This window comes from Castor canadensis, chromosome 1 (genome assembly GCF_047511655.1).
Source record: "Castor canadensis chromosome 1, mCasCan1.hap1v2, whole genome shotgun sequence".
In the NCBI taxonomy this organism is placed as follows: domain Eukaryota; kingdom Metazoa; phylum Chordata; class Mammalia; order Rodentia; family Castoridae; genus Castor; species Castor canadensis.
The window spans coordinates 142,343,169-142,415,257 of NC_133386.1; the positions used below are offsets into that span (position 1 = coordinate 142,343,169).

At 36.9% G+C, this 72,089-nt stretch overlaps 5 protein-coding genes and 3 pseudogenes across 5 annotated transcripts; 4 read left to right on the forward strand and 4 right to left on the reverse strand.

Annotated features, from left to right (window-relative positions):
- Positions 1-375: 375 nt before the first annotated feature.
- On the forward strand, positions 376-3,230 carry LOC109675026 (olfactory receptor 51Q1-like; annotated as a pseudogene).
- Positions 3,231-11,845: 8,615 nt separating this feature from the next.
- On the forward strand, positions 11,846-12,799 carry Or51q1 (olfactory receptor family 51 subfamily Q member 1). The gene has a single exon (XM_020151864.2). The coding sequence runs from the start codon at positions 11,846-11,848 to the stop codon at positions 12,797-12,799; it is 954 nt and encodes a 317-aa protein (XP_020007453.2).
- Positions 12,800-20,536: 7,737 nt separating this feature from the next.
- LOC109675032 (olfactory receptor 51I2-like) lies at positions 20,537-21,484 on the reverse strand. Its single transcript, XM_020151866.2, has one exon. It carries the CDS (start codon positions 21,482-21,484, stop codon positions 20,537-20,539), a length of 948 nt encoding a protein of 315 aa, XP_020007455.2.
- Positions 21,485-30,582: 9,098 nt separating this feature from the next.
- LOC109675025 (olfactory receptor 51I2-like) lies at positions 30,583-31,526 on the forward strand (annotated as a pseudogene).
- Positions 31,527-47,209: 15,683 nt separating this feature from the next.
- On the reverse strand, positions 47,210-48,054 carry LOC109675028 (olfactory receptor 51I2-like; annotated as a pseudogene).
- A 3,399-nt stretch (positions 48,055-51,453) lies between these two features.
- LOC109675024 (olfactory receptor 51I1-like) lies at positions 51,454-52,396 on the reverse strand. Its single transcript, XM_020151863.2, is given in 2 exon segments — positions 51,454-52,036; positions 52,038-52,396. Coding segments are annotated over 2 exon segments (942 nt in total).
- Positions 52,397-64,971: 12,575 nt separating this feature from the next.
- Positions 64,972-65,910, forward strand: LOC109675021 (olfactory receptor 51I2). Its single transcript, XM_020151859.2, has one exon. It carries the CDS (start codon positions 64,972-64,974, stop codon positions 65,908-65,910), a length of 939 nt encoding a protein of 312 aa, XP_020007448.2.
- Positions 65,911-70,100: 4,190 nt separating this feature from the next.
- Positions 70,101-71,045, reverse strand: LOC109675022 (olfactory receptor 51I2-like). Its single transcript, XM_020151861.2, has one exon. The coding sequence runs from the start codon at positions 71,043-71,045 to the stop codon at positions 70,101-70,103; it is 945 nt and encodes a 314-aa protein (XP_020007450.2).
- Between the last annotated feature and the right edge of the window lie 1,044 nt (positions 71,046-72,089).

The window sequence follows — 72,089 nt, forward strand, 5'->3', positions numbered from 1 at the left end:
GAATCTTGCCGTATACCTAGCTTTATCTCAAGCTAGCAAAAACGCTATGTCTTTCTTATTATCTCTTATGTTCCCTCTTCAACAAAATCGAGAACAAGAGGGCAGAAGAGGTTCAACCTGGAAGTGGGGGTAGGGTGAGGGTTATGTGTGGAGGGGGAGGTGGCACAAACAATGTATATACATGTAAGTAAATGTAAAATCGATAAAATAAAGAAGGAAAGAGAGTACTTACACTGTGACATTTTACTATTAGCATTTTTCATTTAGTTCAAGGCCTTAGCTTTGTTAGCTCATAATCATTATTCTGTTAAGATGAAATATATTTCCCTATTAATATTTGCCTTAAGGAAACTGCGGTATAAAAATTTAGACAATATGGGGGATGAGAGAACAATATACATGGGGTAAATTTGACAAAAGTACATTCTACCCATGTGTGTAAATTTTACAATGCACTCCCTTTGTACAATTAATTCATGCTAATAAAAAATTTAAACAGGGGAAAGTACCACATATGTGAAAAAAACATGTGTGTCTACCATGTAGAAAAAAAGATATAGAGACACAAACTGTGGTCCAGAGCTCCTGGATCAGAGGGGGAACACAATCATGGTCAAATGTCTAAAGCATGAGGCCACAGCACCTCATGTGGCCAGCACACATTCCATTTCCTGGGTGTAGACATAACACAGGTCCTGACCCTGAATGGCACTTGAATAGATACCACCACAACTGATCTCTAGGACTGTCACTCAGTGATGCTTCTACAAATGATCAACCATCTTTCTATTACCATGCTGTCCATTTGGAATATTTGATAAGGTATTAACTTGCCAGATATATTCATGAAGATCATTAACAGTCAGGACCAGATTCTTACAAACCTTTGCTATGGCCTATGTCTTTTGATTTATGGTTTAAGTATCAGAGTACACTGCAATTTCTATTATTTGATATTTTATGGATGATTTTCATTGGTCTCTACAATTTGTTTATATTTTGTCTCCCTTGAATTTTATTTCTAATTGTTTGACTATATTTCTTTTCCAGATTAGGTGTGCTAGACTTCCAATTAAGTTGAATTCATGAAATTATTTCTGAATGTTTTAGTTGTATTTTAAAATTTTGTAATTGAAAAATTCACTTAAATCTTTATTTTGTCCCATTCATTTCCCCCAGTTTAATGTTGATTTTCAAATACATGAGGTATATTATTTTTTCTAAGGAGTCTTAGTTTGTCATTTATAGGCGCTGTAGTGGGTGCTTAGATTACATGGATTCATTTTTTTAAAATATTTTTTACTGGCATACATTAGTTGTAGAGGGATTTCATTGTGACATTGCCATGCATGTTTACAATGTACCTTGGTTAGGTCTGCTCCCACCATCATTCTACCTCATCGTCTTTTATAACTGTGGATTATAGGAAACCACTAATTACTATTTATTTCTGGATAGGGACATTTACCACTTGTATTCTCAGAATGCATTCTCCAAAAAGTATTAACAATTCACTTAGTCATTTTTATTTGAAGAATAAACATTAACTCGTACAATTTTAATTATGTTTCCCTTCCCAATACTCTACTGAAGAACCTTTTTAAAAGGTTATTGGTGGCATCCCTAGTTTACTGGATATCTATGCAATGCTAAACCTTGATGGCCACTCCCTTTAATTTCTTGATCTCTAAGCCTACTTTTCCCTTCTCTCTGAAAAGTCCTTTACTATCACCTTTGCTTTTTCTTCCACATATACCTAACTGCTAAATATTACATTTTCATATAAACCTGTCTTTAACATCTTTCTTTTCTTTCCTTAAATTCTTGCCTAAATTTTCACATTAACTAGTAGACTTATCCTCTGTCTTAGTGGAATTCTATTCCTCTGCATTCATTAATCTTAGATAATTCCTATGAAGTTTAAACTCAACATGCACAGGCTAAACTCATGTTGTTTCCCTGAGTGAACCTTCCTAATCTAGTATTACATATAAAAATAATTGTCACTATAATCCACATAGTTGCTCAAGAAAGAAGCCTGGACATCACCTTGATACTTCCCCCTTTTAATATAATTTCCATTCAAGTGAAAAACACAAGATAGATATTTATTAAAAAGAAACTCATAGTTGTTAGATTTCTAGATACTATATTACTCTGGTATATTTAATCAGTGACAATCCAAAACACGTACTTCTGTCTTTTATGTGGCCATAAAATAATGATGAGATTGTTACTGTGGACACAGATTCTGGCTTTCGCTTTCATCAAGTATATTTGAGATGAATAACATCACTCAAGATCCTTTCTATTTCATCCTCACAGGAATCCCTGGATTTGAGGGCTCTCATATCTGGATCTCCATCCCCCTTTTCTGTGTCTATACCTTCTCCATCATGGGGTAACATCACTATCCTCTCAGTCATTCTCAGAGTCATCTCTCCACCAGCCCATGTACATTTTTTATCCATTCTGGCTCTGACTGACCTGGGCCTTGTGCTTACCACCCTGCCCACAGTCATGCAGCTCCACTGGTTCAACATTCAGGAAATCAGCTTTGAGGCCTGCTTTGTCCAATTCTTTTTCCTTCATGGATTCTCCTTTATGGAATCTTCAGTTCTGTTAGCCATGTCCTTTGACCACTCAAAAAGAAACTGCCATCTGCCGCACACTCTATTACTCCTCCATCCTCACCAATGTGTTCATCGCTAAAATTGGGTTAGCCAGCATTTGCCACTGAGTCCTGGGTGTTCGTTCCCCCTTTTCTTGCGTAGGCACCTGCCCTTCTGTCACTCTCACCTTCTTTCTCACTCCTATGCCTCCACCAGGATGTGATTCGCCTGGTCTGTGCTGACATCCGGGTCAACAGCTGGTATGGATTTTCCCTTGTCCTGTTCATTATTCTAATGGACCCTCTGCTCATTGTGATCACCTACACACTCATCCTCAAGAATGTCTTGGGCACAGCCATCCAGACAGAGCGATTCCATGCCCTCAATAACTGTCTGTCACACATTCTGGCTGTTCTGGTCCTTTATGTCCCCATGATTGGTGTATCTATGACTCACCGCTTTGCCAAGCATGCCTCTCCACTGGTCCATGTAATCATGGCCAATATTTACCTTCTGGCGCCTCCTGTGATGAATCCCATCATTTACAGTACAAAAACCAAGCAGACCCACCAGGGAATTAATCATTTCCTGTTCCAGAGGAAAGTACATAAAGACTGACGTACGGATGTATACAAGCAATTTTATTTAAATAACATGTAGAATCAAGGGTAAAGACACTCCTCCATTTTTATGTCTTTCCTTTGTATTCATATATGAAAATAGAACCATGAAATCTATTGAAATTGATCTAAGAAGGGGGGCAGAGGGAGAATGAAGGAGAAGAATGGAGGGGTGAATATAAGATATATTGTGAGCACATATGTAAATCTCACAAAATATCCCACCTTGTACAACTATTATGTGCTAATTTAGAAAAAGATTAAAGACATTACCAACAAATGTATAAGTTTTATACATGGAGAAAGGAACAGGTGTTATATAAGATACATGTGGTGTAAAAAACAGAAATCATTAGTACTTAATTATAAATTAAAAGAGTAAGATTTTTTTAACTCAAGTTTTTTTTCTCTCACCATTTGACTTTGGGAAAAAGAGAAAACATTTTGTAATTATGATTCAAACTATTTCCTTTTCTTCCTTCTTCAGAGAGTGTTATAAGTTTGTGGGGAAGTATATGATTCTGCTTTACAAACTGAAAATTCCAATAAATTTACAAAGTATAACCTATAATTAAGATGTCTTTGCATTGCTTGGCCAAGTCTAATCACCAGCCCATCTTCCTAAAGATCGTGAGACCAAATTCAATAACTCATACCTAATTATTTAAGACTAGCTTATTAGGAAAGATATGTTTACCTTACTATGTAATTTATTTCTTTTTGTGGATTAAAAATCTGGAAAACTAAAATAATAAATACCTGTTCCTAGTACAGGTTTTTTCACCCAAATTCAAAAAGTGTGTATAATTATTACATGATTCTCATGGCACTGACTTCTTTTTTCCTTGTTCTAAAGAAAGATATTCACAACAGGTATTTTTTATTTAAAATGACTCCAAAACTATACATAATCTGCTTTTTTACTCATTTTTAATAAAATATTACTAATATTATGGTAGAAAATGTCCCCTGATAACTAGGATCATCCAAGTTATAGAATTACAATGTGACCAAAGTTCATCAGAAATGAAAAATCATTATTTCAGTTTTGAAAATTAGATGTTTTGGCTCAGAAAGTGTAAAAACATTCTCATTTTTACATGGTTATTACAGGGCACAATTTTCATGAATCTACCTGGACTCTTTGTTCCCTCTATATATCTTCCCTTTCTCCCCAGAAGTCTCATCAACTCATATCAACAACTTCCTTATGTATGTGCTCACCATTCAAATCTATAGTGATAATTTAAAATTCTCTATTGATCTCCAGACTTATATAGTAAATTTTCTTCTCTATTAAGATGACTTATCATCATTTAAAAGTAAATATGAGTAAACTAAACATACTACCCACTCTACTAATAACAGAACATACAGACACACACACACACAAACACACACACACACACACACACACACACTAGCTATATTCCCTATCTCAGTAAATCTAGCCTTTTCTATATGCTCTAGACACTGGAAGCCTATCACTGGCATAAATTGAGGTAAACAGAGATCATGGCTTTTACTGAATATCTAATCACTCATGTTGACTATGTGAGTGACTTTTTGACTTTTTCCTGGTTGGTACACCTTCCCTAACAGTCAAACAAGGCCTGTTTACTTTGTTTATTAATCACTTTCATATTTTTAAAAATATTTTTCTGACTCCACTGTATATAACCCTACCCAGATAGACATTATCTGTCACCTGGAATATTTCAGTATCTTAACAGGTAATCGCATAATAATTCTTGCCTCTTCTCTAATATACTATTAAAATACTGTAATAATATTTTTAAAACCTAAGTAAAAATTTATAGATGACTACATTAATCCTTTATAATATCATCCTTTTATTGCACTCAAAATAAAGCAACTATTTTCAGAGGGCTTTTCATATCTTTTGTGACTTTTCACTGACCTCTAAAGCTACATCTAACATCATCTCCTTTCTTGCTGAACAACAGCAATATCTGATTTCTTTCTCTTTTTTTATTGTTGTGCTTGGTAGGGATACATTGTGGTACTTACAAAGGTTCTTACAATATATGAAATATATCATTTTTGAAATCACCCCCCCAATCATTCTGACTTCTTTCATTTTCTGCAGCTCCAAATTGGTTTCAAATTTCATGACATGCTATTCGTTCCCTCCCTCTATAATCATCTTTACCCTTCTTTGCTCATCCATATCTCCCTAATTGGCCAATTTCCCTTATCTTTAATTTCATCCCAAGAATTGACTTTCAAATGAAGCTTTGTTTTACTCCATGTATTAGGAGAAATCTTCTGACTAAATACTCCCAAAATTTCTCTCTCCCTTTTCAGTGTTCTTTTGATACAAAGGCCTTGAATTATATATGGAGAAAACTTAAGTCTCAGCAACTGTTCCAATTCTTTATTTTCTCAATCTACCTGTTTTTTTTTAAAAGATATTCCTAACATCCAGGAAAAGTCCTAGTACTACCTGTCAGCTAGTCTGAGGTATTACTAAAAGCAATCAATACTTTGTCTGAAACAGACAAGACCAACAGGGGGATATTTCTGAGAAAAAGAGAGAAGCCAACAGACCTACAAGTAATACAGATGTTGAACTTAAAAGAATAAAAAAAGGTTTTCAATTTATGAGAGTAAGCCTGATTAGTATATTCAAAAAGAAATGGAAAGGATGGAGAAATTTGGTAACATAATGGAGACTTTCATCAAACAACTAGAGTCTATTGAAAAATGGCCAAATGGAAGTGTTAGAACTCAAAAAAAATAATTGAAAATAGAGAAATTAACAAGCAAATTTAAAAGATTTATGTAGCAAGATGCTAGACTGTGAACTGAACAATGAGTCAAAAGAAATAGCCAAACTGAATCACAGAAAAAAAATTGAAAATATAAATGAGGAGATCTAAGGTATCAGATAGGATGGGTAATCAGAATTCCTCAGCTTCGTGGTTTCAGAAACCACTTTGAGGCATAGGAGCTACACTTGGGTAATTCTGATAGTTGTGAGGCAAAAATAATAACTTCTAACATACTAGGTGTGTGTTCAATTCAAGAACTGACCCTTAAAACAGCTTTTATTTTATTTTATTTGTATCAAAATGTAAAAGCAAAAATTAAATCAGCAAAATGAACCATAATTCTAACAATATAACATAACTTCTTTATATATATAGTTTTTCACATGTGTATACATTGTCTGGGCCACTTCCCCCTTCCCCCTGACAACTTTTAGGCAGAACCAATACCACCCTCTTTTTCTCTGATTTTGTTGAAGAGCAAACATAAGAGATAATAAGAAAAACAGCATTTTTCCTAGTTTGAGATCTATACAGCTATGCAGAGAGATTCCTAGCTTTGCTTCCATGCATGTGTGTATTGCAACCCACATTGGTTCATCTCTACCAGACCTCTTCATTACTTCTTACCCACCTTCCCATAGTGGCCTATGCCAGTTTAAGATTACTATATTTGCTCCTCTACAGTAAGCACCTTAACCACATTCAAATTTTAGGTTTCCTCCCCTTCCCCTATTCCTCCTGTGTGCATTCTCCTCTTAGTATGTGACCCATGTCTAATATGCATTTGTTTCAGATCTATAATCACATATGAGGGAGAACATGCGATTTTTGACCTTCTGAGCCTGACCAACTTTGCTTCAGATAATGTTCTCTACTTCCATCCATTTAGTTGCGAATGACAAAATTTTATTCTTTGTGGCTGAATAAAATTCCATTGTGTATAAATACCACATTTTCTTAATCCATTTGTCAGCAGTGGAGCATCTTGGCTGTTTCCATAACTTGGCTATTGTGAATAGCACTGCAATAAACATGGGTGTGAAGGTACCTCTGAAGTAACGTGTGTTGCATTCCTTTGGGTATATCCCCAAGACTGGGATTACTGGATCATATAGCAGATCTATGTTTAGATTTTTAAGAAGCCTCCATATTTTTTTCCAAAGTGGTTGCACTAGCTTGCATTCCCACCAGCAGTATACAAGGGTTCTTTTTTCTCCACATCCTCACCATCACCTGTTTTTGGTGATGTTTTTGTTCTTAATAATAGATATTCTCACAGGAGTGAGGTGGAATCTTAATGTGGTTTTGATTTGCATTTGCTTTATGGCCAAGGATGGTGAACATCCATCCTTGGATGATTTTTTGATTGTACCTATCAGCCGGGAAAATACCAGTGTGGCACAGCCAATAGGGTGTGTCTGCCCTGGGAAAAAGCTCCCTAACCAGTTCTCTCCTTTTCTTTTTCTTCTTTCTTTTTGCAAAAAGCAGAAGATAGAGCATCAAATAGATCCTAGCCCTGCTACATCCTGGACCCCTAACCTGTGGAAAGACTATCTTCATCCTGCCAGGCTGAACCCAGTCCCAATAAGTGTCTGCCATGAGAAAAGCAGCACACCATTTCTCCCCACCAGCTAGTTTTGGCGCTGCCTACATAAATCTGCAGACCCAACAGATAAGCAATACACAATACATGTGACTCCCCCACCCACCCCTTGGGAACATAATCCAGTGCAGCCCCTGAGGCAGATTGAACCCTTCCCCCTGAACAAAACTAAGAACATAACTGGTGAATTGTAATCTACCACCAATAGTGAGGGTGGGATTTAACACTGAACCAATCTCAGAGAACAGGAATGGGGCAAGGAGCTGAACTCTCAGCAAGGGAAGGTGGGGCAAGGAACAAGCCCTGAGAGCAGGGGTGGTGCAACAAGACAACCTAACAGAGGAGAAGCCAAACTCTCAGTAAGTGGGGTGTGGCAGATCGCTGAGCTAGTCCCATGGTACTAAGGGTGGTACTCAAAACTGAATTGCCCCACCTTGCTGGGGGAGGTGCTGAACAGAGAATTTCAGCCATAGGGCAATTCAGCTGCTGCCTAGCAAAAACAACAGACCAGGCCACCTTGCACAAACTGATAGTAAGGTAATACAGACCCAATTGCAACCCACCCTGTGGACAGAAGGAACAAAATAGTGCTCACAAGCCAGCCATCTGGTAAGACCACTTCAGAACTCCCACTTGTAATAGACAGCCAGTAAGACCAAGAAAAGAATGCAAAAAAAAAAAAGAAGAAACCTCCAGCCATCTTCCTTGCAAGCTGTCCAATAAGAGGGTCATCACCCTTGTCCACACAAACCCCAGAATACCAGTGCCAATATTAGGATTGGATTCCAAAGGAATAAGTCCAGAACTTTTGCCAAGCAGACTAAACTTTTTGTTGTACCTAGTATCATTTGGGTTTTTTCTTTTGTATCATTAATTTTACCATTACTGTCTTCTTATCCCTATTCTCACCCCCTTTACTTTTTCCCCTTTTCTTGTACTGTTCTCTCCTACTATTCTTTCTGCCTCTTGTCAACCACTCTCTCCCCCCATCTTTGCTTCTTCCTCCTAGCCTCCCCCAACCTGTCACCACATTACCCCTCCCTCCTACACATTCAGCACCTGCTCACTAGCCTTCTGTACCAACCATACACAACCCCAGCCCTCTGAAATCCCTGACACAAGCACCTTCCACCACAATAGCAGAACTATACCTAAAACACACACAAGGTACCCAAAACCCAGAAGCTCCCATACCTCTTTCCCCATGCTCCCTGCTCCCCTTCTGACCCCCCTTTTAGCACCACCTTTACTAATTACCCAAGTTTCAATCTCTAGGCAAAAACCATCACCCCTCCGACTCCCTCTGTTTATAGATATTATCACCAAGGGATTTTCTATATAATATGTAAACAATTGATCTGGCATTGAACCTGTGAATTTGTTATTGCTAATTTATACCTCCAGGCCAGGGACAGAAATAGCACATCAACCTAGCTAGCAACCAAGTCAGTCACAACACTAAAATTAAATCAAGGGAAAAAAAATCAAACAATTAAAACCACCAAGTAGCCTATCAAGAATATGGTTCCACAGAACCAATTAGAACGATGGGGAGAAGGAGAAGAAGACAAGGTAACAGCACTCCTCAAAAAACAATTCAATAGAGGATTTAGTGGGAAATGAAGAAAATGAATACCCAGTTCCTGACCCCAATGAAACAATGATAAATGGCACTAATGAGCTCAGTGATGACCACAAAAAAAAATCTCTCAAAGAGGAAATCATGGATGAGATCACTGAGAAATCCATGAAGAAACTACAAGACATGGTTAACCAAAAAGTATAAGATGCACAAAAGAAATATTAAGACACCACAAGTAAAAAACTTGAGAAGACACAGAAACAAATAAATGAATGCACCAAAGTGATAGCAAGGAGACTATAAAAAAGAGAGATATATTAAATAAAGAAGACAACACAAGATATAAAAGAGGAGTTGAACAAAGATTTGGAAAACCTCAGAAAAGAGAATTAAACAGAAATCCTGTAAGTAAAGAATTCCCTTTAGTCAAAAAAAAATTCAGTTGAAGGCCACTCTAGTAGACTAGAACAAGAGGAAGACAGAATCTCAGAATTCAAAGATAAAATAGATATTAAAGAAAAAACAGAAAAACTCTTAGTCAAAGAACTCAAGAGCTGTGAAACAATATGCAAGAACTCAGAGATGCCATCAAAAGACCAAACCTGAGAATCATGGGCATTGAAGGAGAGGAGGGGCAAACTAAAGGGATATGTAATATATTCTACAAAATAATAGCAGAAAACCTCATAAATCTCAAGAAAGGGTTGCCCATTCACATACAGGAAGTCTCCAGGACACCAAACATACTTGAATAAAATGGAACCTCTCCACATCATATTATCAAAGCAACTAGAACAGAGAACAGAGAAAGAATATTGAAGACTGTAAGAGAGAAAAAGCAAATAACTTATAAAGTTAAACCCATTAAAATAACAGAAACCTTAAAAGCAAGAAGTACATGGAGTGAAGTATTTCAAGAACAGAAAGAAAATAATTTCAGCCCTAGGATACTCTACCCAGCAAAACTATCATTCACAATTGATGGAGGAATTAAAGTCTTCCATAATATTCTACAAGGAATTCAGAAGATGAAAGCAAACAAAGCCATGAGAATACAGGAACCATTAAACTGCAGGAGAAGAAAAGACAAGTAATCAGGGAGTAGTAGTGATTTGGCTGCACACACTCAAATCCTTAAATAACAAAAACAGTTAAATGGCAAGAGTTACCACACACCTATCAACATTAACAATGAATGTCAGTGGACTCAACTACCTCATCAGAAGACAGCATTTGGCAAAGTGGATTAAAAAGGAAGATCCAGCAATCTGTTGTTTACAGGAGACCCATTTTATTGACAGCAACAACACTGGCTTAGGGTGAAAGACTGGAAGAAGATTTACCAAGGCAACAGCCCCTGAAAACAGGCAGGAGTACCAATACTTATATCGGACAAAGTAGACTTCAAACTGACATTAGTGAAACAAGACAAAGAAGGTCATTTCATACTAATAAAAGGGGAAATACATCAAAACAAAGTAACAGTTATCAACCTATATGCACCCAATGTCAGTGCACCCTATTTTATCAAACATACACTAAAGGACTTAAAAGCATATGTAGACTTCAACACAGGTGTAGTGGGGGGCTTTAATACCCCTCTATCACCAATAGATAGGTCATCTAAACGAAAAATCAACAAAGAAATCATAATACTAAATGACACCAAAAATGCCTCTGGATTTTAATGTGCAATATTTCTTTCACCTCCATCTCTTCTGAATTTTCTAACTCTACTCCAGCATCAGATTGTTTAAAGAAGAGAGATTTTTGGAACTAACTTTTTAAACATAGCATATTCTAAGCATAAGTGTATAGTTTCAAGTGACATTCAACAAATTAAAAAACAGAACGTCTGTTTTCCTGAATCCTTGGTCTGTGAGGAAAGTAGGGGTGGCAAAGTCTCTCACTGACTGAGCTGACTTGTTAACTTCCCAGTGGAATCTAAGTTTCCAGGAACCTCTTCACATAGTCCTGAAGGGACCTGCCAAACCTCCTCCCCACTGCCCAAGAGATTTTCAAGCATTTATAACACAGTTGCCCTCTGAGCTAGCATAGGACATAAAGGCCACAGCTAGTGAAGAGGACAACCCACAGGTAAGACTCCTCCATGAATCAACAGAGAAAAGGAAGGATAATGATGATTGTCAGAGAGAAAAATTAACACTTAGGTTGTGGTAACAGACTTCTGACTGGTCCCAGTCCTACTTGCACTCCTGTCACATGCTTCCTGTCTTTTATTTACAGTTATATTTTGTTATCATAGAAATAGGAGCCATGATATCAGAAGATCACACTATGAGATTTTTTTTTAAAAGACTAGCGAGTTTTGTATGAAACACAACTTGTAGGGTACTAAGAAGTGACAGAGAGAAGGAAAATAGAAACAGAAAAAAAATGAAAAGAGTTGTCCATGAATTAATTTGTATTCAGTGTTGGGAGCAGAGCTGCTGTGTAGGAGAATTTCAGAGTCAGGGGAGGGAAAGACATTCTAGGCAGTCTTTGTTAACCTCAACAATTCTGAACCTTTATTTGCATAGATTAGAATAAATGTGGTTAAAACTGATATTATTTCTAATGTTTCTGGTTTTCCATGACCAAAGATATTGAATCTGAAGCCAAATTCATCAGTCATGTCTGAGGTGACTAATACCACACAAGGTTCCTTCTACTTCATCCTCACGGGAATCCCTGGATTTGAGGCTTCCCACATCTGGATCTCCATCCCCTTTTTCTGCGTCTATACCATCTCTATCATAGGCAACGTCACTATCCTCTCAGTCATTCTCACAGAGTCATCTCTCCACCAGCCCATGTACCTTTTTCTATCGATGCTGGCTCTGACTGACCTGGGCCTTGTGCTTACCACCCTGCCCACAGTCATGCAGCTCCTCTGGTTCAACATTCAGGAAATCAGCTTTGAGGCCTGCTTTGTCCAATTCTTTTTCCTTCATGGATTCTCCTTTATGGAATCTTCAGTTCTGTTAGCCATGTCCTTTGACCGCTATGTGGCCATTTGTCGTCCACTCCATTATGCCTCCATCCTCACCAATGAGGTCATCGCTAAAATTGGGTTAGCCATCATTTGCCGCTGTGTCCTGGCTGTTCTTCCACCTCTTTTCCTGCTCAAGCGCCTGCCCTTCTGTCACTCCCACCTTCTGTCTCACTCCTACTGCCTCCACCAGGATATGATTCGCCTGGTCTGTGCTGACATCCGGGTCAACAGCTGGTATGGATTTGCTCTTGTCCTGTTCATTATTGTAATGGACCCTCTGCTCATTGTGCTCTCCTACACACTCATCCTCAAGAATGTCTTGGGCACAGCCATCTGGACAGAGCGATTCCATGCCCTCAATAACTGTCTGTCACACATTCTGGCTGTTCTGGTCCTTTATGTTCCCATGGTTGGTGTATCTATGACTCACCGCTTTGCCAAGCATGCCTCTCCACTGGTCCATGTAATCATGGCCAATATTTACCTTCTGGCGCCTCCTGTGATGAATCCCATCATTTACAGTGTAAAGACCAAGCAGATCCGCCAGGGAATCTTCCACCTCCTTTCTCCCAAAAATATGCACTTATCATGATGGAATAATTTTATTAAATTACTTGTGGATTCATAGCTTAAGGCGGAGATTATTGTTAAAGTTTGGAAAGGGGGACAGGAAATTAAGACACCATCACATTATTAAGGGAACATGACATGTCCATAGGTTTTAACAGGTTTTTGGGAAGAGATAGATATTAATTCTGAGCTAATGGAATACTAGCACATTTACAGCTATGTCAATGAGATAGACCTCATTGAGTAAAGTCTGCCTAAGCTTTGTCTTCCTTTTTGGAAATTCTGGGCTTGGTTAAATGAGTTAGAATCAAGTCTTTACTTCCTGCCTCACTACCTATCCTGTTAGGCAACTCAGCTCAGTTGTTGAGGTAATCTCTAGTCCCTTTATCCTTAATCACTCTCTGAAATTCCCTTGGAAAAGGACAATAAAACTTTAAGCATTTTGAAAACACTTAATGCAGATTAAGTTTCTCAACAATTCAGATTTATGTAATTAATACCTATCATGATTTCATCAGAATAAAGGAAAATATGTAAATCCCAGTCCCACCAAAAAAATATCTAATAGCAACATATGCAAAGTATCAAGAATAAGCCACAGCCTTACTAGAGGTCCTCAGAATTTACAATTCAAACTTCAGTACAGTAATATTTGTATGGACAAAACTCACTTTTTTTGTGAGCAGAACAGGACCTCTAAATGAGAAAACAGCCATAAAATCATTAATATGATTCAACTTCTTACAGGTAGATTCCCCTGGGCATCATGGAGTTTGGACCAACAATGGTTCTAGAGAAGAGATGTAGTCTTAAGATTGATAGAAATTGTTTTGTAGAAAACAGGCTTTCTCAGAAATACCAGCCATAATTTTAACCAGAGTTTCAGATTACTGTAGTCAAGGTACAGTGAAGTAGTCAATATTAAGTCCAACTTAGATTTGAATTAAAATAGGCAGAGCTTCTGTGGAAGCACAGTAGGAGAGAGACTTGGAGGGGAATGGTAAATAGCAAGTGAGGAAGGGATGTCTTTTTCCTCCCACATTCTTGTCCCTTATTTTCTCTTTTCTTTCTTTTTTTAAACCACAGCCTAGAAGTTAGCATATTATGGTTATACCATTAACCAACTGGTATAGAGAAAAATTTTAGAAAGGGAGACATGCAATTTCAGAATAGAGAGCTTAGGGCTAAGAAATCCAAATGTTGAAAAAAAGTCAAAAAAATGGGTAGGAACACAGATCAAAGGAAATGATATACCATCTGGGGAAAACTTTTATTTCTTTTTCCTCAATAAATTTTTCATTTTCCTTGTTTGTATAAGTGTGTATGTGTGTTTTATTAACTATATAGTTTAAGAAATGCCATGATGTGTTCAGATCTCAAAATAGATTTTCATTTGGGAAATTTTTGTCATTTGGAAATGTTTCTGCAAAAAACATTACTCAGTACATAGAACATAAATAACTATAAGAGTCATCTCTTATTAAATGAGTTTGTATTTCATAAGACTTAGAGGATGGTTCAAGAATGCCATGTTCTTTATATCTCATTGGCCCTCTCTAAAATACTTTGAATAAACTATATATGAGGACATAGATTGTATATTAATTTGAAGGGAGTGCTAAAATGGAACTGAATTCCACCTAAACACATAAGAAATTTTTTCAAATAAGGAATGTAAAAATAAAATTAAAAAATCAGATCAGCAAAGTTCTCCTTCATTATTCAAGTGAATAAATAAACTGGTACATTCATACAGTGCAGTAGCATTCAGCAATTAAAGAGGCATGAACTATCAAGCTATGAAAAGTCATGGATGGATTCTAAATACAGAATGCTAAGTGAAAGAAGAGTGTCTTTAAAAGATAAAAACCACAATATTATATTTATATAAAATTCTTGAAAAGGCAAAATGATAGTATATACTAATCGATTATAACCAAGATTATGGGGGATGTGGAGTGTTGAATAGTGAAATTATCCTATAACACTGTAATGGTACAAAAATGACACTACACACTTACCAAAATCCATAGAACATTACAGAAGCACAAAGTGGACTGTAATGCATGGAATTAAAAGCAAATAATTTTTTTTTATTTTATTATTCATATGTGCATACAAGGCTTGGGTCATTTCTCCCCTCTGCCCCCACCCCCTCCCTTACCACTCACACCACCCCCCTCTCTCCCCCACCACCCCCTCAATACCCAGCAGAAACTATTTTGCCCTTATTTCTAATTTTGTTGTAGAGAGAGAATAAGCATTAATAGGAAGGAACAAGGATTTTTGCTAGTTGAGATAAGGATAGCTATACAGGGAGTTGACTCACATTAATTTCCTGTGCATGTGTGTTACCTTCTAGGTTAATTCTTTTTGATCTAACCTTTTCTCTAGTTCCTGGTCTCCTTTTACTATTGGCCTCAGTTGCTTTTGAGGTGTCTGCTTTAGTTTCTCTGCCTTAAGGGCAACAAATGCTAGCTAATTTTTTAGGTGTCTTACCTATCCTCACCCCTCCCTTGTGTGCTCTCACTTTTATCATGTGCTCAAACTCCAATCCCATTGTTGTGTTTGCCCTTGATCTAATGTCCACATATGAGGGAGAACATATGATTTTTGGTCTTTTGGGCCAGGCTAACCTCACTCAGAATGATGTTCTCCAATTCCATCCATTTACCAGCGAATGATAACATTTTGTTCTTCTTCATGGCTGCATAAAATTCCATTATGTATAGATACCACATTTTCTTAATCCATTTGTCGGTGGTGGGGCATCTTGGCTGTTTCCATAACTTGGCTATTGTGAATAGTGCCACAATAAACATGGATGTGCAGGTGCCTCTGGAGTAACCTGTGTCACAGTCTTTTGGGTATATCCCCAAGAGTGGTATTGAAAAGCAAATAATTTAGGACATTACATTTCATTAGGATCCCAGGATAGAATGCAGAATGTGACAAATAAAATCTAACTTCATTGCAATTACATGAAACAACCATGCTGAAAGAAGTGGAAAAACAAATCTTGTTGACTAAATAACTTTGGAAATGAATGTATTCTAAAAGACTAGAGGCAGAAGGAATTATTGTTGTACTGTATTTTTGTTTATCTTTTTTTGGGGGGGCTGTACTGGAGTTTGAACCTGAGGCCCTCAAGCTTGCCAGGCGGGCACTCTGCCATTTGAGCCACTACTCTAGCCCAGTGCTTCAGTTGTTAAAGCAATTTCTCTAAGGAATGTGGATGGACAATGCTACAATTGAGCTAAATGAATGACCGAAAGTGAAAACCAGTTTCTCACTGTTCATACAGTGGAAGGTTACAGACCCAAAAGGGGAAACATTTTGAATGATCTATGGATTGGAGTTGAAGAAATTAGTATGAAGTGATTTGAACTTCATACACGACTATACAAGTAAAAGTAATTCTGCTAATAATGTTTTATCATATATCCACTCTTGATGTGGAAATCGGGAGAATCACTGTCCAAGGCTAACCCAAGAAAAAAGTATGAGACCCTATCTGAAAAATGAAGTAAGAATGGCTACGAACTTAGCTCAAATGATAGAGCATCTGCCTAGCAAGCATGAGACCCTGAGTTCAAACTCCCACACTGAAAACAAAAAAAATAAAAACTAGAAAGACTTCTGGGGATATAGCTCAGTGGTAGAGTATCAGTCTAGCATGAACAAGGCCCTAGACTTGATCACCAGCATTGCAAAAACTAAAAGGAAATATTTTACCTTCTTCAAGAAATTACTGCAACAATAATTCTTAAACCTTTAGATTCATTTTCCATAACAAATCCAAAAGCGTACATGTTTATTTATCCACTCTTCAGATTTAATAGATGCTCAAAAATATAGGCTGAATAAATGAAAAAAGTAGATCAATAAAATACCCTGGGTACCATTCTGAAAGAAATCATCTTCCCTAATATTTGAATTAAGACTTGAGTTTTTTTTCCAAGGTTTCGTCTTGGCTTTGCATAAGCTGTCACTGGTGGGCATCTAATCCAGTATTCTTCAAACTGATCACATTTGCTAACCTTGGAGCAAAGAGGAGTGCCTGAGCACAGACACATTTAAGAGAACTTATATTTACATATTCAATGTCCTTACCTTTTCTTTACTTAAAATTATTTTGTCCAAGAATGTATCTAGTTTAACTGTATCCTGTTACACCATTTTTCCAATCACACTTCTCTCACAGAAAGAAGAGCAGGAAAATAGAGAATAAGACAATAAAAGATAGATGGAGAGAAGAGGAGAGGAGAGGAAAAAAGAAGAGAAGGAAAGGAAGACAAGGGAAGGTACAGGAGAAGAGAGGAGAGAGAAAAGACATAGCTCTCAAAAATGTCTTGACTCTTTCCATGATGCATTACCCCAACATATAAATATTTCTGAGGTATCAAACAAAGGAACTATTGGAAATATTGGTTTAGATTTTGATGAAATAAGTGAGACTGATGACTGGGTAAAATATCTCAATATAAGACAAATAAGATGGATTGTATTCCTTTCAACAGAAGTGTGCAAGAATCTACTAAAACTGTCGCTTATTAAGTAACCAAAATGTTTTTGAATACAAATAATCATGTGTAATTTTTAATTTAATTTCAGAAATATCCAATAAACAATGGTTCTGGACAATGGTAAAACAATGCTGATATTGTTACTGGAAAGTTTAGTTTGGTTCTTGAGTCTAGTGAGAGAATTCAGTCAAGATAGGAAAATATAGTGGAAATGATAATAAAGTTTATTAAGAAAGGAATTTAGTATAACATGATAAAAGTGGTGCTCCTCATCTCTTAGTCTTATACTTTCCAAGCTTGGGGGAAAACAAGTCATGTCTAGCAACTTCTAATCATTAAGATAATGGATCTAGGTGGCTAAGATGGGTGCTAAAACAGGGAGATGTCATCCAGGTCTACCCAAAACACAAGGACAATCAGTATGCTTTAGAACTTCCCTTTTGGAGGACAAGACTTTCCCTCTGCCCATTCAAAGAGCCTTGTAGTTTGTTAACAAAGAGGAAAGCAGATGTATATGGCCCCTTTATGTCTCTCTGTTCTTGTAACTTAAGTCTAAGAAGAAGGCGGGGGGTTAGCCACAATGGCTTTTCAGTTTTTACTTTCTGGTTTAAATGTCTGAATCTGGCCCTTTTAATATTGATTTAAAATAATACCATTTCCCTGTCTCCTTGTCTATCTATCCTCCTCCACCCATACTTATGACTATTTGCTACCTAATAATATCATCTTATTTATGTTATCAAACTTCATTATTAACACAATGAAGAGAAAGTAAAATGGAAAAAAATTCATACAAATAACATTTTATTTATAGACCTAAGAACAAAGCTCAGGGATCTCAATAAAAGAATAGCTTCTAATCAAATTTTACTTTACATGTATAGGAAATTTTTATTATCCTGTCTTGTTTTATGAATTATACACTATATACTGGAAAATAGATTTTTAAGCAATGCTTTAAGCTAACTGTTTTTTAAACATCAAGTTTAAATGTATATACATTTTTCACAAAGATATGGTAATGATAGGGTAATCATTAAAATAATTTCAAACAAAAACACATTTTATGCTCAAAACTCTTTGGTGGAGGTAAAATAAAATTTGAAGTAGTGGAAATAAAGTTACTTATGACAATATATGACTTTTAAAGATGTGTTCATTATTCCTAAATTCATGACACTATGTTTCAAAACATTGTATATTTAGATTCTGTTGGATATTTTTATATAACTATTTTAAATTGGCCGTAATTATAATATAATTAAAATTGAGTGCTCAACACTACATAAATTTATTGCAATATTTTAGATATTAACCTGAAAATACTTGAGAAGGTATATAGAGTTTTTGTTCTTATTTTATTTTGGCAGTTCTAAGGCTTGAACTTATGGTCTCATGCTTGCTAGGCAAGCACTCCACCATGTTCTTTATTTTTAAGAGTACACACACAAAAATATGATGACCACTGTCTCAAACAAAGTGCTTCAAAAATATCACTACCTACAGGTGACTCTAGTAAGGTAAATGAGTGGGATATAATAACATGTGGTGAGGAAAACATTCTCACTATAATTTGAGGCCCTGAAGTGAGTCTGAAAATTGATGCTAATTACTGGTCAAGCTGCCCAGTCCTAATAATTCACTCTACGTAAAAGCTTTGCTCTTTTCTAGATGAGAACAAAGTGCTTTAAGTGTTTTGACCAAGGTTTCCAGGAAACCATAAGCAGAAGAAGGTAGGACCAACTAGACCTATGGGGTTGAGGGAGAGGAGGGGTCAAGAACAGAATAGAGTATACTCCATGCGTCATATGGTATGGAGAGTGACTCAAGTGGTATAGTGCCTGCCTAGCAAGCAGAAAGTCCTGAGTTCAAACCCTAGTACCACAAAATAAACAAATAAAAAGCAAATGAAAATGGCATGAGGAGGCTAGTGAAGAGAAGAAGATATATAGAAAGGAGAAGGTAGGTAATCCAGGCACAGTGATACCTGACTTGCTTGACAATAGGTATTTAATAGACATTTACAGTCTACAAAAGAAAAACTTGTTGCTTTTGCTGAGATTCTTAGCATCTGTAACCATGGCATTGTGAGATTGCCCATGTTTTTTATTTCATGACTCAGTTGAGGCCATTTAGTCAGCTGTATATCCGCAGTCATGTAGCACATAAATTTGGATTTGGAGACCATTGCATGTTGGCTTTTAAGAAGAATCCAGTGCCTTATATAATTGGGGGTTGTTTTGTAGGTAGGTTTATCACACAACTTTTTATTTAAACAAGGACCATTTGAGAGTGAAAAGGAACACTATTATAAGCATGCTGAGGAAAACACATGTACACCATGAATATCCAGGGCAAAGTAAAAGTATGCTCACTTTACTCAAAGGCAAATTTCCAATGTGAGCTTTCCTTATTGGGAGGGGATACACTTAATCCCTAGCTACTCCATAACAATGAAAACTTGCTTTACTTCAATTCAAATATCATTAAATCTCAAGCCTTTAATATTTTTGCATATTTTATTAGCATATTATAGTTGTGCCAGGAGCACATTGTGATATTTGTGTTAGTGCTTACAATATATCCATCTTTCTCCTTTCTACCTCCTCCCTCTATTCTTACAATTTCAATAGGTTTTATTGTTCTATTTTCATACATGAATACAAAATTCCACCATATTTATCTTCCTTTACCCTTCATTTATGTCCTCCCATTAGTACCCACCCTTAGACATAAACAGTTTTACCTTCCTGACCTTAATTTATTCAGAAAAAACATTTTTGTTTGTTTGTGTTAGTTATGCAGGGGGTTTCATTGTGACATTTCCATAAATACATGTATTATACCCCAAACTGGTTCATCTCCTCCATTATTCTCCTTCCTACTCCATTCCCTTTCTTATGGTGACTTCAGCAGGTCTCAGTGATCCATATTCAAAATTGTGTAGAAAGTACATCAACCATATTCAACCTCTTTAATATTAACTTCTATATTTTAGACATTTTGCTAGGAGTTTTGAGGGAATGAAAAAATGGTTTCTACTTTCAAGTTATCATACCTGGTTGAAGAATAAAGGAATGCACATAACTTTTGTGATTCAGACTGAAGCTTGGGACAATGTCTTTTGTTCTCCTTCCATTCCTCCTCAAAATTTCTAGTATAGTGCATTGCTCATAACAGAAGCATGATCAGAGTTTATGTACTGAATTTTTGTGTCTGTTCCCTTGACTGATTTAGATCAATTCTTTCTTGCAGAACAAGGTGGCAATTCCCTGCTGTATTAACTGAGTCTTAACACTGTAGATGATGGGATTGAGCACTGGTGGTACAAAAAGGTAGAGGCTAGACATGAGTGTATGAACCATGGGTGAAGCATGCTTGGCAACACGGTGCATCACAGATACACTAATCATAGGTACATAGTACACAAGCACTGCACAAATGTGTGATGCACATGTGTTGAGAGCCTTCCTCCTTCCCTCCCCAGAAGCAATGCCCAGCACTGTGTAAAGAATTAGTACATAAGAGACCACAATAAGCAGTGAGTCCAGACCAAAAGTGGACAGGACAATGGCCAAACCCAGGATGCTGTTGAGCTTAGTATCTGCACAAGGCAGCTGGATCAGATCTGAGTGGAGGCAATAGGAGTGGGAAAGAATGTTTATGTGACAATAGGGTAATTGCTTCAACAGAACTGGAAGTGGGGTCATGAGTGCCACACTTTTCAGCATAATGCCGAGACACATGGAGATGATACATGGCAAGGTAAGGATGGCTGTGTAGCGCAGTGGGTTGTAAATGGCTACAAAGTGGTCATAACTAATGGCCAACAGGACCCCTGACTCCATACAAGAGAAAGTGTGAATGAAGAACATCTGAGCCAAACATCTATCAAAGTCAACCTTGCAGGCATCAAACCAAAGAATACCCATAACAGTAGGCAGTGTAGTCACAGAGAAACCCACCTCAGTGATAGCCAACATGGAGAGGAACAGGTACATGGGCTCATGTAGGGCTGAATCTGCCTGTACTGCTGCCATGATTAGGCTTTTGCCTACAATGGCCACAATGTACATGTTGATGAAGGGGATAGAGAGCCATCCATGTTGGGCCTCCAGTCCTGGGATACCAGTCAGGAAGACAGAGAGTAGTTCAAGACTTTCATTGTTCTCAACTCCCATGGCACCAACAAAACAGACCAGTCTTTACCTGCCATTTGAGAATAAAAACTAAAGTTAGCTCACACCTATTGACTTTTCTACCTTAACATCCCACCTAAAGGCTGAGGAATGGAGATTGGTGAAGGGGGAGAGTTAGAGTAACAGATAATTGCATCTTTCCTTCTGTTCTCCTAAGTTCCAGAATCCTAACATGTTGCATGTAAAAGAGATATTTTAGATTGCCCAATCTTAAGAAAGATATCATAAGAAAACTCAGAGCAGAAACTTTAGAATAAATCTGATATTGGTCAAAATATATATAGTTATTAGATTGGAGCAATTTATTTATACCCTGATCCCAAGTTTTGTTTTATTTATTTTGCTTTTTCACTTGCACAAGGTAATGATACTACTCTCTTATTTTAATAAGAAAGAAAAATGAGAAAATTAATATACAGTCAGTATTTAAGATTTTAATTTCACTGTGGAGATGAGAGTACAGCCTGGTCTGAGGTAGCTTGGAGGTATCAGAAGAGTTGAGTTTTACTCAGCCAATGTGGATCTAAGAAGACAAGAACATCTGAGAAAGTAGTAGTCTCCATGGGTCCCCACTCCATCCCAAGGAGGAGCAATGTTTTGAATGAAAATGACTGTGGCTTTAGAAAGCTGCAAAAGAGAGAAATACAAATGATTATGTAAATTAGTGCTCTGGGCTAAAATAATGCTAATATACAAGTGACCTCTGAATGTAAAAACAGAATTCAGAAAGGCTATCCAAAATACAATGTTTCTAAATGATCAGATTTGCCCTAAAATCACTGGAGATATCAAAGAGGCAGCAATAAAGCACCCCATTACTGCCAAGAGATCAGGGAGAAATGGATAAACTCCAAACAAGAGTTAAAACTAATATAAAATTTAAAGTAATACTATGCAGCATAACATCAAATGTAATGTGACATAATGAATGTAATAATGTAATAAACTAAATTTGTAAAATAAAATTAAAAATCAGTAAGAGGGTCGGGGTAGGCACAATTAATATGAAAGCTAAAGTCATTCCAATTATCAGTTCATTCATTCACTCAATAGACTGGATGTGCAAATCACTTAGTCTGCATCAGTTTTTATCCTGTTACTCTGCACTATTGATGTGAAATGGTTCATACAGCTGAAGAGTTTTGGAATGAATAAGCAGGGGAATGTATAGGCAAGGGCTATGACTTTGGAGAAGGAGCCATTCAACCATAAGAATGGCCAAAGTGCCTACATTGTTACTGTCTTCACTTTTCATGCACAGCTCTGCTGAAGCCCTGTTCACTGCATCTCTGTGTTTTTCTAAGAAATATCAACATCTCTGGTGAAATGTGTTTTTTGTGCTCCATATTTATAAATTTCTCCTGATTCTAATCTTATAAATCACTGATTCTCAATCTTGGCTACATACACATTACAATCTTCTGGTAGAATTGAAAAATCCTATTGCCAGGACAACACTCATACCAATTAAATTAGAATCTTTGGAGGTAGTACTCAAGTACAAATATGTTTTAAATTTCCTGAAGTGAATGTAGTATTGAGAATCTCTCCAGACTCATAACATTAGAGTCACTTTACAGTGACAATCTTTTGTACTGAAAAGAAACTGGCTAACACGCCCCAAGTTTCCACCACTCTTTTATTACAAAAAACTTTCCCACCTCACTCTGGACTGCAGTTTCACATTTTCTTGTGGTTCATTATCTGCTGAACTCCTCAGCATCCTGGGTCTCTTGTAAAGAAGCTTGAATTTTTTCAAATGATTCCTATAGGTGTAGCCTACATTTGTGGCTACTTCTGCACTTCCCAGGAGGTCCAATCAGACTAGAGTCTAAAGTTGCACTTACTATATTTCTAAAATTGAGAGAAAAGTATTCCCTTTTAATTTTAATTCCCATAAGCCTAAATGCCTAGACATAGCTATTGTGACCCCTTTACATAAATCCATTTTGAATGTTTTCTGAGGCTATGACAAATTGTTTTAAAGTTATCCTCTGGCTACATTACTAACACCTTTATTATTCCTAGGACAGACTGCTGATTTAAAAATGGAGCATTCCATTTGCATTTATTTCTTTCCCCTTCCAGAAAAAAAAAAATTTTTTTGATACTGCTTGTACCAGCCAGGAAAATGCTCCAAATACACTATTCTGCTTTCTTGCACTGAGAAACTTATTTTCATCCATTATTCACTCATAGCTTCCATCAGCCAAACTTGCTTTAATATGGTTTTGGAACTGAAAGCTAATTCTGTGCTGGTGCATATTGAGATTTTTTTTTAATACTCAGCAGATTACCTTCCTTTACATTGTTATCTTAAAAAGATTGTGTGTTGTTTTTGCCCAGTGTATGATAGTTCTGATGGTATTTTATCTTTTATTGGTGAACATATCTTTATTAAGAGATTTTGAAACTTGAGGAATAAGTTTTCTTCATAACATATTAAAAAGTACAATATATTCATAAGTGAAATACCATGGTGAAACCCCTTTGAATAATAAATATACTCTTCAAAAGACTGAAATGTAAAACAGGTCCAGTTTGGGGACAGTTATTAGATGGATGAAAGAGAGTAAGAGGAGAGGGTGAAAGATGGGGCATATGGTTGATGTACTTTATAAACTTGTATGAAAATAGAATAATAAAACCTACTGAAATTATTTTAAGTAGGGGTAATGGGGTGAGGAAATGCTGGTGGTACATACATATGGTATATGACAATGAAACCCCCTCACAAAACTAATAGATGCTAACAAAAATGATAACAAATCATAAAATGTAGAAAAACATTACATTTATGTCTCTGTCCTCCCTGTTGGTTTATGATCTCTGTTGAAGTCAGACTTATGCCTGATTCACCTTACCTCCAGAGCATTTCTCATGGTTATGACAGAAAAATGTGTTCACAAAAAACTCAAAGCATAGCCCTGTCTTGTCTGAAAGCGACTGGGAGACCACAAGGGCATTTGAATGATTCTTTCTTTTTCTATGGAAAAGCTACATAAAAGGAGGTTTTTTTGACTTAAATTTCTCTGTCAGGGGTTAAACAAATTGTGGCAACTATTCAGAAACAGGTATTGATAGAAAGTCACTCAAAAATATAGAAATATAGTTGGTCACCAGTGGCTCTTGCCTATAATACTAGCTACTTAGGAGACTGATATCAGGATGATCAAGGTTTGAATCCACCCCAGGCAAATAGTTTGCAAGACCCCATCTCCAAAACAACCAGACCAGAAATGAACTGGAAGCACGGCTCAAGCCTCAAACTCAAACTTGAGGAGAAGTCCTGAGTTCAAACCTCAGTTCCACCAAAGAAAAAAACATAAACATAGTAAGAGAGACTGAGAAACTCAGACAGAAGGACAAGAAGAATGAGTCACAGAAACACACTTGTTACACACTTACCTAGAAAACACAGATTTAATCTCACGAGAGATTTCTTGAAGTGACACAGATAGAATCTTGTGTTTTTGCCCAGTCTATCCTAGGGCTTCCAAGTAGCTCAAGCTGTTGAAGAATGGTGGCTTATTTCATGGCTTGTGTCTAGTGTATATTTTAACATGTTAGACAAAGTACATTGTGTTGTTGTAGTTTTCTGGAACACTCAATACTTTGGAAGTTGTTTTTTAGATCTTCAATAAATTTTTTCTTTGAATTACAAAAATTCATATCTTTTGTATCAGACTCTACCAAACCAGCACATTAGTATTTTATTCAGTGGGGCTTAGGTGAGTTAGCTGTGGCTTCTCCTTAAAATTGTTTAATGCTGTCCTTCAAATCATTTTTTTCTCCCATTACGGCTGGTGAAACTGTGAGTATGAGTGTGTGTGTGTGTGTGTGTGTGTGTGTGTGTGTGTGTGTGTGTGTATGATGTGCCGGTATAACCATGGTATTTCATCTTGAGTAGGAATCTTGGATTATGCGATAATTTTATTATGTGGCAAGTGGCATAATTTCTCTGAATCTAAGACTGTTAATCTATAAAATAGATAAAAATCCTAACTTACAGATTTCTATGAAAATTAAAGAATGCATATGAAGATTCTGTAAGTTTATGGCATAGAGTACATGCTCAATAAATGGTGACTGCTTTCAGTATGCTATATTTCTGATTCTTTTTGAAATAGGATTTTGCTGCTTTGTCCAAGATGACCTCAAACTGCTGATCCTCCTTCAGCCTCTGATGTAGCTGGCATTACAGTTAAAGCAGTTATACAAGACTATACATAATAGCTGGAATAAGGTTGAATAAGTCAAATATTGAATGTCTGGGAATAATAAACTTTAATTTTTTTCTTATAGATACTTATTATCATATACTGATTAGTTCTGTGAAGACAAACCTATATTTTTTCACTTCCAAGTAATGAGATGTATTCTTGCTTCCATACTCATTCCTCACCCTATTATACACACTTATGCACACGCCAATACACATAAACACAGGCACTATAAGCAGACATTAACAAAAGCCTGTAGAGGAGCTAAATACTGTCCCCCTCTATAAACTTCAAATCAGTTTGACAATTAAATACTAAAAAGGTAAAAGGAGATTTTTTTCTCCTTTGTTATTGTGCTGTGATGGTACATTGTGGCATTTACAAAATTACAACACATCAAATAGATGATATTTGATTCACCCCTCCACCAGTCTCTTTTATCTTTCCCTACCCCCATTGCTGAAACAGTTTTAACAGGTATCATTTTTACTTTTATATACATGTATACATTTTTTGCACTGTATTCATCCTCCTGCTCCCTTTTCCTATCACTTCCCCTTTCCCACTGATACCAACTCTCCCTGTTGAACAAAACCTGTTCTGCCCTCTTGTTGTCCTGTTTTGCAGAAGAAAAAAATTACATTTTTGCTTTTGTGATATAAAGGTAGCTACACAGAGATTTTCTTTGTGATATTCCATATACATGTGTATTATAACCTCAATTGGTTTAATCTTCTTTAATTTTCTTCATTTTATCTTAGTCCTTTTAAGAAGAAGTTAATAAAGTTTTAGACTTCTACTTAGGAAGAGTTTGTTGTTTTAAACAAATGTAATGCAATTTTGATGTAACATAATATATAAATGTTGTAAACACTGTACTTCTTTGTTACTCAGAATGTATATGCTTTTCTTGCCAATTGACTGATCCAGTACAAATTTTAGGCAAAGTAAAATAAATTCACAAGACTTTCTCCTACTCAGGACTCGGTATATATCTGCTGCTCTCTACTTCATTCTTCAGCCTTGGTTATAAGAGACAGCATGGATAGTGGGGATAATTTTGGGTCTATATCAGGATAATTATGTTTAAGTTCTGATTTTATAAATATTTTATCTTTGCACACCAGATAGGTGATTTAATTTTGTTTTATTTACACTTTAGGGTCTCAAATTACTTGGAAGACCTTAAATTAGTGTCCTAGAAGGCAGTCTGTGCTCAGAGGCCTGAGATCCAACTGGCCTTCCCACCTTGCTTTCAACTTTTTTTTTTCTTTTATTATTCATATGTGCATACAAGGCTTGGGTCATTCCTCCCCCTTGCCCCCACCCCCTCCCTTACCACCCACTCAGCCCCCTCCTTCTCTCCCCCACCCCCTCAATACCCAGCAGATACTATTTTGCCCTTATTTCTAATTTTGTTGTAGCGAGAGTATAAGCAATAATAGGAAGAAACAAGGGTTATTGTTGGTTGAGATAAGGATAGCTATACAGGGCATTGACTCACATTGATTTCCTGTGCGTGGGTGTTACCTTCTAGGTTAATTCTTTTTGATCTAACCTTTTCTCTAGTTCCTGTTCCCCTTTTCCTATTGGTCTGTTGCTTTTAAGGTATCTGCCTTAGTTTCTCTGCGTTAAGGGCAACAAATGCTAGCTAATTTCATGTGAAAACATTAACAGGTCTTTAAAGCAGTTGTTGTTTCATGAAGATTTGCTCTGTGATATTGTGCTACATTTACCAGAGATATAAGAATGATGAATTCTTCATTTTATAAGTGATTAATTTGAAAATAAAGAAAGCAATAAAGTACTTAATGATGATCACATGGACAGAGAAGCTGCTGACTTTGAATCTAAGTCTGCCTATAAGGTGATGCAGTGTTCCTAGTTTCAAGAACTGAGGACATTGCCAAAGTATTAGACTTTTAGTTCTAAAAACAGTGTAATTCCAAGCACACCAAAATGGCCAGTCTAATTGATGACTCCAAATAGGTAGGTTCTTAATTGCCCTATTTTATTTCTTATAAACTGTTTGAGCTGTGGCATGATTAGTTGAAAGAGTCCTTTCCAGGAATCAATGAGCATCCATAGTTATAAGATTCAGTCCAGCTCTGTGGTTCAGTACTGTCAAGATTCTTCCTGGGATTCAGTTCTACAAAATGAAGAGCTAAATATGTTATTCACAGAATGACTTCTCACTGCTCACTCTTAATTCTTTTGAAAGCTCTGAGGGGATGGAATGATGGCACAGGGGAGTGATCCACTCAAGATTTTCATACTCCCTGGTACCCATCACCTCTTTGAGCTGGACTCATCGGACCCAGGGGATCTTTAAGAGGTGGCTTTATAGAACTCAGAGCAGGAAGTAGATGGAATCCCCCTCTCCTTAATGAGCACCTCAACTGTCTTTCTGCCCCATTCACCAGGGCTCCATCGAGAAGGTAAGTTGGGACCTCAGTTCTTCGCTCACAGTGGCCCTCAGAAACCTCATTCATAGCTTCAAAATTCTGTAGTGACTGGTGTTCAAAGATTTGAAAGAAACACTTTGTGATTTCAGACTTTTGGCACCTCGGTTCTATCCTCCACACAGACTGTTCATGTGGGTACTAGTGTTCTCAATTCCTCAATGCTGCCTTACTCTACAGCTTTGCTTTCTAGGTTCTGGCATGTATAAGCCTGGCTTAGAGAAACAGCCTATCTTTTGTTCAGCATGAATGCTTTTGATTGGGATGAATGCTTCACTGTGATTAACTCAAACTGTACATGTTTCCAATACACAGCAGATAAAATGCTTATAGCAAAGTAGAGAGCATTTCACTGGGAGATGGAAATAGGAAGATGTGGAGACAGGAATGGGAAATTTCAGTCTCTAAAGACTCTTCTTCATTACTACTTGCTTAGTGGCCATTATTAGGAACATAATCTGTCACCAGGTCTCTGAATATACCCATTAAGTATTTTAAACTGTATTACTTATTCTATTCTGTAATGTGAGAAAAACGTATGAAGAAGTTAACTAAATTCACTTGCTATGTGGTAAAGTTGATGTCAGAAATCAGATAATTGGAGACTTATTTTAATTTTGGTAATTATTTTACACTTAAAAAGTAGGTGACAGTGCCTTTTTCCTAAAATAGTTTCAATTTAATAATGGCACTGTCAACAATTTAATAAAATTAAAATAAAACTATAAGCAGTTATTTCTGTGTCCTAATCCAAAGCTCTAATTCTTCCTTCCCTCCTTACTTACTTACTTATTGTCAATAAAAGGAGAGCTTATAATTTATTGAGGGAGAAATATAGTAATCAAGGCACCAAACATTAAGTATGGCACAATAACTATCCTGTGTGATTAAAACAATGAAGAGAAATATGTGTGAGGACATATCAGAAATCTACAAGCATGAGAAATAATGAATGATTAGAGAAAAAGGATGTTAAGTCCCTATGTGCTGTTGTTGCTGCTGCTGCTCAGAAATACCCTAAGTAGTTGCATTCTTAAGTGATTTTTTTATTTCTAAAGACACAGGTACGCATTGAACGATTTTCAGTAAGAGATGAACATCATTTTACTTATATTGTAACCAAGCTATTTAGTTGCTTGGTGTAGAATGGATTAAAGAGAGGAATGATAATGAGTTCATGGTCTGTAAGAAAGTTTCTACCAACATCTTGATTAAAGATGATGAGGGATGGGTGACCTGTGGAGTGAGAAAAGAGAAATTAGTGTTAAGTACATAACAGACAACAACAGATTAATTATATCTATGAGTAGAAAAGGGTGAGAGTGGATAAGGGGTGCCTTCTTTTTTCCTCACATGAGTACTGAGATAGATGTGGAAGGTATTTCATAAGATGATAAATATTGAAGAGAATGATGTGTAGTGATAGCTAATAGTTCATCATTGTCTAAATTATATTTGAGATACAAAAGACCTATTGTAATTGACAGAGAATTGACTCATGAGTCAATAGCAAGAACAGAAGTCTCAGCTAGAGACAGATATTTAGGATCACTTATGTGCAGAATAGAAATTAGGAGGGCACTATGCATGGAAAACTTTTGAAAACAAAGTTGTAAATGTGAGCAGATTAATGAATGATAATAAAAAGGATATTAAAGAATAATATATTTGTCATTGTTGTTTGTTTCCTTTGATTTAGCTTCTGAAATTGATCTTCAATGAGGAAGAATTTGGTGACAGTGGGAGATATTTATTGTTAATCACAAGTAATATGAATCTCTGATATCCAAACATTGAAATTGCCTGGGAAATAATAAAAATGTGATTCCCGATCTGCCTCCAGAGTTTCAAATTTCTTTAGCATAGGTGTGGCTTGAGCAAAGCACTTTTTAAAAGTTTCCCAAGTGAATTTAACAAATATTCAGATTTGACAATCTTAGTTTTATAGAAAGAAAAAAAAAACAGATGCTTCCATCTTGTGCAAGCAAGAGAGGAGAGACTGCCCAAATGTATTCAAAAACAGTCACCAATTTCATATTTTATTTCATTAATTGAAGAAGTTGATGGCTTAGTACCAGTAGGAGGGTAAAAAATCATTTTTCATTATTATAAAAGGATTTAAACCCCTACAAGTATATGGACATGGAAGAATGAGGGATAATGTCCAAATCGAAATCATTGGCTTTATTTATGGAGAAAGCTAAGGCCCATGTTAGTTTTAGAGATAAGACTAGATGTAGAAGGTCTCAATTGTAATCTTCTCTGTCCATGGTTTTCATTGTTGGTATTCAATAATCATTATCAGTTCTTTCTGTGAAATTGATTGCTCCTTTTTCCATTGTCTGACATCAATTCACTCTGCTTATATTTCCCTAAAAGTCATCCAAAGAACCTCATGAAAAGCTTTGGGACTAACATCTCAAGTACTACCAGCTTTATACTAACAGGCTTTCCAGAGATTGAGAGCCTGGAGCACTACCTGGCTTTCCTCCTCCTGCTGCTTTATGTTATCTCCATCTTAGGCAATTCCCTCTTCTCTTCATTATAAAGGAGGAACAGAGCTTGCACCAGCCAATGTACTACTTCCTGTCTCTTTTGTCTATTAATGACCTGGGGGTGTCCCTTTCAACACTGCCCACTGTACTGGCTTCTATTTTGTTTCATGCCAAGGTGATAACTTTTGATGCCTGCCTGTCCCAGATGTTTTTCATCCACTTTTTCTCCTGGACAGAATCTGGGATCCTGCTGGCCATGAGTTTGGACCGCTATGTGGCCATCTGTAACCCCTTGCACTATTCCTCAGTGCTCACTGATGTCCGTGTGGCCCACATGGGGCTATTCATCATCATACGCAGCTTCTGCATGGTCTTCCCACTTCCCTTCCTCCTGAAGAGGCTGCCCTTCTGCAAGGTCAATGTGCTGATCCATTCCTACTGCCTGCACCCAGACCTGATACGCCTGCCCTGTGGAGATACCACCATCAACAGCATGTATGGTCTATTCATTGTCATTTCTGCCTTTGGTATAGATTCAGTGCTCATTCTCCTCTCCTATGTGCTCATTCTGCGCTCCGTGCTGGCCATTGCCTTCAAGGAGGAGAGGCTTAAGACACTGAATACATGTGTATCACACATCTGTGCTGTGCTCATCTTCTATGTGCCCATGGTTAGTGTGTCAATGGTCCATCGATTTGCAAAGCATGCCCCTGAGTATGTTCACAAGTTCATGTCCATTGTCTATCTCTTTGTGCCTCCAATGCTCAACCCAATTATCTATTCCATCAAGACTAAGGAGATCCGCAGGAGACTATACAAGATGTTAATGCACCCTAAATTCTGATCAGGGAGGAACTTTTTGAAACATCACACACTATAGGAGCTTTTGTTTTTGTTGATATTTGGGTATACCAGGCTAATCTGTTGGTGCATCTAAACCTCCTTTTAGACATAGACCTATAATTGGGTGTCTTTCACTAGTTACATGATGTAGCCTAATTCCAAATTGTACATTATAAACTTTAAACCTGCTTATATTACTTTTTATGGACTGCAGTCCAAGACATTTCATTTAGAAATTATTTTGAAAATAAATATGTGTCACTCAATGTAAAGCCAATTTGTCCAGTTTATACTTCACTTGTTTCTAATAACTTTTCAATTTATCATCAGGAAATTTTAGTTATAAATGTTTTATAAGTATTCTTGTAGATATTTGGATTCTAAATTTCAAATAGTATGTCCTATTGAATGTTATTATTAATAGCCATTCCTTGCTGAGTAATTAATGTGTGAAGTATTTCCTGTCTAGTGCTTATAATCCAGTTGAAATGGGCATAACAATGTTATTTAGCAAGAATTTCTGTTTTGAATTTTATTTTTTATTTTATTTACCTGTTCCACATTTTCCATTATTATTTACAGATTACTGATTCTCAGTCTTTTGTGATAAAATCACATATTGGAATTTTTTTTCATAATGTTGTAACCTGTACAGGAAAACACACTTGACCATTTGTCAAGTTATAACTTGTTCAACATTTACTGTACAGTTTGTCTCAGTCATTAACAGGCTTAATTATAAAGACTAATGAAGAAGTTGACTCTCAACCATAGCTTTATACACAGCAGATCTTCCCCTATAAAAATGGAATTGTTACCAAGAAGGTTATTTCTCTTAGCTTGTATTTGCTTTAAATGCATAGCTTTGACAAAATTCAAAATCCTTTCATGATAAAAGCTCTGAAGATACTAAGCATAGAAAGCACATTCCTCAACATTATAAAGGTTATATTATAACCTATAACCAATATCATACTAAATGGGGAAAATATGAAAACATTTCCTCTAAAATCAGGAACAAAGCAAGGTGCCCACTCCCCCATTCCTATTTAACACAGTTCTGGAATTCCCTGAGAGAACAGTAAGAAAGGACAAAGAAATATAGGGAAAGAAGAGATTAAATTGTCCCTATTTGCAGATGATATGACCTTATACCTGAAAAACCCTAAAATCTCAACCACTCTAAGAAGTCATAAATGCATTCAGCAGAGTAGCGGGATACAAAAGCAATACACAAAAATCAGTGGTATTTCTATACAAAAACAAGAATCTGAGAAATAAATCAGTAGAACAGTACCAATCACAATAACTCCAAAAAAAAAAAAAAAACCGTAGAACTGAATTTAATGAAGGAGGTGATTGAGCTATATCATGAAAATTATAAAGAAAAAAATCATTGAAAATATTAGAAAATGGAAGGACATTCCACACTCATGGTTTGACAGAATCAATATTGTTAAAATGGCTATATTACCAACATCAGTCTATACGTTCAATATAATCTGTCAACGTTTCAATGACATTCTTTACCAAGATAGAAAAATCAATCCTAAAGTTCATATGGAAGACATGGAATTGCCAAAGCAATCCAGAGTCAAAGGAGCAACACTAGAAATATCACAATGCCAGACTTCAAACTATAGTACAGAGCCATAGTAATAAAAACAGCATGGTACTGGCACAAACATAGATATAAAGACCAATGGAATATAATAGACAGCCCTGTTACAAATCTTTGCAGCTATAGTCATTTGATTTTTTAAAAAGGAACCCAAAATATGTGCTGGAGAAAAGATGGCCTCTTCAATAAATGATGCTTGGAAAACACCTGCCAAAGGCTGACACTAGATCCCAGTCTCTCAACTTGTACTAGTATCAATTCAAAGTGGATTAAAGATATTTTTTATTGTTTTACTGTTTTATTATTGATATGTGCTTACAATGCTTGGGTCATTTCTCACCCCTGCCCCCACCCCTCCCTCTCCCCCACCCTCTCAATACCCGACAGAAACTATTTTGCCCTAATTTTTTCCTCTAATTTTGTTGAAGAGAGAGTATAAGCAATAATAGGAAGGAACAAGGGTTTTTGCTAGTTGAGATAAGGATAGCTACACAGGGAGTTGACTAACATTAAAGATTTTAATGTAACACCTGAAATGGTAAAATTATTCCAGGAAAAAAATAAGGAACACACTGGACCACATAGGCATAACTAATAACTTTATGAACAGAATTCCAATAGCTTAGAAATTAAGGAATTGACAAGTGGTACTGCATGAAACTAAAAAGCTTATGCACAGCAAAGGAAACAGTCACTAGATGGAAGAGACAGACCACAGAATGGGAGAAAATCTTTGCCAGCTATATATGTAACAAAGTATTAATAACAGAATATATAGGGAGCTCAAAAAAATCTAACCCCACAAAGAATCAACAACCTATTGAATAAATGGGCAAATGACCTGAACAGACAATTCTCAAAAGAAGAAGTACAAATGGCCAATAAATATATGAAGGAATTCTCAATATCCTTGACTAAAAAAGAAATGCAAATTAAAACAACATTGAGAATCCACTTCACTCCAATCAAAATGGCTATTATCAGTAACACAACGAAAGCTGGCAAGGATGAGGAGAAACTGGAACACTTATACACTGTAGATGGGAATGTAAATTTGTGCAACTGCTATGGAAAGCAATATGGACATCCTTCATAAAACTAAAAATAAGACTACCAAAACACTACCACTCCTGGACATATACCTGAAGGAGTATGCTACAATAGTGCCATTTGCAGCACTAGTCACAAGAGCCAAGCTTTATAAACAACTATGATACCCCACAACTGATGACTGGATGAGGAAAATGTGGCATATACACACTGAGTTTTATTCAGCCATAAAGGAAAACATCATATTAAGCAAAGTAAGCCAGGCTCAAAAGTCAAAGGCCATATGCTTTCCCTTTTATATAGAATCTAGACCTATAAGTTAAATGTATACATAAATATATATATATAATCTGGTATATATATATATATATATATATATATATATATATATATATATACATATAGTGAGAGAGAGAGAAAGAGAACAAGATTGTATTAGCAGGTCTGTTTGAGGGGACTATAGATGGCAGGAGAGAGAAAGAGAATGTTAGAGAATGAAAAATACTGAAACATAATATGACATAATGCACTGCAAAAAAATGTATAGCCTTGTGCTTCTCAGCCTTTGTTCTGTCCTTACACAATTCATGTGAACTTTTAATATATATCCACCAGTACTTCCCATCCATCACACTGCAGTGATTCAAAATGAAAGACAAGTCCATATGTGCTCTCTTATATGTCAAAGCTGGAAAATAACCTGAATATTTGACAGTGATTATCAGAGCAAGCTCTGGAAAGAGAGCATGGATAAAGAGAGCTGGATTTGATCAGTGCATGCTGTATGCATGTACTGAAATATCACATTATTATGTACAATTAATACATGTAATTCAAAAGGGAAAGAAAATGATAGTAAGCATATCCTGGGAGAAGTCATACACTACTCCTCCCATACCTTTTTAGGTAGGGTTCTCTCACAGTGTCTCAGGACTTACTCCCATGCTCACAAGTCATAATGCCATACTGCAGATTTCAATAAACATTGTTTAGTGAATAAATAAATAAATAAGCTATTGTGTTTCAAATAAGCAAACAAGGAAAGGGAAAAAGCAAGAGTAAATGTATTTTATGGGATGACACATTCATCTCAAAAAAACAAACCTCCATTTTATTTTATTTTTCTTTATTTCTTTTATTCATATGTACATACAATGTTTGGGTCATTTTTCCCCCTTCCCCCCCTCTTTTCCCCACTCCCTCCCCCTCGCCCCTACCCCCTTGCTTCCAAGCAGATACTGTTTTGCCCTTATCTCTAATTTTGTTGAAGAGAGAGTATAAACTTTAATAAGGAGGACCAGGAAACCTCCATTTTAGAGCTGGGGTTGAATAAAGGATAATTACCAGTATCTCTTCTATGAAGGGAAGGAAAAAAGGCTGAGAAGTACATTATGAAGAATTTTTTAAGCAATATAGCTTAAAAATGATCCAAGCAGGATATCCAGCTCTGCCTTTTGTATTCCTATTAGTGGAGATTTACTCATCATCTAAGTTTGCATGCAGCCATATTTTGGGTTAATGACACATTCCCATAGAGAGAGATTTATAGGATATCTTAACTTGGGATTAAACTTTACATTTGAAAAGTGTTAGAGGCTCATGCAAATTGCAGTGAAATATCAAATGCAGTGGTATCAAATATCAGCCTTATCAGCTGATGTCTGAATGAAATATATACAAATTAAGTCACTGAATTGAATTACCACCCAATATATATTTATTTCTTATATTTTCTTACATATATTTGATGAGCTACTTTTCCATGTATAACAAAGAAAAGAAAAATTACATTTTTGCTATAAATGTGAACAAACATTTCACCCCTGTACACCTAATATGAAAAAAACCTTGAAATAAAATCTCAGTTTCTGTAATTCATGTCCAGTTGCTGCTTGCACAAAAGTCCACTTTTTCTCTACGGTGGACCAATCCTTGGCAGTGTCTATTAGCTTCTTGAGGTTAGGATGACGATAATTCACAAAGTATGTGCAAACTTGTTATATCTAAGAAACCTGAAAGCATGGACAAGGAAATGCTCTGCTCAGATGCTTGATTGTCTGTGATCAAGCATACAAATAGCAACAAAGAAACCCCTTCTTATCCGAGAAAGTACTAGAATAATAAAGGACCCTGAATCCATAATGCAGCGGCAAATTAGCTTGTGCTTGATAATGAAGTATTAGATATTCTTCTGAAGAGGAAATGCTCTTGCTGTGTATAACCTCACTCAAAAGATGAACTTTCTCTGCTCTGTTTTTACTATTACTGTGTAAAACCATGGGCTGAGCAAAGAGTACTGCAATACAACTGAATCATCCCTGTAGCAGCAGAGCCCTTATGTCCTGGCAGAGTTGATCAGATCTGGAGATCATTTCATTGAAGTGGGGCAGAACCTCTTAAAGCTACACAGAAAATTAGGCTGATGATAATCTGTGCCTAGAAGCCTGGTCATTACGCTCTTTTTCCAAGGACTTGTTTCTGAAAATTTTTCCCTTTCTCTGGGTTCACACAAATTAATTCCATGGAATTGTATTTTTTTTTTCAAATTCTGTATTGGATTCTAGTGATCTTAGCCCTGCTATGAGTCTTAGCTATAAGACTCTAAGATGAGAATCCTATTCTATCTCATTGTTTCAGTCTATCCTTGTCCTCATCAACAGTCAGTACTGGCCCAGGAAGATGAAAGAAGAACCCAGGATGACAGCATCTGTACTTTTACTACTCATATATTATTTTCCTATATGTCAAACTAGACCCCTTACACATTTGTTTGGACTATATTCAGTATTACATATTCTTAAGTGAAACATAAGTCTAAGTTGCCTTAAAATATAAAACAATTTTTTGTCACTTACTTTTTCTGGGCTCAGACTAGGTTTTTATTTTTTCATTTCAATAGGACAAAATGTGGAGTTCCAGGAAATCTAAGTTAAATAAGAAGAGGTGAAAATGATCCAACTCAATCAAGGTCATAAAAGAGTGTATGACCTTAGTCTTCTTAGGCTTTGCACTACAAGGGTAGCCCTTATTTTTTTTAATGCTGCCTTCCTCATAAAAGAATAAAAGTTAATGCCCTTTCCCTCAGTTCATACAAAGCAGTAGCCCTTCTAATTGATAATGGAGAGAGGAAATGATAAAATGGAATAGAACCAGAGGCACATTTCAGAGGCTGGTAATCTCTTCTTCCTTCTATTTTCTCCTGTTACATCATGGGGTTTCAAAGTCATGTCTATGGTAAAATGGATGTCTCCCTTGGTTTCTAAGGAATAGACTTGGTGAGTTTTCTTTGCTTTTATTTAAAATGCAACTTGCATAAGACTTTTTTTTGCATCTATGTACTTATTGAAACTAAAATCTCATGACATTAAAAGTACTATTATTCATTATTAAAATGAGTTTCTTATATGAATCGGTATCATTGGACTTAAATTGAGGGAGACCATAATTTACTGTAAGTCATTAAATATTCTAATTATTTTCTACTTGAAATTATGCTGAATTATGTGATTCAATCATTTCCCTTAAATGATTTGTTTAATGTTCCAGGAAATGTAAAATGAGTTTCCTAATATAATTATGACCACTTTTATAAAATTGACTCCCAAACACTTAATGTATCTCCATCCAGAAACAGCTACACCCCACCTTCAGCCCCTATATCCACCACTTCCCCTTGATATATCTATTGTAGAGTTTTGCACAAAAATAAAAACTCTCTATATAAAGTATGTGGTCTTGAAAATCTTCACCAGAAAACTCATGGACAAAATAACCACCTTTAGCACAATAGCATGATATAAAAACACTTTATGAAAATAAGTAGACTTTCTACACAGCAACAATGAACAGACTGAGAAAGAATATAAGAAATAATTCCATTTACAGTAGCATCAAAAATACCTAGAAATAAACTTAATAAAGGATGTGAAAGACCTCTAAAATGAAAACAATAACCCACTGAAGAAAGAAATCAAAGAAGACTAAAGATGGAAAGATCTCCCATACTCATGGATTGGCAGACTCAAGTTTGTGAAAATAGCTATATTACCAGAAATAATCTACACTAAATCCCATCAAAATTCCAAATACATTCATCACAGAGATTGAAAAATCAACCCTAAAGTTCATTTGGAAACACAAAACACCATGAATAGCCAAGGCAATATGAAGCATAAGGAACAATGCTGGAAGTATCACAATATCTGATTTCAAACTATATTACAGAGCCATATCAATAAAAGTAGCATGGTAGTGGCACAAAAAACAGACATGAATACCAGTGGAACAGAATAGAAGACACAGATATGAATCAATGCAGCTAAGCCCAACTGATTTTTGACAAAAATGTCAAAAATATGTGATGAAGAAGATCACCTTTTCAACAAATGTTGCTAGGAAAACTGGATATCTGCATGCAGAAAACTGAAATTAGATCCATGTTTTTCACCCTGTGCAAGTATCAACTCGAAGTGGATTAAGGACCTTAATATAAGACCTGAAACTGAAGGTAGTACAGGAAAGAGCAGGGAATACACTGAAGTTAACAAGCCTAGGCAATGACTTCCTAAATAGAATTCAAATGGCTCAGCAATTAAGAAAAATGATTGACAAATGGGGCTACATGAAATTAAAAAGCTTCTGCACAACAAAAATGGTCACCAAATTGAAAGAGCTGCCCACAGACTAGGAGAAAATCTTTGCCAGCTATACATCTGACAAAGGATTAATAACCAGAATATACAAGAAGCTCAAAAAACTAAATTCCCAAAAAGTCAATGACCAAAAAAAAAATAGTAAAAAATGAGTAACAAACTCAAAGAAGAAACACAAAAGTTAGTATTTGACCACAAAAGGAATATGAATAAACAATTAAATGAGCTCAAATAAAATACAAACAGATGAATGAAATTAAGCAGACTATCCAGGATATGAAAGAGGAAATCAATAAAGATATAGAAACCCTGAAAAATAATCAATCCAAAGTAACTCAATATCCCAAATAAATATCACAGTTGAAAGCTTGGCAAACAAGGGCAAAGCAATCTGGAAACAGAGTATCAGAAACTGAAGACAGAATGGAGGAATTAGAGCAAACAGTAAAAGTTCAAGAAAAATGCTAAGAAAATTTGAATGGAACATGCAAGGTATCTGGGACACCATGAAAAGACCAAACCTACAAATCATGGGTGTAGAAGAGGGAGAGGAGACACAAACTAAAAGCACTGACAATCTATTCAATAGAATAATAGCAGAAAACTTTCCTAACCTCAAGAGAGAGAGAGAGAGAGAGAGAGAGAGAGAGAGAGAGAGAGTCACCCAGGTACAGGAAGCTTACAGAACACCAAACCATCAGGACCAAAAGAGGAGCACTCCCAGACACATCATAGTCAAAACACTCGGCACAAAGACCAAAGAAAGGATTCTGAAAGCTGCAGAGGAGAAAAGACAGGTCACATATAAAGGCCAACCCATTAGAATAACAGCATATTTATCAACTCAAACTCTACACCCCAGAAGGTTATAAAAAGATGCAATACAGGCCCTAAAAGAAAACAAATGTCAACCCAGCTTAGTCCACCCAGCAAAACTATCCTTCCAAATCAAAGGAAAAACTAAAGGAATTTGTGACTATCAAGCCAGCACTACAGAAGATACTTAAAGGACTTTTACATGTAGAAGAAGAAACTAGGGTGAGTCAGGCAGACTCAAGAAAGAATAAACCCTTTTGAGCAAGCAGACCAATAAAGAAAGAATAGGTAAAACTAAACAATGGGGAAACAAAAATGACTGGAAAAAACAGGCACTTCTCAATACTAACACTGAATATAAATAACCTCAATGCCCCAATCAAAAGACATAGAATAGCAAACTGGATTAAAAAACAAGATCTGACCATATGTTGCTTACAAGAGACCATCTAACGGAAAAAAAAATAAAGAGTGGCTCAGAGTCGAAGGGTGGAAAAAGTTTTCCAAGCAAATGGATCCCATAAATAAACAGTAGTAGCTATACTCATATCTGACAAAGTAGATTTCAACCAAAATCAATCAGAAGAGAGAGCGAAGGTCATTTCACAAGAATAAAAGGAACAATTCATCAAGAGGAAATACCAGTCCTTAACAGGTATGCACCAAACACAGGGGCACCTGTCTATATTAAAAATCTCTAATGACCCTAAGAGCACAGATAGACTCTAACACAGTGATAGTGGGAGACCTGAATATCCTACTGTCACCAATAAATAGGTCATCCAGACAAAAGATAAACAAAGAAACTTCAGGGTGACTCTACACATAAGACTGAATAGACATGGTTGCCATCTACAGAGCATTTCACCCAACAACTAGGCAGTACACATTCTTTTCTGCAGCTCATGGAACTTTCTCCAAAATAAATCATATTTTAGGATATAAAACAAGTCTCAACAAATTCAAGAAAATCAAAACAACCCCCTGCATCATTTCAGATCACAACAGAATAAAACTAGACCTCAACATCAAACACATGGAAACTGAACAAATACACTGCTAAAAAAACAATGGGTGATCAAAGTCATAAGGGAAGAATTCAAAAATTCTTATAATTCAGAGAAAATGAAAACACAACATACCAGCATCTGTGAGACACAGCAAAGGCCATGCTAAAGGGAAAGTTTATAGATATAAGTGCCTACATTAAAAAAACAGAGACTTTGCAAGTAATCAGTCTAATGATGCACCTTAAGCTCCTAGAAAAACAAGAACAAATCAAACCTAAAAAACATCAGACTGAGAGAAATAACAAATATCAAGGCCAAGATTAATGACATCGAAAACAAACTATACATGGAATCAATGAAACAAAAAGTTGGTTCTTTGAAAAGATTAACAAGATTAACACACCCTTAGCCAACATGACAAAACAGAGGAGGAAGAAGACCCAAAATAATAAAATCAGAGATGAAAATGGGAATATAACCACAAATACCAATGAAATACAGAAAATAATTAGAGAGTACTTTGAAAAATTATATTCAAGTAAACTGGAAAATCTAAACAAAATGGATAAATTCCTAGATGCATGTAACCAACTGGAACTGAACCAAGAAGATATTAACTACCTAAATAGTCCTATTACATGCAATGAAACTGAAACAGTAATAAAGAGTCTCCCTACAAAGAAAAGCCCAGGATCTGATGGATTCATGGCTGAATTTTAAAAAGCCTTTAAAGAAAAACTAACACCAGTACTCCTCAAACTTTTCCAGGAAATAGAAAGGGAAGGAACACTAACAAACTCATTCTATAAAGCCAATGTTATACTCATTCCAAGACAAAATAAAGACATAACCAGAAAAGAGAGTTACAGACCAATATCTTTAATGAATACAGATGCAAAGATTCTCAACAAAGTACTGGCAAACAGAATTCAACAACACATCAGACAGATCATACAACACCATGACCATGGTTTCATTCCAGGGATGCAAGGATGGTTCAATATATATAAATCCATAAACGTAATACAGGACATGAACAGATCCAAGGACAAAAACCACATGATCCTCTCAATAGATGCAGAAAAAGCCTTTGACAAAATCCAACACCTTTCATGATAAAAGTTCCAAAGAAACTTGGAATAGAAGGAACATTCTTCAACAGAATGAAGGCTGTGTATATAACAAACCTAGTGTCATCAAATTAAATGGAGAATAACTGAAACTGCTTCCCTTAAAATCAGGAATGAGACAGGGCTGTCTGCTTTCTCTACTCCTATTCAATATAGTTTTGGAATTCCTAGCCAGAGCAGTAAGACAAGAGCAAGTAATAAAAGGGATTCAAATAGGTAAGGAAGAAGTCAAACTATCCCTATTTGTAGATGACATGATCCTATATCTAAGAGACCCCAAAATGTCTACCAAAAAACTACCAGAAATTATAAACTTTTTCAGCAAAGTAGCAGGATATAAAAATCAACATACAGAAATCTGTAGCTTTTCTATATACCAACAACCCACAGACTGAGAAAGACATCAGGGAAACAATCCCATTTACAATAGCCTCAAAAAAACAATAAAGTACCTTGGAATAAATTTAAGAAAAGAAATAAAATACCTTTTTAATTAAAACTGTAAACCACTGAAGAGAGAAGTCAAAGAAGACTTCAGAAGATGGAAAGACCATCCATGCCCATGAATTGATAGACTCTGCATTGTGAAAATGGCCATACTGCCAAAAGCAATCTACATGCTCAACACAATCTCTAACCAAATTCCATTGACATACTGCACAGAAATAGAAAAAGCAGTCATGAAGTACAAATGGAAACACAAAAGACCTTGAATAGCCAAAGCAATTCTGAGCAAAAAGTCCAATGCTGGCAGCATCAAAATACCTGACTTCAAACTATACTACAGAGCCATAACAATAAAGACAGCATGGTATTGGCACAAAAACAGACAGGAAGACCAATAGATCAGAATAGAAGATCTGGACATAAGTTCACATATTTATAGCTAGCTCATCTTTGAAAAGAAGCCCAAAACACATGATGGAGAAAAGACTGCCTTTTCAACAAATCCTGGATATCCACATGCAGAAGACTGAAACTAGATCTCTGTCTTTCACCCTGTACCAAAACCAATTCAAAGTGGATTGAAGATCTTAATATAAGGTCTGAAACTTTGAAACAACACCAAGAAGCAGTAGGAAATACACTAGAACAGATAGGTATAGGGAACAACTTCCTAAACAGAACTCCAAAGGCTCAGCATCTAAGAGAAACAATGAACAAATGGGACTGCATTAAACTGAAGATCTTCTGCACAGAAGAAGAAACAATCACCAGACTCAAGAGACAGCCCACCGCATGGGAGAAATCTTTGCTAGCTACTCATCCAACAAGGGTTTAATATCCAGAATCTATAAGGAACTCAAAAAAACTTAATCACCAAAGAATCAACACCCCAATGAAGAAATGGCCACATGAGTTAAGCAGGGAATTCTCAAAGGAAGAAGTACAAATGGCCAGTAAATACATGAAGAAGTGTTCAACTTCCCTTGTTATAAGAGATGCAAATCAAAACAACACTTATATTTCATCTCACCCAGTTAGAATAGCCAGAATCAAGGATAATAACAACAACAAATGTTGGCGAGGATGTGCCAAAACAGGAACCCTTATACACTGCTGGTGGGAATGCAAATTAGTACAACCTTTGTGGAAAACAGGATGGAGATTCCTCAGAAAACTAGAAACAGAACTGCTACACAATCCAGAGACACTGCTCCTGGGCATCTACCCAAAAGAATGTAAAATCGGATACAGTAGAGACATCTGTACACCAATGTTCATTGCAGCACTATTCACAAGAACTAAGCTCTGGAAACAACCCAGAAGCCCTATAATTGATAAATGGGTCATGAAATTATTGTATATATACACACAATGGAGTATTACTCAGCCACAAGGAATAATGACATGGGGTTTGAAGGTAAACAGATGTACTTGGAGAACATCATATTCAGTGAAGTTAGCCAGGATCAGAAACACAAAAGACACATGTTTTCTCTCATTTGGGACAGATAGATCCAAAGATAAACATATACAAAAAAAATCATATACAAACTCAGTTATAGAACATGTTTGTAACAGTGTAACTACTCTATGGAACTCAGGGAAAGAGAGAAAGGAAAAGAGAATGATAGAGCAACAGTAATATTGGATACCGCAAGTTATGAAGGTAGATGATATAATATGTATAAAAAGGTGTGAAAAATGGTGGCCTGGAGGTAAAGGGGTAAGGAAGAGTATTCTCAGGGATTGAGCAGACCAAAGTAAAGCAACCCACAGAAGGCATACACTGAGACACCCCTATGAACGTCAACTCAAATATTAATTATGAAAGCCAGGACTCTAAAATAGGCACAGTGTGTATTTGGGGCAGGATACTAGTGGGAGGGGGAGGGTAAGATAAGGAGATTATGGTGATTGTATAAGGTAGATGGACTTCAAATACCTTTATGAAACAGAACTAGAAAATCTCTTGCAATTGCTTTAAGTGGGGTGGGGAGAAGGTTGAGGTGGAGATACTCTGGGGACAATGTAACTAATGCACAATATAAGTCTAGTTGGAATTGTCACTATGAAACCCCCGTATCATGAATATATCATAAGAAAAATTTATTAAAAAAAAAACTTCCAAAAAATCAACGACCAAATGAAGAAATAGGCAAGTGAACTGAACAGAGCTTTTTCAAAGGAAGACGTACAAATGACTAAAAAACACATGAAGAAATGCTCATCATCCCTGGCCATAAAGGAATTGCAAATCAAAACCACATTAAGAATCTACATCACTCCTGTTAGAATAGCTACCATCAAGAATACAAACAACAGCCAATGTTGGCAAGGATGTGGGGAAAACAGAACTCTCTTACATTTCTGGTGGGAATGTAAATTATTATAACCACTATGGAAAACAGTATGCAGGCTCCTCAAAAACTAAAAATGGAACAGCCATATGATCCAGCAATACCACTCCTAAGGGTGTACACCAAGGAATGTGAGTCAGGTTACAATAAAGGCACCTGTACACCCATGTTTACTGCAGCACTATTCACAATCACCAAACTATGGAAACAGCCAAGATGACCCAATAATGATGCATGGATTAATAAAATGTTGCATTTATATACAATGGAACTTTACTCAGTCATAAAGAAGAATGAAATTTTGTCATTTTCAGGTAAATGGATGGAATTGGAGAACATCATCTGAAGTGAAGTTAGTCAGGTTCAGAAAGCCAAAAGCCTCATGTTTTCTCTCCTATGTGGAATATAGATCTAATACAAATATAAGCAATATTATGAAAGAGTGGTCATGGTAAGGATTGGTCACATATGAGAAAGGCAGAGTATAAGAAGGAAGTTAAGATGGTGAATATGGTTAATGTATTTCCTATACAAGAAGGAATATAGAATTTTAAAACCTGTTGAAATCACCATAAGAAAGGTACTAAGATAGAAAGGAGAAAATAGAGGAGATGAACCAATTCTGGTAGCAATACATATATACATGGAAAGGTCCCAAGGAAACCAATGTATAGCTACCTTGAACAAAAATGTTACTTTTTTTGTTTTTTACAAAAACAGAGAACAGGAGGGCAGAACAGGTTCTGTCTAAGGGGTTAGTACCAGTGTGAGGGGGGACTATGTGAGGAAAGAGTGTAGGAGTGTGACTATGTTACAAATACTGTGTACACATATATGTTAATAGAAAAATAAGACCTGTTGAAACTACTCCCAGAATGGGGGTATAAAGAAGGATGATGGACATCAGCAACACCACCACCAACAGGTGTTGGCGAGGATGCAGGGAAAAAGGAACCCTCTTACACTGTTGGTGGGAATGTAGACTAGTACAACCATTCTGGAAAAATATTTGGAGGCTACTTAAAAAGCTGGACATCGATCTACCATTTGATCCAGCAATACCACTCTTGGGGATATACCCAAAAGACTGTGACACAGGTTACTCCAGAGGCACCTGCACATCCATGTTTATTGTGGCACTATTCACAATAGCCAAGTTATGGAAACAGCCAAGATGCCCCAGCACTGATGAATGGATTAAGAAAATGTGGTATCTATACACAATGGAATTCTATGCAGCCATGAAGAAGAACGAAATGTTATCATTCGCTGGTAAATGGATGAAATTGGAGAACATCATTCTGAGTGAGGTTAGCCTGGCCCAAAAGACCAAAAATCGTATGTTCTCCCTCATATGTGGACATTAGATCAAGGGCAAACACAACAAGGGGATTGGACTATGAGCACATGATAAAAGCAAGAGCACACAAGGATGGGGTGAGGATAGGTAAGACACCTAAAAAACTAGCTAGCATTTGTTGCCCTTAAGGCAGAGAAACTAAAGCAGATACCTTAAAGCAACTGAGGCCAATAGGAAAAGGGGAACAGGTACTAGAGAAAAGGTGAGATCAAAAAGAATTAACCTAGAAGGTAACACCCACGCACAGGAAATCAATGTGAGTCAATGCCCTGTATAGCTATCCTTATCTCAACCAGCAAAAACCCTTGTTCCTTCCTATTATTGCTTATACTCTCTCTACAACAAAATTAGAAAGAAGGGCAAAATAGTTTCTGCTGGGTATTCCTTCGCTGGGAGGGAGCGGAGTGGGTGGTAAGGGAGGATGTGGGGGCAGGGGGGAGAAATGAACCAAGCCTTGTATGCACATATGAATAATAAAAGAAAAATGAAAAAAATAAATAAAGAAAGAAGGATGATGGAGAGTGTAAGATCAACTGCGATATATTTGATATATTATAAGAATTTTTGTAAATGCCACCGTGTACCACCAGTAAAAAAATAAAAAATAAATAAAATAAAATACATGGTCTGTTGCTATAAGGCCTCCAGGGCAATTTTCCTAGACTCCACAGGGCAACAAATTTTTAATGTTTTTCATCTGGAAGTAAGTCTAAACTTATTCTTAGATCTTTAAAATTAGGCTGAGGAATTAGTTATTGTATTTTACCTCTGTGATATTGAAGAAAAAGGTATAGTAGGAAAATCACTCTAAGAGAAAGGCAAAAATAAATATTTTCTAGTGTCTAAATCATAAGTGCTCTATTCTTCCTGTTAGGCAGATTGGAGCTGAAAATCTGACAAAGACATCAATTCTGACTCTCCTCATTTCTTCCATTATGCAAAATAAAATTATAATCCTGTGAAGGAAGAGAAATAAAAATCATTCAGTTAGCACAATTCTGCTCCCAATCAAAAAGTGTTTGATTCAGATGTTTAACATTGCTTTCTTTGGAGGAGGACTGAGTGGAATGAAGATAAAAGAAACAGAAAGAAGGCAGAAGAAATAGAAATGAACATGGAAATACTTCAAAAGGTCAACAACTATCAGTTTTTATGGGTCATTTTTTTTCATATATTTTGTAAAGAGCTCTGACCATGAATAAGATTTCACTTGGTGAAACTAAAGCAACTGGTGATTGATCTCATGAAGACGATAAAATAAATCTCACCACTGATGACAGCCTGTGGACACAATAAACATCAGATCCCATAGTGAAGGTCGAAGTCACATTTGATGTGATGAAACATGCAGAGATGGCTTGACAGATCTCCTTTGTTTTGGCACTATAGATGAGAGGGTTGAGCACAGGAGGTACAAAGAGGTATACATGGAACATGAGGACACGTAGGTGCATGGTGCATGCTTCCCAAAGTGGTGCGCTGTGGAGACTCCAATCAGTGGCACATAAAATGTGAGCACAGCCGGGATATGTGACACACATGCATTGAGAGCTTTGGGGCCTTCCTCGTGGGAGGCAATGGCCATAACAGAACGCAGAATGAGCACATAGGAGAGAAAGATAAAAAACAAGTCCATACCAAAAGTGGAAACAAGAACAAAGAGTCCGTAGATGCTGTTGATGGTGATATCAGCACAGGCTAGCTTCATCATATCTGGATGCAGGCAATAGGAGTCGGAAAGAACATTGGATCTGCAGATAGGCAGCCTCTTGATAAGGAAGGGAAGAGGGAAGAGGGTGATGAAGCTCCGAGCAGTCACAGCTAACCCCGTTCTAGCAATGATATCATTTGTGAGCACAGTGGCATAGCGCAAGGGATCACAAATAGCCACATAGCGGTCAAAGCTCATGGTCAATAGGATACCAGACTCCATCATGGAGAAGAAATGAATGAGAAACATCTGGGCTAGGCAGGCATCAAAAGTGATGTCATGGGCATTGAAACAGAAGGTTCTGAGAACAGTGGGCAGTGTGGCCAGGGACATGGCCACATCACTGAAAGACAACATGGACTGGAAGTAGTACATGGATGCATGGAGCCTAAAGAATCACTGGGTTTCCCCCAAGGGCCACAGCATAAAAAATGCAGAGTCCTGCCAGTCAAGGGTAAAGGTTCTCCAGATCAAGGATACCAGTCAGGAGGAAAGAAGAAGGCTGAGTTACGTTGAACAATCGCATGGCAGGAAGAACTCAGGGAACTTCTCAGTCTCTTATCATTTGACTTGGAAAATTCTAAGATCTGTACTTACTGGTGTTAAGAAGCCAGAAAAGAAGGGATATACTTGCCCACCCATACTCACTCTCAGAACCTACTCTTATCATGCAAATCTCTTCCCAAAGTCTTTCTTGTCCCTCCCACTCTTTACTATGTACTTCTTGTCATACTCTCACTGTCATTTCACACTGATTTATAGGCACCATTTACAAATGCAAGCATGCACAGGTGTGCACACAGATTTGTTTATTAGCATAGCACTTGTACCTAAACACTTGTAGTTATCCTCTTTATTTATCCACTTATTCACACCAGACCTTTTATTTTAACCCTAATGTATTGTATTTACTCCCAGCTTCTCTTATCCTGCTACTACATATTTCTTAATTCCTACAACCATTTCTCTGTGAAGATGACTACATTGTTTATACACTATCATGCAGACATTTTAGAAATACTTTCATGTTCATTGTCTCACAGCAGTTGAAGATAAAGAAAGCTAGATGGGTTTGGGCTTGACAGACATGTTTCATCATTAGAGAGAACCCTGCTTTTTGGGAGGACTTCAGTAACACAGGCAAAAAATGGTGCAGGTAGTACATGACTCCAAGGTTGGCCTCACTTTCATTTGCTTCTGGAACCCAGAACCTTTATGCAACTGAAGTCACACAGGACCCAGTCTTGTTTCAGGGAAAAGGGCCTTGGAATAGGTTACAATATTTGTCCCTGGTGCTGGAAGACATACTTTTTGATGTCTTCTCTTCTATTTCCTTTCCAACCTCTAACAAAGTAAGTTGAGACCATACGTTCAAAGTCCTCTCTGATGGCAGAGGAAGAGCAAGGAAGCCAAGAAGCCCTAGGGATGTCAACAACCAGACATTCTCTGAAGACATACAATGCAGCACTGCCACTTTAGGAAGAATTTCTAGTCTTTCCCAGACAGTACAGTACTCATAGGTACTGTGATTCTCAGTGAGTCAGTGGCTACACCTCAGTGTTTCCATTGATCACAGATATTTTGGTCTTAGAGTTAAGTCTGTGGAAAGTGTGTCGCTTCAGAACTGCAATGCTTTGAGATTTAGGACTGACCAATCTAAGTAGTCTTTGGTGTCTCTCATCTGACTACTAATGTCATCTTTTATGCAGAATCACATAGGAGGTAATCAGAAAACATAATGAAGAACCGAGCTAATATCTGTCTGACAAGGGATTAATAGAATTTACAGTGAACTCAAACAACTAAAGTCTCAAAGAATCAATGACCCAATGAACAAATGGGTAAATGAAATGAGCTTTTTCAAAGGAAGAAGTACAAATGGCCAAAAACAATGAAAACAATGCTCAGTATCCCTGGCCATAAAAGAAATGCAAATCAAAACCACATTAAGATTCCACCTCACTCCTTAGAAGGACTATCATCAAGAACACAAATAGCAACAAACACTGATGTGGATATGGAGGAGAAAGGAACCCTCAAGCACTGTTGGCGGGAATGTAAATTGGTACAACCACTGTAGAAAACTGTATGGAGACTCCTCAAAATCTAAAAATACAATATAACTACCATATGATCCAGCAATACCACTCGTAAGCCAGAATACAATAAAGACATTTGCACACCCATGTTTATTGCACATTATTCCCTATAGCCAAGCTATTAAAACAGTCCAGATGCCCTATGATTTATGGTGGCATATGTACACAATAGAATTATATTCAGCTATAAAGAAGAATAAAATTTTGCTGTCCACAGGTAAATGGATGAAACTGGATAACATGTTAAGTGAAGTTAGCTAGGTTGGAAAAGACAAAGGTCACATGTTTTCTCTCCTATGTGGAAGATAGATCCCATTCAATACAACCATTACCATATATATGCATAAATATATATACAACATAGTTCCAAAATTGCAGCTGTTAGAGGAGGCTAAGGGGGAAGGAATAGAAGGAAAGAATGAGAGACTGCATAATAATGAAATACATCATATCTGTGTAGGAACAAGACATACTGAAAACTGCAGTGGGGAAGAAAGGGTGAGGAAATGTAGTGGAGAGGTTAGACTGATTTAAGCATGATATATTTAAGCATGATTCTACTCACTTTAATTAATGTACAGGAAGTATGAAAGAAGTCCTCAGAATTTGCATACTTAACAAATTTCCAAGTGCCACCAATACTACTGTTCTGAGAATCAAAAATTGAGAAACAGTTTTTCGAACTCTTGTTGCTCTTGTATTTTTTTTCTCTTTTTGCACTGCAGACAGACAAACATTTAATACCTGGCAGTATTAGATAAGAGAAGCACTATGCTTCTCAAGTTTTGATCTTTTAGGTTCTTATTAAACACAGCTCTCATTCAGAAGGATAAATGTGGCACTTAAAAGATTCTGCTTCTCTAAGAAGCTAGAAGATATGCCAATGCTATTACTCTTTGGACAATACTTGGAGTGTTAAGCTTCTACACTCTTCAGGCTAAATACTTGTTCTAAGGAAGTTACATCTGCACAGAATACCACCCTCCTTTCTCCCTGCCATCCTAGCTAAGTACTTGATCTATCCTCTCTCATCTTTCACAGCTGCTTCATAACCACACAACATAACCTGTTCTTATTTCCATAAATCCAAGAGATTGTCTCTCTTGCATGAAAATACAAAGACTTCCTAGCACTTTGTCTTACTTTAAATCTACCACCTCATTTCTGGGTGACAGTAGAATTATTTTTATTCAAGCCTATTTTCCTTGCTGAACTTCCATTATTCCCAAATATGATAAACATTTTTCAGGGCATCTGTGGCTCTTTTCTACATATTTCCCTTGACATATAAACCTATTTATTTAACAGTATATTATAGTTACCATTATAACATTCTTAGCAACTAGCACAAGGATTTTCATACAGTAGATGTTCAATAAATACATACATCATTTTATTGTTTAGACATGTCTTACTGTAGAGATAACACTTTATTTTCAATTCTTTTTATTAGTGTATATTAACTGTAAAAATAATGGGATTCAGATATATAATGTACTTTGATCACAATCACCACAACATTCCACACCCTCTTTTGTAAATAATCTTTTATTGCTTACAAATTCACAACCTTCAAGAGCCTGGGTTCTCTTCATCCTTGTTTTAGAATTCCTAAAGTTGGCAGACAAGTCACAGTGCTTCCTCCAAAGAAGCTTTCTCAGTGTCTGCAGCTTTCCTAGGTCTGGGATTTATGGAAGATTTTGAGGATCCCTCTGCGGATCTCCTTGGTCTTCACACTATATATGATGGGGTTGAGCATGGGAGGTATAAACAAGTAGACATTGGACATCATGACATGGACAACAGTTGGGGCACTTTTCCAGAAGCGATGGATCAGAGAGACAGCAATTATGGGCACATAAAAGGCCAGAACTGCACAGATGTGCAACATACATGTACTGAGTGCCTTAATTCTCTGCTCCTGGGATGCAATTGCCAACACAGCTCTCAAGATCAATGCATAGGATAAAAGGATAAAAACTGAGTCCACACCATAGGTTAAAATGACCACAAAGAGTCCATAGATGTTGTTAACATGAATGTCTCCACACGCTACTTTCATGAGATCTGGATGGAGGCAATATGAGTGATGCAAAACATTGCCCTTGCAGAAAGGCAGTCTTTTCACCAGAAAAGGGAAAGGAAAGAGAGTGGTAAAACTCCTGGTGAGAATACCTAAGCCCATGGCCAAGATTCGGCTGTTGGTAAGCACGGTGGCATAGTGTAGTAGGTCACATATAGCCACAAAACGATCAAAGCATGGCGAGAAGTATGCCAGATTCCATGAAAGAGTAAGTGTGAATGAAGAACATCTGTGCTAAACAGGCATCAAAGTCAACATGGCGGTAGTTGAAACAAAAGGTAGCAAGCACAGTGGGAAGTGTAGAAAGGGACACTCCAAGATCACTGAGAGAGAGCATAGAGAGGAAGTAGTACATGGGCTGGTGCAGAGCAGGATCCCAAACCACCAGAGTGAGGATACTGAGGTTGCCTAAAATGGAGATCGAGTAGAGGATGCAAAAAATTAAGGCAAACCAGGCTTGGCCTGTTTGCATCCTAGGAATGCCTGTCAGCTGGAGTGTGGATGGCTAGAAAGGAGTGCCATTGAAGCCCAGCATGATGGGCTGGTGGGAGAAAAAAGATGAAGAATGGGTCAAAAAAGGTTGTTGGGGAGTTCTTCACTTTCTTTCTTGCAGATATCCTTTCTCCAACACACATATTCAGAGACTGAAAATATATGATTATGTTTCTGGTTCCCCCTTTAGAAACTCTGAGTTCATTGAGGAAGGAACTGAATTCTACTCATTTCTATTCCACAAAGCCCAGTATATTCTCAATGCAATGGTGGAATCAAATGAATACCTATTACATGGCAAGGCAACAAGATAGGAGACAACATAAGTTAAGTACTCTAATCTTCACCAAAACTTCAGCATCCCTTCACTTCTCTATCTACCCCCAAAAGACATATTGTGAGAATTTGGGAGAAAAATAGAAATTAAGCCAGATCAGAAATAGGAGAATTGCTTATGTCTTTGGGAACTCTGAAGTAGATACCACAGATGGGGTGCATGCAGTCGTAATACTGTGGTTTCAATAGACTTTACACAGCCCCCCAATCCCATGTTCAACCCTGAACTTGTCATCAGTATAAACAATTCTACTCTGAAAACTTAAATTCCAGTTTTCCATATTTAAATCCTAGGATTCTACATTCCAGCTCTCTTGCCTCCTGATACCTGCACACTAGCTCTTGAGTCTCCACAACTTCCTCTACTTTTTTCTGGTTTATTTACATATCAACCCTTCCTTCTTGCTTTTTTTCTGACCTACTCCCTGTAAAACTGGTGTCTTCATCTTTCCTTTTCCTTTATTTTATATTTACATAGCAAATCTCAAGCTTCGATAAATTCTCAAGTGTGCAGGTGGACAAAATCAAAGAAGCAAGTGATTAACTGTAATAAAAAAGGAGAAAATTATTTCTTACCACTACTTAAATGTTAAACTTACTCACATCTTAATCCATTTTTATCCCTAGCTTTCTGAGAAAGAGAAATTTTTCCTTCTCCAAAGACAGGCCTTCTAGCTTCAAAATTCCATGTCTTGTCACCTTCCTCAGAGACCTATTCCCTCAGTCCATTTTATGGTACCTGTAATCTCATTCCTTTTATGCCTCTTTCCCTTCAGCCAATTAAGCATTTGCAAAACCATCTCATCATACAAATTTTCACTATAACCTACCCTCTCTAGCTTCTAAACCACATTCCTTTTCCAATTCTTACTCAAATTTCTTGAAACACCATTTTTCCTGACATCAAGAAAGGGAGTTTGTAATTTATCTGTTTATTTATCTGATTTCCCAACATGATCTGAGATTCTCAGTGTCAGGGATTCAGTCTTATTGACCTTACCTCTTATTGTTGCTCATTTTGTTGTATTGTATCTCTCCAACAACAACAACAAAATTTTATCTATGGTGACGAGAAACCTCTTTGTCTTTAAACTTATGAAAACATTCTTATTTTTGAGCTCCCAGCCAGATCTGTTTTGGGGGTGATTTATTTTGTTTTGATTTTTTTTATCAGTCCTGGAAAAATAGGACTTATCTCACCTCTCTGTGCTGATGTGCAAACATCTTTCGTGAGAGAGGTACTCAAGAAAGGTAACATTTTATCTACATGCCAGATTGTCCCATCTGGAAAGCAACTATAAAAACTTCTCCCCCCATGAAGGACAATGCCCCACTGCCACCCAACAACCTTTTTTGTTTTTGCTTTTTCCATGAGGGTGTGCCTCAAACATTCTTAAAAAGAATCACTATAGGAGAAAAAGTCAGGAAGATGGAAAGATAGCATCTATGTGTATGCACATACACACAGTCCCTCTAAAATGTCAGAAAACAGGCATTTTATACTTTATTTACACACACATCCTTCCAGATTCATAAGCACTCCCTTACACCCACATATGTGATATAAATACACATTATGTCTATTTATACACATAACAGTATGTACCACAGAATTTAGGAAAACACATGGCTACTCATTGGTACTATGAGTATTTTTAAGTATTTCTCAGTATTTCTCCACATCCACATTCTCCTGCACACTTTTTTGTAAGCACACACACGTACACAATGTAACAAATTCATCAACAAACTCACCAGAACATCCCCATAAATTATACTCACATGACATATTCAATACTGAAAATCCAACTAAAATTAAACAACACATGAATGTATGACTTTATTAGTTTATGTGATTTTTGTCCATCTGTTCACCCAAGAGCCAAGAATAGGAGATCATAATTTAAACTCTAGGAAGTTAGCATAAGAAGTATAAACTGCCCTCAAGAAAAAATTTAATCTGATGTCATCAGCACCTTAACTTAAAGGTAGGTGTTTTGATATTATGGTTTTGATGCAGGATGGAACATGTCACCATTTCTGTTATACTGGGATTTGGAAAGAGATAGTTTTGGCTCATGTTTAGGGGTGAGATGGGAGAGTTGGAGTTTTCTTGGAATTTCAGTACAAATGTTACAGTTTGGGATAAGGTCCTGACAAAGAGCCCAGTTGGGCTGGGTGAGGAAGGGAGCACTCACTGAATGGAAGACCCTCCTTTTCCCTGTAGCTGGATGTACTGTATTATGAGTCCAGCCAGCAGAGTGGCACCAGCACCTTCTCCTATGACATGAATTTATGAATGATCCCAAATCCCAAGACTCATTTGTATATGGTGGTAAGAGAGGGTGTTGAAATAATTGGGAGGGGGCATCAACAAATAGGGAACTGAGCCATAAGAGAATTGTTTCCAGGAGAATCCTGTTCTTGGACTTATTATCCATGATGTCATCATCCATATCCTTATTTTAGCCCTTGTTGATCAGGATTGCAATCACACCACATACAATGCCAACAACATATATGTTCATAGAAAACTTGAGACTCCCTCAGGTATACACTCAGACACATTGAGGTATTTAGTTACAGATATTTTCATTGCTTCTTTCAAATTTACACCCATGCCAACAAACACAAATATGCTATACAACTGACCAATGCTCTAGCCATTAATCAGATATTTTGCCACATCAAAAGCATGCAAAATCTGGTATTTTTACATTGAGTAAAAAGATTAATTTATATTATTAGTATAATATTGGGAATAGGCAGAGACTCATACACATGGTTGTAGAAATGACCAAGTATGTTTTAAATATACTCCCATTATTGCATAATCAAAAGGATGTCTTTCAAACACATACCCACATTTTATTAACAAATCAACAAAATGTCTCAAAAAAAATTGAGCAATTTTGAGATATTATTCTCAGCACTATTCATTATACAGATCCATAAAGATAGCAACTATTCTTGCAACCATTCAAAAATTGATCCATCTGACAGTTTGAATATGCCTCCATCTTTCCCTAGAAAATGTCATTAGCATATTTGACAACAAAACTAATGCTTTTATAAAAATTTATCTATTATGCATGTAAGATTTTTACATTATGTTCGAAAGAAACTAAAAAACCATACAAAATATTGACTTAAGGAATATTATATATAAATGCAGAAATATCTAGAAGGAAGTGTATTGGTGTTGCAACTTACTTTGAAATGTTTCCACTACCTTGATTTTATCTTTCTTGCATTTTTAATGCCTTTCATTATGACCCTTTCATATACGCATACAATGTACTTCAATCACATTCTCTCTTCCTCTGTCCTCTTTTTTCCCTTTTGACCTCCCACATCTCCATGTATTTCATCCCCTATTTATGTCCATATCCATTTTTTCTTTAGATGGAGCTTCTCCATATGAGAAAAAACATGCAGTATTTATCTTTTGAAGTCTGGCTTAATGTCAGGTAATTCTTAATAAATAATGAAAAAAGAAATATTATGTACTTATGTATGAAAATAGAAAAATGAGACATGTTGAAACTATTCCAGGAATGGGGGAAGGGGAAGGTAAAGGAGAATGATGAAGGGGATGCATTCATGTATGATATATTGTAAGAACTTTTGTAAATGTCACAATGTACCCCCAGCACAATAATAAGATAATAAAAATAAAAACACCAAAAAGAAATTTACTAAAGATTCTGAAGCATCTTGAAAAACAAAACTGAAGCAAGACACAGAACATCCTTCTGAAAATATTAAACCACGGTTAGGGTACCATTGGGTGGGGGATCTAATACATGTGGTCTCATGTCCTGTTAAGACTGAACCTGAGCTTCTTTTCTACCAATAGTGTGAAGAAGTGTTGTAGAGTTAATTTTGTGTATTTGGCATATTGATGTCCTTTCATATGATTAAAAACAAGAATAAATTTTCTTGGTTGCAGGTTATATTCAATAAATAAACACTCCCTGGAATGCTCATATCCCACTCACGGGGCTCTCATGCTCCAGTAGAAGCCACCAAAACATGAAACATGCACAACCACATATAAAAGAGAGTCACCCCTGCTTTTCATGGCAAAAGTAGTGTTAGAAGAAAGGCATTAATCTCACTTGAATGAGTAAGGTTCTGAAAATATAAGTAGGCTTCAATAGTACATTAATCCTGAAGTAATTCCCAGAGAAATCTGTTTACCTGGCTTGAGAAAGGTCTTATAGAACAGAATCTCTATTCAGAACTTGAAAAGTCAAAATACTCTCATGTTTCTTGATTTACATTGAGTTGACACTTTGCATGGTGTTGATTATGAAGATGAAAACCCATAGGAGATCATTTATCTTACAAAGGTAATGATACAATAAGAGTGAGAAGAATGAATTGTGCTTCTGTTCTACAAAGGCTAGGACTATTTACCCACAAATCCAACCCTCACACTCCAGGGGTTTCACAAATATCAAGGACCCAGCCATTAATTGAGGAATATTCCAATCTCCTGTATCACTGCATCTCAGATGGATTCAGCTGGTGGGAAGCAGTAAAGATGCAGGTTGTCTGTCACTTTTGCTGCAGCTCTGCTACCCCACCTTTTATTCTCCAGCCTGCAGGTGATCGTGACCTTTGGCAGTTGCAAATCTCTAGACTGTATTACTATCTGCCAGACATTGTCTCATGTTTTTTGAAAACTGTATAAACAATTTCCAGGGTTAAATTCACTATGAATTATTGCACTGGTTATTATGTCATTGTCTCTCAGTTTCAGTTCCATCTTCTATACCCATTATTTTTTTCTGAACACTTCAAATTCCATTTCTCCTTTGTCAACCAACTCCCAGTAGAGGGCATTAAAAGCTGGGCCAGGAAGAAGGGACATGTACATTCATTTGTTGTGTTTTGCTGTGCTACTCAGGTAGCACTTCTTTACTCAAATGACAGTCAGTTGTTAATTCCAGAAGAATTTGGTATCATCTTGCAGTGTTCTAGCATTTCCACAACCAGTCTCACTCTGCTTTCTTAATGACCTCAGAACAAAAACAAGAAACCTTCCTACAAATGCCTGTCTCAAAAGGGTAAGTCTCAACCATAGCTGATGACCTTGCTCCCTGAACTCATGAGAATCCAGAATCACCTAATGTCCATTCCTTAAAAGTTTGTGTTTCAGCTTTGTAGCATTCTCCTTCTAAGTTTGTAACATTTAATTATCTCATATCCTGCCCATTTCTTCTCCAGAACTAGGACTACAAGCTACTTTCTGGACATTATGTATGCATAGCATAATGAAACCCATTAAATTGTAGAGAAATGAGGGAGGGTGAGATGGAGCAATAGAGTGGTTGGATATGTTCAAGGTATGTCATATGTATTATATGGAAATACCACAATGAGATCCCCATGTACAAGTCAGTATAGGCTCATACAAAAAGAAGCTACTTCCTGATGTTGCCACTTCCAAAATCATTCACAATGCCTAACACTTGGTTAATAAGAATGCCCATTAATTTCTCTCAATTTCAGGAACTATGATGGCTCTCATATTCTGATCGCACCATAACTGAACTCTGGATTTCCTTCTTGTGTTAAATTGTAACTCATACATATGAATCTAACAGTCACTAAATATGATTCACAGTTAGTACATGATACACTTGAAGAAATAAAATCTAAACTTAAGAAAAGTTGCCTTTCTGCTTCTCAGGTTTAGATGAGAAATGCATTGGTTGAGGCAGCATTCATGATGATGGAAGAAGCCTGTCCATTTCATGGATAGGCCATATCCTAGAGGTAGCTTCATGGTGTTGTCCTATCTTCTACAAATGTGTATGAGGCTCTACAAGGGGATCTGGGTTGCAGATGCAGTTGCAAGAAACCATACAGAGCAACAATACATCAGTTTAAATTAAGGTTCAAGTTAAGGATGAAGAGAAGCTTCTTTGAATAATCTATGAAAGTACTAAATATAAGAAAGACTTAGCTGTAAACACTTAATAGGCCAGCTATATATAATAGCAACTAACTTCAGCACTGAACAATTAATAGACTTTTTCTCATTTCTCTCTTCCCTGCAGAATCCAGAAACTATAGTTAACAAGTGGGGCATGTGAGCAAAAGCTGTAACATTAAATTCTGGTCAGTTTGACTACTACATGATACTGGGTGTTCTAATTACTCACTAAAAGATGTTCTACTGGAGCGTGACCAAAGGTTGTAGGGTTGGGCATTGTAGCTCATGCCAGTGATCCTTGTCAGGCAGGAAGCAGAGATGGGCATAGGAACAGTTTAAGGAGGGTTGGTGTCAGTTCTTCTTCAGCAGAGAATCCATAAGGTCCTCTCACTTTTATGCCCAGCATATCTTGGACTGTGATCCTCCTATTTATACTTGTGGTGTAGCTAGGATGACAGGAGTGTGTTACCATGCTCAGCATTTTATTGGTTGAGACAGGGTCTAGACAATTTTTTACCAAGATTCTGTCTTCTGTTTGTTCTATTCTGCTGGATTGGCCTTCCATTTTGTTTTGCATTTCTGTTTCATTCTTTTTTCTGAGGTTTTCCATATCCTGAGTCTCTTCCTCTTTAATGTTGTCTATTTTTGTCCTGAGTTCATTTATCTCTTTATTAATCATGTTCTTTGTTTCACTTTGGTGTTTATACAGTGCTTCTATGGTTTCTTTTATTTGTTCTTGTGCTTTTTCAAATTCTCTATTTTTGTTGTCTTGGAATTTCTTGAGTGTCTCCTGTACATTTTGGTTGACCATATCCAGTATCATCTCTATAAAATTCTCATTGATTACCTATACTATTTTTCTTTTAGATTATTCTTGTGGGCTTCATTGGGTTCTTTGGCATAGTTTATCTTCATTTTGTTGGAGTTTGGATCTGAATATCTGTTTTCTTCATTTCCCTCTAGTTCCTGTACTAATTTTTTGCTGTGGGGAAACTGGTTTCCCTGTTTTTTCTGTCTTCCTGTCATTGTCCTTGGTGTTGTTGTTCTCCCTGTACTTTGTGCAGTTAAGTATTTTCTAGCTTGTAATAATAACACTGGTGATATTTAGAATAGAAGGGTGAGAGGAGATGGAAAGCAAAGAAGTTAAAGAAAAAGGGAAATCAAAAAAACAAACAAGTAGAAAAAAACAAAACAAAGAAACAAACAAAAAAGTTTCAAAGATATAAACAGAGAGAGATAGTGTACTAATCAACAGTAAGCTGAACAGGCATTAGAGAGACAAAGAGAGGATTGAAAAATAAATAAATAAAAAATAAATAAATGAAAAAAAATCTCCAAGTTCAAATGCAATAAAGTCTCAGTCTTAATAATTTTGGTGTTAGTCCCTCAGCTTCCAATCCTGGAGATGGTGTCTCAGAAGTAGTTCTGTCTTTGTCTCATCAAAGTGGAAAAAAACAAAACAACACAAAACAAAAAAAAACACAAAGTGTCCCAAGTTCAAATGCAATAAAGTTTCAATAAGTTTTTCAGCATGCAGGTGTAGCTTGATTGTTGTCTCATCAAAGGTAGGGAGAAAGAAAAAAGAGTCTGGAGACAGTTCTGTGAATGGCTATCTGTGGCTGTGGCTCACCTGCCTGCTGCTGTCAGCCTGCCTTGCTGGAGGCTTTATTTATGCAGATTTCAGGAGCGAGCTTAACACTCACCTGGCCCTGCAGGCTCTGTTTACTCAGAGTTCTCCTGGTCAGGACCTCCACTGCTACAAGCTTTCCCTTTTCCAAGCACACAGAGGGAGATGACACTGCACCTGCTTTTCACAACGACGTGTTTATTTACAGTTAACGTGGGAAGTGGGTCTTCCCCCCTCTCCTGTGGAGTTTTCCTCCCACCGCCACTTTTACAAGCTTTCCCGCTCCTGATTACTGGGTGTGTGCCACCACTCCTGCCTTCTCCGGCTGGCTTGTTGTGAGGGATTTCCCCTCACCCCTCTTCAGCACTCAGGGCACTCCACCCTCTTTGCTATGTGTCTTTTTGTTGTTATTGCTTATTATTCAGTTTTTTTTTCTTTTTTCCATGGGTGGGGGTTTGTCTGTCCGGGGGGCTATGCTGATCTGGCCCAGGGTTGTCTGTGGGAGTACCATGTCCCGCTTAGCTCACCCTGTGGTCCACGTCTTCCCAAGCCATCTGGGCGCTGCTGTATGGCATCAGCGCTGGAGCCCTCCTGGTTTCTCCATTTAACGTGAAGTGGAGATGTTATGCCTAGGCTGGAGGTATGGAGGAATCAAAGTTTTGCCTCTTCTTGGTGGTTTTTCCTGTAAGGTAAGTGAGAACTTATTTGAAAAATAACCATAGCAAAAAGAGTGGAGGGTTGACTCAAGTGGTAAAGGGCTGCCTAGCAAGTGCAAAGCCCACTTACTGACAAACCCCACCATTGCCAAATATATCTATATATGTATACATATACATATACACATGTATATGGAACAGAGCTTTAATTTAGAATTAAGAAGAAACTGACCTCAGTACAGTTAAAGGGAGAATAATAATAATTCAGAAGTCATTTTCTGATTCCAGCTTATTTTCTGGACAGAAAATAAGATTACCTATTGCATAAATTTGAGTTCTCTTAGAAGGTGTTGATATTCTCCCCTGCAGTGCTTGCCCATTTAATTCCAGATAACATCTTGCATATGGAAGTGAATTGGTCTGGCAGGTTGCTGAGTTCATTTTTAGCTAAAAGAGCACATTATTTGTTCTTAGCAGTTATTAAAGATCCCTGGAGACAACCATCTCCCTGAGTAATTTTCAGACACAAAGTCAACTTCAGTTCTCTCCCTCCCTGGGGCTTAGAGTGAGATATAAAATTGGAAGGCATGATTTCACATTAGCAGACAGAAGGACATGGTGTTCTGAGGGAGTTACTCATCTGTCTTTCTTCTGGTGACTTGTGAAGCCCTGTGAGGTGAGAAAGATGATCTAAATTCTGCTGTAAGGGAATGTTAAATGGGCAGAAGTAGGTGAAGGATAATTAAAGAAAGAAACTAAGTGGAGCATATGTGAAAGCAGCTTCTTTGTAGAGCAAGAAGAGCATGTGGAAAGCTCAGGAGTAGGAAACCTGGCTTTTGTTCTGGCATTTCCACTAACTGCTTTAGTAGCTCTGAGTAATTCCCTGTACTTTTCTAGATCACTTACTTGCCATTATCAATTTCCAAGCTTCAAAGGACAAAGTTTCTATAACACAGTAACATTGCTGCAAATTCAGGAAGTGAAGCAGGACTCAGAATACAGAACTTAGAGCCAGTTCAGACATCCATGAAGCCAACAACTGAAGAACAATTTATAACTTTGCTCTTGCCTTATGAGGACTAAGACAACAAAGTATACAGAAGTCACCAGGAGATTAAAAGAATTGGGGAAATTAGATAGTCATGATTTCAGATGAAGCTTGAATTCCTAAATATTTCTAGTCTTTTACTACTTATGTTATAGATATATATCTGTGGTCTTTAGGCATGTCTTTCTAAACACCTTACCTACCTTATTTCTGAATCCTATTAGCCCCTACCAAACCTTCACATTACTCATTGTTTAAGCAGAAATTTAAAAGTTACATAAAAGAACATCAAAGCCACATAGGATCCCAGAGAGTGTCCTTTAAAGAATAACAGCCATTAAAAAAAAAAAAACACAGGTCAAAATTGGCACTAGATTTTTCCAGAACCATACAGTCAATATGTGCCAGAGCCAGTGGTATACCACAAGAGTCTTGAAGCCCCAAAACAGAGCCCTATCCCTTAACCCACCCTGGTTCCTATATGACTTCAGTAACATAAAGGTTCTGGGTCCCAACAGCAGAGGAAACTGAGTCCAGCTTTGGATCCATGGATTACATCACAGGTAGCTGCTTGAGCCCTTCACCATCCTTGTTCAAGGCTACCTAAGAAATCTCCTTCTAGAAAATCATACCTTAATTTTACTTTCTTGCCTTCTTACCCAGTGCCTTAATGATGCCACCAAGACCTGAATAGAAGAGTGACATAGATCTTTAAGTAAATGGTGGTCTTACCACATCTTTACCAGAAACTACATGACTGAGCCTCAGTTTCCACATCTGCTAAGCATTAAATGTGCAAATAATTGAACAATTGACAGCAGCAGAACTGAAACATAGCATTCCTGGCAAGTAAATATTCATTATATCCTTCCATATTCCTTCATTTATAGTCAACCAGAACCCACAATAGCAGTGGCACAGGATTATGGAGGATGAAATGGTACCCAAAGGAATGCGGCACAGGTTACTCCAAAGGCACCTGCACACCCATGTATATTGCAGCACTATTCACAATAGCCAAGTTATGGAAACAACCAAGATGCCCCACTACTGACAAGTGGATTAAGAAAATATGGTATTTATACACAATGGAATTTTACTCAGTCATGAAGAAGAATGAAATTTTATCATTCGCAAGTAAAGGGATGGAACTAGAGAACATCACTCTGAGCGAGGTTAGCCAGGCTCAGAAGACCAAAAATCATATGTTCTCCCTCATATGAGGACTTTAGATCTAGGGCAAATATAACAATATGGTTGGACTTGCGTCACATGACAAGGGGAGAGCACATATTGGAAGTATGGGGATAGGTAGAAACTCAATACATCAAAGTGTTTGATGTCCCCACTCCAGAGGAACTAACACAGAAACCTTATAACAACCGAGGTCAACATGAGAAGGGGATCAGGAACCAGTGTAAAGATCAGTTAGAGATGAATCAACTTGGGTTGTAACACATTTGTACGTGGAAGCCATGTTAGGAACCTCTCTGTATAGCTATCCTTAACTCAACTAGCAAAAACACTTTGTCTTTCTTATTATGCTTATGTCTTCTAGTCAACAAAATTAGAGAAAAGGGCAGAACAGATTCTGCCTGGAAGAGAGGGGGGATGTGGGGAGAGGATGGGGGCTGGGGGCAAGGGGGGAGAAATGACCCAAACAATGTATGCACATGTGAATAAATGAATAAAAAAAGAGTAGGGTTGCCTCTAAATCCTGAAACAGGTCTGCTAGGTCAAAAATCTTCTAGGTGTCTCTGCCCTCACCCACCATGAGGCGATGAACACCAAAGTATTTCTAAAACATCTGCGTGATAGAATATAAACAATATAGTCACTCTCATAAAGAAATGGTTATAGGAATAAAGAAATATGTAGTAGCAGGATAAGAGAAAGTGTAAGTAAATATAATATATAATGGTTAAAATAAAAGCTCTGATGTGGATGAGTAGATTAATAAAGAGGACAAACTACAAGGGTAAAAAGAGAATTGCTGTGTTAATAAACAAACCTACATAGACACTAGCGTGTGTTCACAAATGTAAATAGTGCCTATGAGTCAGTGTGGACTGAGAGTGAGAGATAACAAGATGTGGCACATTAAAGAGTAGCAGGGTCAAGAAAGAGTGTGAGAATAGATTTGTGTAAGTGTAGGATTGTGAGTCAGTGAGGGTGGGTAAGTGGTTTTTTAGAGAATGAATGAACTCTGATATAAAACTGAAGTGAAGGTACATGAAGGTGTCTGTGCATAATGTGATTTTGACAGTAAGAATGACTGTGACATGTCATGTCACAGTCATGTATTTGGAACAACATCCTCCATTATGTTAGTGAACTGATAGGAACTGATAGTGAACTGTAGGATTCTTAATTTTTCCCAAAATAGGAAAAGTCTTGTGTCTTGAGCCTTTGCACAAATATACATTTCTGTTATTTTTAAATTTAATTTAATTTTATATTTTTTTGCAATAAACCCTCAATGAAAGGTGATGTCTGGAGATAGTCAGTCGTCTCCACACCTCACTGTCCCTTCTTGTCACCCAAGCACTCACTTTGATTTAAACCAACTCTGGGGAATTGTTTCCTTAATTAGTGACACATCTGAATTAAACAATGTTTTAAAAGAAATGTTAAGCACATATAAGAGCAATTGATGACTACTTCCCATTTTATGATGACTATTTATGAATTATAATTAGCATATTTCTGTTCAATGACACTTCTAAATGCATAAAAGCTGTAAATATTATGAAAGAGACATATTCCTTGTAAGTAACTACCATTTTTGATATATTGGATATATCTCTCTTCTTCCATAAAACAGAGAACCCAGCCTGCTGTACAATGATAAAAAATGAAGAAAAGTTGTTTTCCTGCTTTATACTCAAATCAGTGATTTCACGAATGAATGTGTCAGTTCTGATTGTGGACACATCTTAAGTTTTATCCTTTCTTATTCTCCAGTAAGTACAAATCTTAGAATTGTCCCTGGGTTATTTCTGCCATGAGATCATTCAATGTAACTCACCCTGCTTCCTTTCTCCTAACTGGTATCCCTGGTCTGGAGAGCCTTCATCCGTGGCTGGCAGGGCCCCTCTGTGTGATGTATGCTGTGGCCCTTGGGGGAAACACAATGATTCTGCAGGCTGTGAGGATGGAGTCTAGCCTCCATGCACCCATGTACTACTTCCTGTCCATGTTGTCCTTCAGTGATGTGGCCATGTCCCTGGCCACACTGCCCACTGTTCTCAGAACCTTCTGTTTCAATGCCCATGACATCGCTTTTGATGCCTGCCTAGCCCAAATGTTTCTCATTCATTCCTTCTCCATGATGGAGTCTGGTATCCTATTGACCATGAGCTTTGACCGCTATGTGGCTATTTGTGATCCCTTGCGCTATGCCACTGTGCTCACAAATGATATCATTGCTAGAACGGGGTTAGCTGTGACTGCTCGGAGCTTCATCACCCTCTTCCCTCTTCCCTTCCTTATCAAGAGGCTGCCTATCTGCAGATCCAATGTTCTTTCCCACTCCTATTGCCTGCATCCAGATATGATGAAGCTAGCCTGTGCTGATATCACCATCAACAGCATCTACGGACTCTTTGTTCTTGTTTCCACTTTTGGTATGGACCTGTTTTTTATCTTCCTCTCCTATGTGCTCATTCTGTGTTCTGTTATGGCCATTGCCTCCCATGAGGAACGCCTCAAAGCTTTCAATACATGTGTGTCACATATACTGGCTGTGCTGGCCTTTTATGTGCCAATGATTGGGGTTTCCATAGTGCACCGCTTTGGGAAACATGCACCACGTTACATACACGTCCTCATGTCCAATGTCTACCTTTTTGTTCCCCCTGTGCTCAACCCTCTCATCTATAGTGCCAAAACAAAGGAGATCCGTCAAGCCATCATCCGCATATTTCACCGCATCAAAATGTGACTTCTACATTTGTCTCTGGGATCTGATGTTTATTGTGGCCACAAGCTTTCATCAGTGACGCTGTCATTATCATCATCATCAAGTACTTGTTGGGAAAAGTACTTGGGGAGATGTTATGAGATGAGGAAATATAGGTACAAAACTTAAAAACAAGGAGGTCAAAATGAATAGAACATGTAGTAAACAATAATGATAATCATACACAGGTAAATATTGAAGTTGGTTGAGCAAAAATTTGCAAAAACGTTACCAGGAAGATTTTTTTGAGCTAGGTATTGTTTTCAACAATAATGAATTTTGCTAAAATAATATTTAATTTCATCCAATTCTTAAATATGTCTGATTCTACTCTAAATTATGCATGTTCATTAGTTCAATTAGTATTTAAATCAATAATTTGAGGTACAAGGAATTAATTATTCAGACTTACACAGATAACAGGTGTAAGATTCAATATGATCTGTTTCCCATATTAATGTGTCGTCTGACTATACAAATATTGCTTTTCCTAAATGAAGATAATGTAAGTGATTGGGAGCAAATTTTCTAGCTATGCCTGTAAATATAGTAAGAAGGTCATATTATACATTCCCTGGGAAAATAAATTATTTTAGGGAAATGATTGGATCACATAATTCAACATGATTTCAAGTAGAAAATAATTGGGGTGTTTAATGGTTTGCAGTAAAGTATGATCACAATTTAAATGTAACATTACTGATTCATATAAGACGTTCCTACTTCAATAGTGAATAACAATAATTTTAACATCTTGAATTTTAGTTTCAAATAAGTATACAGATGTAAACCCAAGTCATATGCAAGATGGCAAATGAAAGCAAACTTACCAATTTCATCTTATAGAAACCAAGGGAGACATTCATTGCACTATAGACCTGACTCTGAAATCCCATGATATAATGGGAGAAAACAGGAGAAGCAGGAAATTATTAGCCTCTGAAAAAGACCCTCAGCTTCATTCCATTTTATTATCACTTCCTCTATTAGAAGGGTTACTGCTTTGTAAGGCTAAGTGAAAGGGCATTTTTTACCTTTTAATTCTCTCACTAGGCATGTACCATAAGAAAAACCTAGGGCTACCCTCTATGTGCGAAGCTTAAGAAGGCTAAGGCCATGCATTCTTTTATGACCTTGATTTGGACTGCTTTCATCTCTTGTTTAACTTTATCTTCTTTGAACTCTATATTTTCACACATTGAAATGAAAAACTATCTAATTTGAGCCAGATAAAACAAGTCAAAAAATTATTTTATTTTTTAAGTTATCTTAGGCTTATGTCTAATTTAAGAAAATGAAATTCTGAATATAGTCCAGGTAAGATTGTAAGGGGTCTACTTTGACATTTATGGAATTAATATCGAGTAGTAAAGGTCCTGCTACTGTCTTGCTTCATCCTGAGTGCATCTCTCAACCTCCAGGGCCAGTGTCAATGAGGACAAAGAGAGACTGGAAAAACAAGGTAGAATAGGACTCTTAGCTCAGAATCTCATAGATAAGACTGATTGAAAGACTAAAATAACTAAAATCCAATACAGAACTTGAAAAAAAATACAAATTCATATTTCTTGGAGTTCCATGGAATTAATTTGTGTGACTTAGATAGAGGGAAAAATCTTCAGAAGTGAGTCCTTGGAAAAAGGAGCTAATGACCAGGCCCCTAGACGTGACTAGCCTTCAGTCTCGTTTTCTATGCAAAGCAAGAAGAGGTTCTGCCCCACTCCAATGAAGTGAACTCCAGATCTGATCAGCTCTGTCAGGGCACAAGGGTTTTACTGTTACAGGGAAATTCAGTTGTATTGCAAGTACTCTTTGCTCAGCCCGTGATTTTATACAGTAATAGTAAAAGGAGGGCAGAGAGAGTTCATCTTCTGAGTGAGGTCATACACAGCAAGAGCATTTCCTCTTCAGAAAAGTATCCAATACTCCATTATTAACCACAAGTTTGCTACTTTGCTGCTGCATTATGGATTCAGGATCCTCTATTGTCCTACTGCTTTCTCAGATAAGAAAGGATTTCTTTATTATTGTTTGTACCCTTGAGCACAAACAACCAGGCACCTGAACAAAGCATTTCCTCCTCCACACTTTCAGTTTACTTAGAAATAACAAATAGTTTATGAAGTTTGCAGATACTTTGAGAATTTTCATCATCCTAACCTCAAGAAGCTAATAGCCACTGCCAAAGACTGACCCTCTGCAGAGAAGAGGAGGACTTTTGAGAAAGCAGCAACTAGACATGAATTACAGAAACTGAAATTTGGTTTCATAGTTTTGTCATAGAGTCAGGGGGTGCAGTTTTTGTTCACATTTATAACAAAAAATGTAATTTTTATTTTCTTCCATTGTATAGGGAAAACTAACTCATCAAATACATGTGGGAAAATACTAGAAATAAGTATCCACTGGGTGATTATTTACTTGATTGATTTGATTTTTACATGTAAAATTCATACATTATCTTATCACACCTAAATAGTTGATATTTCACTGCAATTTAAATAAGCTTCCACCATGCTTCAAGTGTTTGATTCCCAGCTAAGACATCTTATAAATCTCTCTCTAAAGGAAAGTGACACTAACCCAAAATATTACTACATGCAAGCTTAAATGAATAGATATCAATTAATAAAAATACAAAAGGTAGAGCTGGATATCAGACAGCCTCCTGGTTTACATCATTTACTGAGCCGTTTTGCTCAGAAAATTCATAATGTGCTTCTCGACCTTCATTCCTTCATAGCAGAGACACTGATCATTTTCCTTTATTCAACCCCAGTTGTAAATTACAGTGGAGTTTTGTGGGGGGTTAGCTCTTTCTTTGTTTGCTTGTATGGAATAATAGCTTGTTCATTTATTAATTCACTCAACAATGTTTAGTGAAACCTGTGATGTATGTGGTAAGTATGGTGTTAGGACTGGTTACCATGTGATTAAGTCATAAGTCATCATGAGTAAAACCTATCTGAAAAGCTATGAGAAGGGTAGGATATGTCAACATCTCCAAAGATTTTCTTACTATCATTTTTTAAAATCTTTTCTTCTTGATTAACATATATTAATTATAGCAAAGATGTGATATTTCAATACATGAATAGAGGGGGTACTGATCAAATCTAGCCTCTCTATCCATGCTTATTTTTCCAACCTCTTCGTAGTCACTGTTCAACACTCAGGTCACTTTTTTTACTTCCCCATATGAGAGAGGGTAGGTAGTACTTGTCTTTCATTTTGAATTGCTTCAGTGTGATGGAGGGGTATTACAGGTAGATGTTTATTAATGTTTATATGAATTGTGTGAGGGCAGAAAAAAGGCTGAGACCCACTAGAGTATGTTTTTAAGGCCATTACTGCTTGCAATTTTAAATAGTTGTTTATAAACAAGCATGACTGACAGTCAACTTCATTAGTCATAGTTAAGTCCAATATTGACTGAGACAAATTCAACTGTAAATGTTGAGCAGAATAAACTTGAAAAAGGTCAAGTGTCTTCTCCTGTGTTTGTTATAACATTAGGAAAACAAATCCCATTGTGTGATTTTATCCCACAAACTTGGGAATGAACGAGTTTGTAAACAATTTTTGAAAGTGTAGACTAGGTAAGTAAAATAAAAATAATACTCAAAAAAGAAATTCCTGCTCATAGTCATATAACCCAGTCTACATATAACCCAGTCCACATATAACTGGGTTATAGGCACTAGACTGGAAATATTTAACGCATCAACTATTCAACAAGAAATGGAGATTAATGATTGTACTCAAAAGGAAACACAACATTCTGAATCCAAATATCTATAAGGAAATTTTTATAAAAAATGTATAACTAAATCTTTATGACATTAAAATAACAGGTATAAATCGGACAATTTGGATTTATTTTGAAGAGATACAGATTTATTTGCAAAATAATTTCTGAATAAAATTTCTCAGTCTTCAAAATATTATGAACACATAATATTATAAACAATACAAAATATTATAAGCATGTTTAAATTTTATACCATACAAGTTGTAATGAGGCTACATCATGCTACTAATGCCAGACACTCTACTGTAGGCCCATGCCTAGAAGGAGATTTAAAAGCGTAACGTGCTATGCTGGTACACCCAAACATCAACAGTAACCAAGATTCCTAAGATGTGTGGCACTTCAGAAAATCCCTGCCTGGTTAGAACTTAGGGCCCAATAACATCTTGTGTAGTCTCCTGCGGATCTCCTTTGTTTTAATGGAATAGATAATTGGGTTGAGCATTGGAGGCACAAAGAGATAGACAATGGACATGAACTTGTGAACATACTCAGGGGCATGCTTTGCAAATCGATGGACCATTGACACACTAACCATGGGCACATAGAAGATGAGCACAGCACAGATGTGTGATACACATGTATTCAGTGTCTTAAGCCTCTCCTCCTTGAAGGCAATGGCCAGCACGGAGTGCAGAATGAGCACATAGGAGAGGAGAATGAGCACTGAATCTATACCAAAGGCAGAAATGACAATGAATAGACCATATATGCTGTTGATGGTGGTATCTCCACAGGGCAGGCGTATCAGGTCTGGGTGCAGGCAGTAGGAATGGATCAGCACATTGACCTTGCAGAAGGGCAGCCTCTTCAGGAGGAAGGGAAGTGGGAAGACCATGCAGAAGCTGCGTATGATGATGAATAGCCCCATGTGGGCCACACGGACATCAGTGAGCACTGAGGAATAGTGCAAGGGGTTACAGATGGCCACATAGCGGTCAAAACTCATGGCCAGCAGGATCCCAGATTCTGTCCAGGAGAAAAAGTGGATGAAAAACATCTGGGACAGGCAGGCATCAAAAGCAGTCTCTGTGATATGAAAACACATAGAAGCCAGTACAGTGGGAAATGTTGAAAGAGATACCCCCAAGTCATTGACAGACAAAAGAGACAGGAAGTAGTACATTGGCTGGTGCAAACTCTGCTCCTCCTTTATGATGAAGAGAATTAGGGAATTGCCTAGGATGGAGATAACATAAAGCAGCAGGAGGAGGGCAGCCAGGCAATGCTCAAGATTTTTCATCTCTGGAAAGCCTGTTAGTATGAAGCTGGTAGTACTTGAGATGTTAGTCCCAAAGCTTTTCATGAGGGTTTCTCAATGACTTTTAGGGAAATACAACCAGAGTGAAATGAGGTCAGACAGTGGAATAAGGTGCACTCAATATCTCAAGAAAAAACTGACAATGATTTTGGATCCAACATCAAAATCCATGGAAAGGTAAGGAAAGACAAGATTACATTTCAGATCTTATATATCTGGCCTTATCCCCAGAACTTTCAAGGGCTCTAGCTTTTTACCCAACGAAAGCCTTTGATTCCTTTTTGGACATTATTTCTCATTTTTCCATATCCACACACTTTACAGAGTTTTAAATTATTTTATAATGATGGGAAATGATTTTCTCCTTTCTCCTGGTTCTTAGCCATCACCATCTTCATTAAGTGAGACAAAATAAATCAATAATGAAGTCTTCTTTTTAACCTTATCCCCCCTACTAATTTATTCTCCTTTATGCAAGTCGTGGCACCTTTTGACTACATTTGAGCAGTCTTCCCCTCTTGCTTACATTCTAACATCATTGCAGGTACTCATCTTCTCTTTGTTACTTGAACCTCTCACTTAAACTCTAGAGACCCATAGCTCCATGCTCTTCCACTCCTGCTTTTTGTTGGGTTTTCTCTCTTATATGATCACATGATATTTTTTTCTTTCTATAGATCTAAGATTGTCAAATTTCAATATTTGTTAGCTTTATTTGAGAAGCTTTTAAAAACTGCATTGCTCAAGTCACACCATTAAATCTCAAGCTCTGGAAACAGAGCTGGGGAATGAGCATTTTTTTCTTTTTATCTCTCAGGCAATTCAAATAGGCATCCAATTTTGAGAATTAGTTTTACATTACTCTTGTCCACAATCAAACATGTACTACTCTCACCAAAATCTTCCTCATTGAAGATCAATTTCAGAGCTAAATTATAGGAAATGAACAAGCAGCAATAACAAGTATATTATTTTTATATCCTTTTTGTAACCACCCATTTCTATGCTCAGTTTCACCACTATGTTTTCAAAATTACTTCTATATTTTCAATTTTTTTTCTATGCATAATGCCCTCCTAACTTTTTTTC

Excerpts from the sequence above, each read along its gene's own strand:
- Or51q1 (XM_020151864.2), top strand. The coding sequence starts at position 11,846 with ATGTCTGAGGTGACTAATACCACACAAGGTTCCTTCTACTTCATCCTC.
- LOC109675032 (XM_020151866.2), bottom strand. The coding sequence starts at position 21,484 with ATGGGAGTTGAGAACAATGAAAGTCTTGAACTACTCTCTGTCTTCCTG.
- LOC109675021 (XM_020151859.2), top strand. The coding sequence starts at position 64,972 with ATGAGATCATTCAATGTAACTCACCCTGCTTCCTTTCTCCTAACTGGT.
- LOC109675022 (XM_020151861.2), bottom strand. The coding sequence starts at position 71,045 with ATGAAAAGCTTTGGGACTAACATCTCAAGTACTACCAGCTTCATACTA.